Here is a 54,858-nt window from a genome sequence, read left to right on the forward strand (position 1 = left end):
TACTTGTACACATGCTATAAAGTCATCTACATGTTGATATTGTTTTGATATAAAAAAATAAATTATAAAAGCTGTTCAATTTGTGTTTTAGTAGTTTTTTCATTTTTTTTTTTTTTTTTGCAGTTCTCGAACTTTTTGAAATGAGTATGAATTACTACTAAAAATTTACTAAAATTAATTCGATCAAAAATATTAGTACTTGAAATAATTTATGAGATACTGGAGAAAATTGAATACGAATCTAACTTTAGATGAGAGCACAATAACTAGTCGTGCGCGAATTGGATTAGATGGTAATGTTAGAAACGTATTCTGCTTATGTTGACTAGAGTTTTAAATAATTTTTTTTTGTCTTGTTACATTATTCAGAGTGAGTAGTCTTGATCAAAAATTATTTCTTCTGTGTTCTTTTCTTTGGGAGGTTCGGGTGTATTTTTTTTTTTTTTTTTTACAAAAAAATGCGTTTATAACCGTATCAACAGTCTATTCATTTATTATGGAAAAATCATAAATTATGTCAATTTCATGCAACTTAAACATAAAAAGGTTATGCCAACTTCACGCATCACAAATTAGCTTGTGGAAAGTCATGAATAAGCTGGGATAATTTTAGAATATCAGGTTATCGAAGCTGCTTAATTTGTTATCGAGTCGCTTTCGTTCTTTACGATTCTTAAACTTTTAAGAGTTATTGAATAAAAATACTCAACATTAATAAAGTTGATTTGCTAGATGTTGGAGGAAGTTGAATGTGTAAAAAAGGAACTTGCTGATCTGACACGGTATTAATCAGCATTGAGCTGTGGGATGAGATGTGCATTAGTCTAAATTTTGTCACTTGTAGTTGTTATAGTGTTTTTCTTTTCTTTTTTATTTACGGTAGTTTGCTGGGTAGTAGTTCATAGGTTCCCCTTGTATCTATTATTTATTAATGTGTGTTCTTTTTTACTGATAAATAAAATGAGATTAATAAATTTAACCATCACCAACGTAATTTAAAGGAATCTATCTCACATACTCACTTGTGGGCATGGTTCAGATACTGATTTTCACATGAATATGATAGGAATACAATATGATTTATTCTTGAATTAATAGCTTTGTGAAAGAAGAAAGCTTCGTTGAAATTCTCATTTTAACGAATCAAAATTTAGTTTGTGCAAGTTTAGTTGGGACCAAAAAAATCTTATTAATTCTGAGGGATTATTAGGTTATCGAATACGAATTTTAAGAAACCCTGCAATGATACTGTGTTAACTTTGGAACAGTCTTTAAATTGAGTTTCAACTTGGTGACAATAAAACTTTATAAGTATAGATATCTAATGCCACATATTTGTAAGAGCTTCTCCAATGGAATGTATGTGAAGCTAAATGTCTAAGTCCATATAGGATAAACATCCATTTTCCCTAAAAATCTTCTCCAAACCAACTGTTTAAATCAATGTGAAGATGACATGGCTTAATTTTTGTTAGACATTGTCAACGTGAATGTCAAGTTTTAAACATTCATCTTGTCAATGTCAAGCTATCCTAGTAAGCTTTTGCTTCCTAAAATTAATTCCAATATATTAAATAGCCAACTTTAGGTGTAATAAAATTTAAAATTTACCAAAAATAAAAAATGCATTTAATTCATAAAAAATCACCAACAACAACATTCAAGATGAAATGTTTTTTTCCACTAAATTTAAGAAAAAATTGGAATATGGCTGTCTTGCTTGGATTGCCACCTAAAAAACACACACGACCACCGTCGAAGAAGCTCTTGGAAAATGAGCGAAGCGTTTTATAAATATCTTCTGTTCGGCTTGCTTCATTGTGTTCGTTCAACCGAGTGAGGGTTGGCGACCCCACTGACATGATTGAGAACAACTTACGACCCTAAAGACAACGCCTTGGGGAATAAACTTGGGAGGTAGATAGCGGAGTGGTTCCCAATGATGACACTTGAATTTGCTCGTAACAAACTAAGAATTTGCTCGTCACACACTAAGAGTTTTACCCTGGGCCGTACCTAGTAGTAAGGCCACATAGGCAACCGCCTAGGGTCCCCAGAAGACAAGGGCCCCTATTTTTATTTGTATATACTATTCTGTTCATCCGAGGAAAAAAAAAATAAAACTACCACGGTGTATCATAATTTTTACAAATTATTTGAGTTTCTTATCAGTTAGCCGAAGTTTTTTCTATTTTGGACCAACAAAACATTTTACTTTTAGCCCCAATTAATATCCAGCTTTCTATTGTATAAAAGCAAAAATGTTATCCGGCTTTAAAGTAATTATATTCACTTGAAGATAGCACTTTAAAGGCACAAGTTTCAATATTATCTAAGCCATGACATGAATTCTGATATTGATGGACATAGATCGTATCTCGAAAAGAAAGTTCTAAATAGTTATTTTCCAGAAGAAACTACAGGGGCAATTGAAGTGTTGCATTTCTTGAAAAATATGGAAAGTCGCTACCCAAATACTGAAATTGCACAATATTCTAGTTATAATTGCCTCTACAGAAAGAAATTTTTCAAAGTTGAAGCTGACGAAGCCTTACCTTCTGGAGACAACGTCACAAAAAAGATTACATGTCCTGGCTTGAACAACATTTATTATAATGCAATCACTGATAAATTTGCATCAGGAGTCTAGAAGCTCAATTTAAGTAGTGGTTTGTATATGCGAATTTTATCATATATGTTATTCATGTTATCTTTTTATTTTAAGTAATCGGTAATACTTTTAGGGCCTCTGTTCCGATTTTCGCCTATGACCTCCAAAAAGTTTGGTACGGCTCTGGTTTTACCTTCAAAAAAAAATAAGTACAAGACATGATCTGATAGCTTCCCAGAGAAGATTACTTTTCGCGTTTGTGCCTTCGGTCATAAACTTAACTAAGTTTTGGCCGTATCTTAGTAAGATCCATGATATTAAGAATACTCACTGCTGCTCATCATTCAAAGGAAGTTAAAGGTATCAAAGCTGCTAGAAATGCACCTCCCATTAATCATCTTTTATTTGCAGATGATTGTCTAATATAACCAAAGAAAATTTAACCAGTGTGAATAATCTCAAGCAAATATTGCATGATTTTAGTTCACAATCTAGCAAAATCATTAATTTTGACAAATCTTCCATTTTATTTAGCAACAATATGAATCCTGCTGGATGTAACATTATCAAGAACATCCTTGGTGTTAAATACTCCCTCCGTCCCTAATTAGACGAGCTATTTGGTTTTTAGTTTTGTCCAACAATAGATGAGCTATTTCACTAATTAAGGGGGTATTTCTAAAACTATCCCATGTTTATACTCGTTGGGTAGGTGTTTTAAATTGCTTTTCAACGGTATAAAGTTTATAAAAAATCGTGGTATAATTTAAGAGATAAATCGTTTCAAAATTTTACCAATTATTGCCCATAAGGGTATAACTGTAAAAAAATACTTAAATATACTCCATTTTCCTCATTACCTTAAAATTTGTGCAAACTACAAATAGCTCATCTAATTAGGGACGGGGGAGTATATGGATAAAAAAGAAAAATATTTAGGTTCACCACTGCTTAATGGTAAATCTAAAGTTCAATCTTTTGAAAAGGTCAATACTGCTTTTGAAAGAAGATTACAAATTGGCAAGGCATTAATCTATGTTAAGATGGAAGGACAACTATGGTCAAAGCAGTTCTTAACTCAGTGCCAATGTACCAGATGAGCACCTTAAAATGCCAAAGACTTGATTAAAAACTGGACACTCAATGGTGGAAGTTTTGTTGGGTTCACAAGAACAATAAAAGTACAAAATTAATCCCCTGGCAAAATCTTTGTATACCTAAAGACTTGGGAGGGTTAGCTTTCAAGGACCTGGAAATGTTGAATCATGCACTCTTAACTAAACTTGTTTGGATAACGTGTACTCAGAGTGATCATCTAGTATCCCAAGTTCTTAAAGCCAAGTACTTCAAACAAGAAGAATTTTTGCATATCAACACTAAGAAATATTATACTTCATGGGTCTGGAGAAACATTGAAGTTGGTTTACATATGGTTTACATATATTTCAGGAAAATTATTGCATGCAAATTAATAATGGGAAAAATACGAGAATTTGGATAGACAACTTGATATTTGGTTTGGACATTAAACCAACTCCCAGTGATCCTGCTCATCTTTCTTATAACTTAGTTAGTGAGTTGACTTTACCAGATTCTGCAGCATGGAATATTGCTTTATTTTCTACTTTTTTTTTCACCTGAAGTTTTTGACAAAGTAAAGTGCATGGTGATATCTCCTAATAAAGCAGATGAAGTTAAACGGAAACACACAAGGGATGGAGTCTTTACAGTCAAGAGTGCTTACAACAAGTTGGTGGAGAATAGAGTCAATAATCAGGCAACTGTTAGAACTGTTCTTAAACATACTTGGAAGGAACTATGGGGAATAAATCTTCCTCATAGAATCAAACTTTTCATATGGAAGTGTTTGAAACGTATTGTTCCAACAAAACTAAGGATGTCTCAGTACAATAGAGATAAGGATACAATATGCAGTATTTGCTGCTAGGTTAGTAAACATTGATATTGATCAGATTAAGGTTAATTGTCCTTCTGTTCAAGAATCGATTCTCTTCTGGTTTAACAACAATAATAATATTGGAGTTGAAGACTTGATCAAATAGAGAAATACCTTTATGGTTGGCTGCTGGGTAATCTGGAAGGAAAGATGTGAACATGTTTTCCAGGAAAAACCTCTTAACCTTATCTCTATTGTTTCTAGATTAATCACTGAAAAGGCGAGCGTACCCAAATATACCTCAAGCTAAAACTTTTCCTACCTATAAGTCCTTTCTCCGAAAGTGATTGTTTATGGACTGAGTCGAGACAATACAACTAATCGGTTCACACTTCGTGTGATTGTCTATGGATACGAGATCGAGACAATACAACAACGAAGTATGTTTACTTGATACAAAGGTTCGGACTTAACCAAACACAATAGGATTGCTTATCAAGTAAATAGGAATTAACGTTTGTGTAATTAACTTTAATTATAATAAATCAATTATAATACGGAAAATAAAAGTAAATGACACAAAAATATTTTGTTGACGAGGAAAACTGCAAATGCAGAAAAACCCCGGGACCTAGTCCAGAATTGAATACTCTCAGGATTAAGCCGCTACACAAAATTACACTAACTTCGTATAGTTGAGACCAAATAACTAACCCTATAGTTCACCTAGTTCCGTCTGTATTCCCACGCCTCCAACTTATAAATAAGTCACGTACTTGGATCAATCCCTTTGGTTCGTATTCCAAACAGTAAAGGAACAAGAAATATGTTTGGTATCAACTCTATTCAACCAAGTGATATGAGTCGGACAAAGGCTCTTCCGTTTATCTCAACATAAACTCCTTCGTCAGGTCTAGATCTATCTTATGTTCAATCACCCAAAGGTAATCGATTAAGATTAAGCCAACAACACCTTTAATCATAAGAACCGTGTTGATGCCGATCTACTCAATTAATCAATCCAATCTACCACAAGGATAAACGGATTATTAATTGGATCCTTTTTTACCGATACAAGTATTGTGCACACCAAAGATTGTAAAACCCAAGTCAGATCTTCAATATCTTCTTGTCTTCAAATCTTCTTAATTCTTCAACAAAAACCTGCACACAATCACTTGAATCTCTTGTGATCAATCAAGCACAGAACGGAGTCTGTTAACAATGGATTATCACAAGATCGTCTTTAGAAATAACAACAGTCTAAAGATCCCTGTCAAAACTCTGAACTAGTTTGAGTGAATCTTATATCAGAAGAGAAGATTCTCAAGAATAAACAAACTAGGTGCAATCAGATTTCAACCACCGTTAGTCAATCAAATCAATCGAAAACAAAGATAAACCGCAATTATCTAGTTTCCCACCAACGGGTCGCGCTAGAGCCTCTCAATCCCAACGAAGACTTTAAACTGAGCGGACGTAAGAGATTTCACCTAATTATATTACTCTCCTCTCCGATAGGCGGCTACACCAATAACTACAACAAAAGAGTTAATCTGTTGTTACGACGGATTAGTTTGCTAGAAAGGCAAACTTCGTGTATTTATAGACAAGGAAGTTTGGACACCAAGGAATTTCCAAAACCGAAAATATTCTCAAGATATTCATTAAAGCACAAATTCGGTTTCCATAATTCCTGGAAATGCTCTGTCCAAAAATAACTATCGAAATCTCTCGGAAAATCTAATTAGTAAATGCACATTACTAATTCTGTAATTTCCCTACAAAATGAAATTAATAGCCTTAATTAAAAGATTCTTAACTTACTTATGTTCCGATGCTGGGATTCTCTTCCCTTAGCCGTTAAGGAATATCTTTGAACAATTATAGAAATAAATATTCACAACACGTGTTCAAATTTTGTCGACATCTTTACTTTGTAAGTTCTCTTTCACAATTACAACCTTGAAACCGATTTTCCACACTTCCACACAAGTTCAGAATTGGTTCATCTGACTTTAAAGAACTATGTGATTGATCAAACCAACATTCAATCACAATCATGGGTTTAACAGTTCTACAAGTTTCGGTTCCACCTTCATGTGAGTACTACGCATATTCACACTAGATTCCCAAATATTCGGTTGACTAGGTACTAGGATCGGTTCCCCACATATATATGGTATCTAACTTATATGCGTAGAACATGTCCATAGGATCGGTTCCCCCTTCTGCTATAAACCTTGTTGCACCCCATACAAGGATCGGTTCCTCTTGATGTACTGCACCCTTACTAGGATCGGTTCCCTTTCCCTTACTAGGATCGGTTCCCTTTCTCCAAGGTCAGACATAATCTGATCATACCACAGGTGATTACTTAAGATTTGTTTTACTAATAAAATTTATACCAATACATAAGTCAGGACTTTGTGAATAGTCCTACCAATAACACAACAAGTTGTGAGCGGTTATACTCTATCAGACATATTGGTGGTTCATAAGATATGCAATGAATAACAAAACCAATAACTCCTGGAAATTTCTTTTTCGGTTCACAAACAAGTTTATGAACTTACTTCCTTAGAACACATGTAAACATTGTTCCCTAGGATGAAATCCTCACCTCATACCCATACATAATCACAATAGCATTCAAATGATTATGGCGATGTCTTATCTACAACGTTTAATGGTTATGAAATAAACCTCGTATTGTATTCCTTAATACTATGTCTATCTAGAGTTCAAATATGCTTCGCAGTTATGTTTTCAATATGCAAGACTTGAAAGATACGTTAGGGAGTGAAACAGTTCAAGTCAAATATCACTAACCTCAAGTGGAAGGATGATTGTTATCGTTTTAGCTCCTTGCTTCTTTATATCTTCAAGACTTCGAAATACTTGTAATGTCTCATATCCTAATACTTTCAAGCTAACCTATACGAAGGTTAACTCTAGTACATAATCAAGAGACTCTTAACATGAGTTTTGATTCACTAAAATATGACAACCAAACTTGACATACCAACGCTTGGTGGGTTCAACCGAGCAATGCTCTAACAATCACCACATGAATAACTTTCATCTAGCTTTGCAACCTGTTCTGAAAGATGCTACTACCTCTAGTATTGTTATGCAGGAAATAAATTTTAAGTATACATTAATGTTGATGCTTGTTTCAATCATTTAACTAATGAATCAGGCACTGGGATGGTGCTTTTTTCTAATGAAGGTTGCTGGGAAGGAGTCAATTGGGTACCTATGCAACTGGAGTGATGGATGCAAAGGAAGGTGAACATATGGCTATATTAGAAGCTTTAATATGGATAAAAAGTCATTCACTTGATAGCAGATGCTGAAGTAGTTATTAATTCTATCATCACTGATAATGTGCATCTCAGATGGGAAAATAATTAATAAGATCTTACAAGAGATCAAATACACTTTATCTGTTTTTGAGTTCTTGGAAATCTCTCATGTTAAAAGAGATGGTAATAGTTTGTCAAACAACATATCTAAGAAGGTTAGAATAGATAAACTCATTGTAGAAGAGTACAAGGATTACTCTCCTTGGATTGAGTCTGTTTTATTAAGGCACATTGTGCTTGAACCTCATTGAGATAAATAAAATATGTCTTCTTATAAAAAAATAATAATATTAAGTATCTAATTAGAAAGTTTCTTTTCATAGCGGATAAAATAGATAGAGAAGTTAGAAAAAGAAGAATTGGTCCTTTCTTGCCTGAGAGTCTTTCCTCGATTGGTAAATATTCTCTTTTTATAAGGATCGATAATAGATTGAAACCTCTACTACCTGATGTAATAGCTCTTCTTAGTTCCCACTCGATAATAGTGTATTTTTATAAATTTATAATATAAAAAAATAGAGAATAAGAGGGGGAAAGCATCTCGTCCTCAGATCCTCTCATCCCACGTGAATTTGAAAATCATAATAGACTCCATACTTTTTAAGAAGAGGAGGAAGCTGCAACATCCACTTTGTTTTGGAAGACTCCAAAACAAGCATCACTAAACCATCATTTTCCGAGCCAACTTTAACATCTAGTAAGAAACTGGGGCTAAAATATACAGTAATATGTATGTTTCCTATGGTACTTTAAGCATAAAGAAAAAATATATCAGAAAACCTAAAGTTCCTAATAAGGTATTGGTGACTAAACTTATGGAATATGGTTCTTCATGGGGTTTAGACTTTCCTCCTCTAAAGAGATCGTCAAGACATGTTTAATGAGCTTAGAAAAATCATGATAATTTAATCATAGGGGATGTTGATGAGTCTTCCACTTGATAATATGCAGTATTCTTCATTTGGGTTTGCAAGTTGTTTTTCAATTTCTAGGTATGACAAGAGGTATCTTATGTTGTTGATTCTCTTCTTGTATTAAATTTTGTTTTCTTTAGATTTGCTCTATCACTTCTTCTTTGGGTTTTTGCTCATCTTTAGTTGTACTCGTTTGCCTGCGCACGACTTGTGTGCTTTTTAATCTATTCTATTTGATCAATCAAAAAAATAATAAAAATAAAGAATTAAGTCAATGTACCAGGAACATGCCAGATTTCCCCTCTCTTGCAACATTAAAATCAGTTTCTTAAATTCAGTGCGATGACTTAATGGCCAGGCTTTTGGTAGTAAAAAGACACAACACCCATGGAATCACCGTAGATTATTATATGGTAATACTTAAGTAATTCACAAGATTTAGAGTTTAGACCAACATATAATTTTTGAAGCTCTTGAATTGCGAGGGATTGAGGTCTTACTTTACCGGTAGCTGCCCTAAAAATGTTTGCCTTGTGATCTCTTAGGCAGTGTCCAGATCTAGTATCCACCACCATATTCGTAAATATACTAAAGCGTTCTTTGGTCATCAAAAATGTAATTTCAAAGCTCTTGAGTCTTGACACAATAATATGCAATAAAAACATAAAAAATATTATGCCAACTTCATGCATTGCATACTTGTGGTTTAAAAACTGGTACAATTTTAAAGGGCTATAAAAGTTGCTGAGATATATGTTAGCTTCGCTTTCATGTCTTGCTATCTTATATTTTTTGAAGTTTATAAGTCATACAATATTTATGAAACTTAATTTGATATGTTGGAGAAAGTTGAATATGTCAAATAGATACTCTACGTTGCGAAGGAATATTAACAGGAAGTGATTTCTGAGTCTGTATATAATATATTATTTTTAAAAACACTGGTTCATTCTCTTTCAGATCTAATTAAAGGAAGTCTTTGGATTTAAATGAAGAATTATTATTTCGGAGAAATCTTTTTTTGAAGCTGTTAATGGGTTCTATTTTCACGTGTATCTTTTTTTTTTTACAGATAGATCAATAAATTTATATACATAAAGGAGATGAGCTAAAACATGATATAAGTATTTTAGTTCATTTCATATTTTCTGCTTTGTGAATAGTTCAGATACCGAATCTCCTCGAAGCTTCTCCAATGGTGGTTCCATGTTTTTTTCGATGTGGCAACACAAACTAGGCATCCTGTTTTCGATTTTACAAAATGTTAGGGAGCAAGGTATCACTATCCAAACATGCTACTCTTAGAGTATTCCTCGCTACTTCATATTATGATTTTTTTTTTCAAATCCTGATAAATCCGTAAAAGTAAAATCGACTGAAATAGCGTTAAAGGAAACGGAAGTGATACACATCCCGTGGGCTAGATCCCACAGGTTGTACCGCAAGAGAGAAAAGAGGTGGTCCCTTTATGACCCGGCGTATTTGCAGGGGATGGGTTAAGTGTGGGTCTCACCCCCTTTCTCTCACTCTCACTCACTTGTGATGACCCGCGGGATATAAATCATTTCCGTAAAGGAAAACGATAGAAACTAAAATAATATTTAAAAACATGCAAAGACGACCGTTCTCGAGCAAAGTACTTTCCAATTAATTACGATCTAATTCATACTCAAATTTATTAAGTCATGTATCATTTTGATTTCATCACAAACTATAATTTTTCAAGTGTCTAATTATGTAGATTTGTATTTCTGGGATGTGGTTTGTGTTTCTAGTTCTAGGAATTCTCATGGAGGTACATATTTTCCTATATTACTCTTGATTCAATTCAGTAAGTCCTAAAACTCCATTAATATATGTTGTGTATTGTACTAATCATGAAGCATGTAATGAAATATCATCAAAATTTACAAAATGAGTTCATCATTTTTTTTGAAGCATGCATTAATTAAAAAACCAACTAAATTGTTATTACACGTGGGAATGTGATTCCCATAGAGTCGCTTAAAAGAATTTGGTTAAGAAAAGCCTGGTTTGTCTGTTCCCAAATTGATGTTGATAGGTTTCCTGCTTGGCTGCCGTCGGCTGAAAATTTTGATAGTCCATCTGCTGCTTGATTTCCTTCTCTATAATTATGTTGAATAACACACCAAGGGATTCGACGCATTCGTTGTATGATTTCGTCAGTCATTGCAGAGATATACCATGGAGCTTCCTTTGGAGTTTTAATGAAATGCACGATATTTTCCGAGTCCGTCTCAAATATTACTTTGGTCCAATTTCTTTCATTTGCTGCTCTGGTTGCTATCACTGCGTACCATGTTTCTGCCGTTAGCGCTGTGGTTATATCTAGAGGTTGTGCAATAGCCAAAACTGTGTGCGTGCTTGAGTTCCTGCATATGAATCCTTCTCCCGCTATTCCCGGGTTGCCTCTAGCTGCACTATCGGTATTTATCTTAAACCAGTCTGATGTTGGGATACTCCAACCCACTTGAATGGTTGTAGAAGATTTTGTTATGTTTGTTGTCAATCTGCAAGGAAGCTCCCGGGGTAGTACTGTAGGGGAGGTCAATTTTTCCCATTCAAATTCATGTTGTTGTGCGAAAGATCTTGCCAGGATGTCGTCATGGGTGGAGCATGTCTGATTGAATACGAGCTCATATCTGGTTGTAGATATAGACCACAAGAGGAAACAATATGAGGTGATATAAGAGGTATTACCTCGAGTTTGCAGTACAGTAAAACCTCTCCAGAAGAATACTCTATATAGGAATAAACTCCATATAAGAATAAAAAAAATTGGTCCCAATTTGGGCCAGTTATATTTAAGAATAAACTCCATATTAGAATAAGTCACAAATTCTTCCGGTCTCGTCTTAAGGAACCTACCTCCATATAAGAATAATTGACATTATAATATACATATTGTAGGTTTTGTCATGCATTAAAGTTTAAGACGAAGAGATTCTTATAACTATTTTACAAAATAATTTGGCTTCAAAGTGAATTCTTTACTTTTTTGTGTACAATTTAGTACAAATATCTCTCACTCATATAATTTCATTGGTCAATTTTTGGTAACAACTTTCACTCATGTAATATCATTGGTCAATTTACGATGTTAAAGTTGAATTTATATTTACCTAGATACATTTTTGTGTTTCTAATGCATATAGGCGTATTTTCTCAAGTGCACATGTACGATAAAAAATTGTTCTATTCATGGCAGACCTCCATATAAGAATAACCCCCATATAATAATATTTTTTTGTTGTCCCTAGGATATTATCGTACAGAGGTTTTACTGTAATTGAGAAATGGTTGTTTGGTGGTTTATGGTAATTGGTTGGTGGTTACCTTGGGGTTGGTTTTTTGATATGCGGTTAGAGAGGGTGGTTCAAGTGGACAGGGCCACTGGACAATGAATCAGCATGTGATTGGTGGCTATTTCAGGCTCAGAGCTGCAACGGGGGCAGAGGTTGGAAGTGGTGAGATTGATATGATGGAGCAGAGAGAAGGTTGGCAAATCTTCATTTATAGCTTCCCACAAGAAAAGCTGTATTTTTGGAGGACACTGTAAGGTACATAAGAATTTAGTGTTTGGAAGGGGTTGAGGGTGAGGTCGTGGGAGAGAGCTGTTTTCTTGTTGGATTAGACAGTTGTACCCGGATGCTGTGGTGTATTTACCAGATTTAGGGTGGGGCCAAATAATTTTGTCCGATAAGTTGTTAAGGGGAAGGTGGATATTTATAACATGTTGGTTGAAAGTGTTGGGTAGGATGTTTAGCTGATCGTGATTCCAGTTATGGGAGATTGGGTCAATTAATTATGAGACATATTGAATAGGGTCACATTGGATTGGATCAAGGTTTTGAAAGTGAGGTATCCAATTAGCTTGGATAGGGGTATCTAAGCCATTTCCTATTTGGTGATTTATGTGTTTTTTGACAGTAGGTATGAGAGATGCCATTTGTTTCCATTGAGGGCTTGCAATAGTGGGGATTGTAACTGTACCTTGCAATATAGGCTGATGATGGAGGTATTTCTCGTTAAAGAGGCTTGAGCAAATGGAATGTGACTGGTCTTGAATGTTCCAATTTTTTTCATGAAAAGAGCTTTATTTGATGACTACTCTTTCTGATGCCCAACCCTCCCTCCTTTATTGGCTTGTTTAGCTTATTCCATCCTAATGGGTGAAGTTTTCAGACCGAACAGTCGTGACTCTAGAAAAAATTCCTAATGATTCGATCAATTTATTTGTGAACATGGGTTGGAAAAAGCTGTGTTTGCATGGGATGATTTGAGGTTGGTGTTAAGGAGGTTTTTATTAGGACTAATCTTCCTGTAGGGGTAAGGCATTTTGTGATCCATCCTAGAGCCTTGCGTGCCAATCACTGGAGTAGTGGTTCAAAGATGTGACGTGAGGTCCTCCCGTGTTTGAATTGAACTCCTAAGTATACAAGCAGGATTGATGTGGTTGGCATGCCAAAGAAATGGTGAAGAGTATCTATGTGATGTTTGTAGCCTTGGGCGGTGAATGATGGTTGATTTTGCTGCATCGATAATTTGACCAGCTGAAGAGTTGTATGATTGAAGAATTCTCTAAAGGTGGTTGTTACTTTCCTGGGTAGCTATGTATGTGATGAGAAATCATCTGCATACATTAGGTGTAGTATGAGAGGTGCTTTTTTCGATATCCGGATTCCCTGAAGCAGTTTTTTTTCCTCCAGTTTGGCAAGATTTGCTGATAGAATTTTCGCACATATAATGAATATGTGGGAAAATAAGGGATCACCTTGTCTAATGCCTCTGGTAGGAGTAATGAATCCATACGGTGTACCATTGATGTTGATTGTGTAAGTTACCGATTTGATACAGAGCATGATATATTCCACAAATATTGATGGAAAACCTAGTTTTGTAAAAGCTTTTTTGATGAATCCTCAGTCCAGGCTATCATAAGCTTTTTGGATGTCAAGTTTGAGAGATATTTTTGGGTTTTTAGTGGTTCTTGATGTTTTGATGTGATGAAATAGCTCACTGGCAATTGTGATGTTAACATGTATGGATCTCTTAGGGATGAAGACACTTTGATATGGACTTATTAAGAATGTAAGGAGAAGGCATAGATGGTTGACTAGGATTTTTGAGATGATTTTGTAGATGAAATTGCAGAGGCTTATAGATCTGAATTGGGAAGGTTTTGTTGGGTTGTCAACTTTCGGAATTAGTGAGAGGGTGGATGTTTAAATTATCGAAAAAACTTCGAACCATAGCAATTAATTGAATATGGGTGGTGTCCCAGAAAACTTTAAAAAACTTACTGGTGTATCCATCTGGACCAGGAGCACTTTCAGAGTTGATGGAGAACAACGCTTGCTTGATTTCCTTTACTGTTACGTCTGCCGAGAGCTGGTCACATTGTGAAGGTGTCAATCATGGAGCTATTTTTTCAAAGAGTTCTTCGTCAAGAGTTGTGTTTGGGGCTGAATATTGAGTGGTGAAATGATCGAGGATGATCTGGATCACTTGATCATTATCACTGACCCAGTTGTTTTGATGATCCTGTAGTTGCTTTATTTTGTTGCGGCTTCGGTGTATGGTTGCCTTGGTATGAAAGAAGGTTGTATTATTGTCTCCCGATTGGAGCCATTGAATTCCGGATCTTTGCTGCCGTTTGTTGCATGGCATTGAAGTAAAGTTAGGTGATGATTGCGTAGATCCTTCTTGCGATTTATCCAAAAATTTAGTTCTTTTCCGATGTGAATAGCACATTGATGTTGGGCCATCTTAATTTGTGTTGTTGAATTTCGAATTAACTTTGGAAGATGTCCAAAAGTTTCCTTGTTCCAGTCAATTAGTGTTTGAACTATTGTGATTAACCTAAGTTGAAGATCCAGGGTAGAATCTGAGTCTCTTTGTTGTGTCCAAGCGGATTCGACGATTTGCTTGAGTTGTGGATGTATCAGCCGTAGATGTTCAAACTTGTAATTTTTTTGCCCTTGCCAGTCAATTGCTTTGGTGTGTAGCAGGATAGGCGCACGATCCATGCAATCTTTGGAAGGTGGGTGACTCCATCATGAGGTTTCATTGTGCGCCAATGTTGGGGTGTAATTGCTCTATCAAGTCTTTCCATGATATTTTCTTGACCCTGTTGGTTGTTCGTCCACGTAAATGGATCTCCTCTAAATACTAGATCGATGAAACCCAATTGATCTATCATTGTTAGGAACGGTTGAGTCTGACTATATGTGACTTGTCTGCCGCCTTTTTTCTCTGATTGGTTCATTATGTCATTAAAATCCCCTATTAGGAGCCAAGGAGTTGAGTTGTTGGGATTTGGGAAGATTTTTGGGAAATCTTTCCAAAAATATGTTCTTGCATCTGGATGAGGAGGACCGTATATGTGTGTGCATATCCATGGTTGTGCCGGATCTGGTGGAGTAATAATGACGTGAATGTAACTTTGGGACTGGAGAAGAACCCGAATGTTTAGGTTGTTCCACGTAAGAGATGGTCCACCTCTACGACCTACTTTGGGAACGGAGGTTAGGTTTTGGAACTGAAGTGATCTAGCAAGATTTGACATATGTCGGTCATTTGCTAAAGTTTCTGAAAGGAATAGGATCTCGGGTTTGTGCAATGATACTAGATCTTGTAGATGTTATATTGAAGTTTGATTGTTGATGCCTTGGAAATTCCAGGCTAGAATGTTCATATTGGGCTTAGAATGGCTTTGGGCTTGGTTGAGCGTTTTAGGTGAGTTGAATTAGAAGGGACAGATTGCTATAAGCCTGTTTAGGATTGTATGTTCATGGCTGATGTATATATTTGGGCTTTGACTCAGATTTTTGGATTGATATAACGTTACTTGATGTTAAAGTCAAATATGATTTTTAGAGTGATGGTAAAGACTGGATTCAGTAGGGAATGATTACGAAAATTCAAAAATTCAAAACTAGAATATAAATGTAATTTCCTAGACTAATATGAGGTTTGGAAATAAGGTACTTACCTGGGCTGACAATCTTATCGTGCTCTCCTGAACCATCGTCAATATTCATGTGTGGTTTTGGATTGTGGGAAACGGATTAAAAATGACAGCTTATGGGAACTCATATAAATTAAAGCACGCAAACAAATTGACACACTAACAAAACCAATACAACTAAAGATGATTTTTTTTTCTTTTTTTAAGAAAAAGAAGACTTTCAACAGAAAGAAGTTTACAAGCATTGGATGGAAGCCTGGTAACAAGCTGGGCTTCAATCCCTTTCTGGATAACAACTCCTATCCTATGAAAAAAGAAATCTCCAACAATAACATTTTCATCATGACTAGACATGTAATTTCGCAGACTTTTCAAGAATTCCATTATATCACTTCCTAGCCCGCCTAAGATAGAAAAGGCAATAACACCAAACCCCGGTCTATGAGATTATTTAAGAATTCTAAGACACCAACCTCGGCTAAATTAGACTTCAAATCATGCATGCCTAATGTTTACAAACATTAATAAGGGAGACTTATCTAAAATGTTCTATTCTATGAACCAACATCACCATCTACGTCACTATTCTACCCACAAGCATTTCCATTTTTTATAATCATTTTTTTATCCTAGTTTAATTGGGGGCCAAAAAACAATTAGGGGCCTCACCCATTTTATTCGCACCCTAAACTTTGCAGGAGTGTATTAAAATTTTGTGAAAGTACTTTTTTACCCTTCATTAAAAATAAATTTTAAAAACCTATTAAACCTTAATCCTAAGTCCCAATTCATTTCTAGCTCTAAACAAAAAAATCACTCCCTCCCATCTCACCTTCTCGACTCTTCTCTTCTCCTCCATTAACGACTCCAAGAAAAAGAAAAAAAAAATCTTCACCCGAAAAATTTCATTTACAGTAAAAAGGTCGTCAATTCGACAAGCCTAAACCCTAACAATTTTTCATGTGCATGTAGAAACCATAAAAGATCGTTACAGTATATGATGATCAAGATAACGACCATATTTCTGGTTTTCATATTTTTTACCCTTGATTAGAGTCGTTAACATAATATAAAAACCTATGACGATCCTCTATGAACGACCCTTTTTTAAACATCAACGACCCCAGGTGAAAAACAAACAGCCTCTCTGTCCCAAAAAATTTCAGAGTCGTCTTGGTATAAATACACAAAATAAAGACTCTTTCTGGCCCAAGCTAAGAGTCGTCAAGGTATATCATATTACCCTTACGATTTTTCATAACCTGGAAAAGTTGCAAGTTTGAGTCGTCATTTTGGTGCCAATACATTGACGACTTTATAGAGTCGTTGGGGTATACATCCCTCGGCATTGACGACTTTTTCTTTGTGTTATGACATATATCCAATCCATGGGAGAATTTAAGATAATCTTACCATCAACACAAATTACACAATCATCATTGTTGCTTGAACCTTCCCCAACATCATTTCCCCTACTTGAATTACTCATTTCTAAAAACCCTAATTTTTCCTTTAAAACTAGGGCTGTCAACGGGTCCGGTTCCTCCCGGGTAGTACATGGCCCAGAACCGGACCCGACATATTAGCGTCGGTTTCGGGTCCTAACGGTTCCGGGTCCGGTTCCATAATGTGTTGGCCCAGAACCGGACCCAGTAAAGGTCACGGGTAATCACCGGGTCCGGGTACCCATCGGGTAAAAAAAACAAACTTATATGACTTCCCAATTTTATGGCTCATGAGTACTGAAAAAAGATTATTCAACACCTGAAAAGTGACCATCTTTAAGATACATACAAAAGTAGAGTAAACTTGAGCTTAGAATCCTTAGATTAGGAAAATCAAAGTTACTTTCCTAGCTATAAGTAAGAATCTGCCATTATATATGATAAATATTAAATACAAAAGTTGGCAGACATGTTTTTAGCCGATAACTGCTCCATCAGTAGATTCAGTACCTTCCCTAATGGCTAATATAGTCTGTCGTATTATAACCATAAAAGTTGACAGACATATCATTCTATAAAGTGTAGAAGCCCCAAAAATAAATGTGTTTCCTTCACAAGTACATATACAAAAAAGAAGGAGTTCGCACTTCGCATGTTCTTTGGTTATGCCTATATAATATATATATACCAAAAAGAAGTTCTAACCAGTTCACTAAAGATTTCACCATCATATTTCCAATTGTTCCTGCAAGAGAAACAAAAACAGTTGATCATATTCCCAATTGACCAAAAAGAAGTAACCATATCACAATCAAAGACCTTTCCTGTGATGAAGCAAGAGTTGCTTCCGTGATTGCACTCACCAAATATACAACTAGCTAGGGCCAGGACCACAAGCAAACATTAAAATTCCCAAATATACAACTAGTTAGGACAAATATTGTATAGACAGACACAAGTCAAACTTTATTACAAATGTATTTCCTTATACTGTACTACTACTAATCACATTTCGACAAAGTTTAAGGAAATACAAATTTGTGCATTCCAAGGTTAGCTGGTTATTTTACCTTAAATTGATAGTCAGTCAGTTAGACAATGTGCGATGTTGCATCATCATCGTCTGACTCGAGCTCCTCCATTGCCTCCAAAAGAGTCTGAAGTGAAGTACTACCTAACCCAAATCCCTCATCTAACACAATAAAATAGTTAGTTGACGTACAAGAACCATAGTAAATGAATCACTAACTAAAATTGATATAATACCAAACATGAATTGAATATGTTACTTACTCTTCAGCGCACTTCTTATCCAATCTTGTGTGCATATCAGAGCTTCAATTGTTTCGGGAAGCATTGAAGAACGAAATTTATCTACAACTCTACCACTGGTGCTGAAAACAGATTCAGAAGCCACCGATGACGCAGGAATTGCTAATATATCACGAGCTGTCACTGCTAAAATTGGATACATTGGTCCATGAAATTTCACCACCCCAAAACATCAAAACTAGAATCATTCAGATCAATACCACTTCCTTTTCTAATAGGGTGAACATCAACTGATAGGTATTGCTCTAGATATGTGCGAACAACGTCATGCTGTGAACTTTCTTCCAGAAATGCCGTCAAACCTTTCCTTCAATTTGCAATGTTAACTCCAGTGTGTTGCACATCCACAGCGTTAAAAGATAAAATTCTCTTCCGAATCTTCCATTCTTCATCAACATAGTGAGATGTCAAAGCCATATAACCTCTATTCTGAGTGGTACAAGTCCACATATCAGTAGTAAGGCTTATGCGACTCTGTACCTTACTAAAAATCTCGTACAAATGCTTCTTTTTCATTTGATAAATCTTTATGCAGTCTGACTTCGTAGTGTTCCGCTTCACAAGTTTAATATTGGGTTGTAATGAAGTCAGCACCCTTCTAAAACCAATGTACTCTACAAATGAGAAAGGGAGTTCATGCAAGATAATCATTCTTGCAATACAATCAAGAGTTACTTCTTGGTTAAACTTAAAGTTGTAAGCAGCTACTGACCCATCTTGTGTTTCACTAGCTTTCAAGAACATTTGGTTAATTTGCTGTTGTGCTCCTTTGTACGCCATACAACTATTTAGATGTTTCCTCAAACTGCTTGTCCCATTTTTGCTCTCCGCACCAATATTCCTCTTGCAGTGCTTGCATTCTCCGTGTGTTTTCCCTTTTATCAATACCTCTTGAAATTCAGCCCAATACTTTGAGGTTCTTTTGCGTTTACGTGTAGGTGACGGAACCACATCTGTTGTTGGCGCTTCTATATGATCAGAATCAGAATCACCAGAATCACTTGACTCACTGGCTACAGTTTCTACTTCTTTCGGCTCTGCTGAGTTTACAACTTTACTCTTCTTTGCAGCCTTCGAAACGGCAGCTTTAGGAGGCGGCATACACGGGGATTTCGAAACGGTAACTTTAGTCTTCTTTACAGGAACACAATGATCACCAACACTACTTCCTGTTTGACTTTTCATGTTGCCTCTGCAAGGAAAACCCAACAAACATCTGTATCAGCCTATCAGGTGTCATAAAGTATAAACGATAATAAATTTAACAAGCATATACAGTAAGAAAAAGACAAATGTTCCAAGCATATACGCATAAACAGCATACGCATCAACCACACACAAGGAATTAGTAGTTTATGACTTAATTTCCAAAATGGCAGTAGAAGACTTGCTCTTGTGCATGTTTGCTGCAAGCTACTGAAAACACCCAACCTTCGAGCTATCATTGATTTCTCACAAAAACAACAATAGAGTTCACATATCATTGAGATTACAGGGATACCCATTCAAGCATAATAAGTTTGCCTTGTCTATGCAAGAGAAATCATCAAGAACAAGGAAAAAAAATTAACATATGCAATATAACAAAGCTTAAAAAATCATAACAAATTTTCAGAATCATAAAAAATTGCCCATTCACTAGTAATTCAAAATCACTAAAGTAACACCCAATACTGCAAATTAAAAAATTATTTCCTCTTGAGTAAGAAGAAACAAAAGGGGTAAATTCAAAACATCCATTCACCATTCACAGATTCAATAATAACATAAACAAACAAATTAAAACCTAAAATATCCAATTTCATAGACAAAATGTTACCATAATCATCATCATAATAATCCACGTTTTCAAAATCCCCAAATTCATGAAACCCTAAAACGAAAACATAACTCATAACAAAGAAACCCTAAAAACAAGATAATAATAACCTGAAGAGAGGATCAATGAACCACCAATCAATCAATCAACGTTCTGCATAACATCATCAGTAGTAAACTTGGTACCCTTATCTTTATCAGCAGCAGCTCTACCTTTGGCCTTACGATCCAAGAGCGACTTCCTATCCTTATCAAGTCTGAGCTTAGTAATAACACACTTTGATGGATTAACGCCAACATTAACAGTAGATCGGAATGGGTGGTGAGCTTAGTAATAACTACTTCTGCAGGCAGAGGCAGGAGAAGAAAGTAGATCGGAATGGGTGGTGAGCTTCTCATCCTTTCCTAATTTTCTTTATATATGACCTAATTTTCGCTGGGGATTTTACACAATTAACCTTTATGAAATACCCGAATACCCGCGGGTAGGATCCGGATGGACCCGTTCATAAACGGGTATATATGGGTAATTACCCGCCGGGTCCAAAGTGGTTAATGGGTCCAATTTAAGGACCCGGAACCGGAACCGGACCCGAATCCATCGGTTCCGGTTCCGGACCCGGGTAATGGGTACCCATTGACAGCCCTATTTAAAACCTCTTCTTCTTTTTCTCAACTCACAAAAAAAAAAAAAATAGAAAATTATTGATTCTAAAATCTGATTTTAATCTAACATAATCAAACCACACTAATTAACTTAACTTAATTAAGTTTTAATACTAATCATTCAGGGGAAGTGTAGTCTTTTAAAAATATTTTGGTTAAGGGGTGACTCGATTTAGGTTTCAAAGACCTTTTTTTTCCTCTAATGGGAGGCCCCTAATTATTTTCTGGAACCCCCAATTAAATCAGATTTTTTATTGTTATCTTTTTTTTTTTCTAATTGTTATAAAATTGAATTAGCTTGAGGATACAACAAGCTACACCTATTTTCTTTTAATAAAATCATGCTTCAAAAAAATAAATAAATATAGCAAGCTACAGTAAGCTACAATGAGCTATAGTGTTTCATGAAATGTATGTATAACATCGAAAGAGGTGAATAAAATTAGTACCTAAAATCATGTATTGATCAATATGATTATCCATTAAAGAAAATGGTTTATCCAAATTAGTTGTATGATTATACAATTTTTGTAACTTTTTATACTCGCTGCCTCGTGAAAAGGAGAAGACAAATCCCGCTAAGATTGGAAGAAAAAAAAATAGTTGTAGTTTTAACTTGTAATTAAAATTGTTATAAATAAAGTAAAATATATGCTTCAAAAAAAAGGTAAAATATTTAATTTTAATAAAATAAAATTATTAAAATTGGTATAAATAAGGTAAAATTATTATTTAACACGTTGTCGTTGATAGTTCAGTATGAACTTGTTGATCTTCTTAAAATCCTCTTCAAAAGATTAAACTTTGTAGTGAATTTTTCATTTGTCGTGCATTAATTCCTCAATCATTTTGCTTGAACCTCAATATTATGTCTCTTATTCTCCTTGAGTCCTTGTTTAGAATTATTTTTATTTTTTAATCATGAAGATGTTTGTTACCCAAGAACCAAACACTATTGAAGTCAGTTCCACTCCAAATGTCTAATTAGCTAGTTTGTTTTCTTATGGGCCATGAATTATTAGTTTTAGTTCGGGTCATGTGCTCGTTTTTGTCTTGCCGTTGTAATTTTCAGGAAAACAAACTGCCGCAGATGAAAGAGACGAGACGAATTTATGGATGGAAAGCATCACCAACAAAATACAACAACCCTCAATATCGTACCACCACTGCTGTTGCCACTACTCACAAGCCTGTCGATGAAGATCTCTACAAAATACCATCACCACAACTCCGCCGCGCCAAAGCACCCAAGGTATATTTAAAAAACAAAACTGATCAGATTGGTTGTTCTTTTGACATACATTGCAACCCTTTGGTATTTCCACATCCGTGCGCTTTTCTTACTAGATAGACACAACTGTCTGTCACAGTAATTTATGTACTGATTTCTGATTTAACTGTCAGCTCTTAGTATAAGACACCACTACATGCCCGAAACTTTGAACTGTCAGATAATATTATTCCTACTGTCTATTATTGGTGTTTGCAAATTTCAGGTTTTGGGTTAGCTTGGGAAATGTAATCTGTTGACATGATACTTATTTTGTTTTTCGACCGGATTCTGCAGGTCAAAGTGCTGGGGTTTATATCGAGATGCTTCAGTCCCTCTTGTGTCATGAGTTCAAATGGAGATTATGTAGGACGAGATTCTATCGATGTATATAGGTTTTTTAAATAGGGAAATTTGTGTTAGAAGCAACAAAAAATTGACTCAACTCTTGGCTTTTGTTGGATTTTTAGGCAAGAGTTGGGGTGGTACTCTCCAAAGTTGTATTGTCATCATGTAACCTTCCATGTGCGATGTGCGTAGTTTGATATATTTCAGTTTTCATTCTATATATATATATATCGAAATCAGCCTTGTTTTGCATAGACTTATCGCACCGGATCCTCCCTCATTTTATAAGATTTCATTCACCGAGCCACCACTACAATATTCATAACTCATAAATGGGGCGAGTTAAAAATGAAAGTGCTTATTGAAACCTTAGAATCAAAATGAAGAAAACCTACTCCATTTAATAGTAGTAAGCAACACACCGTTGTGTTTCCATAAAAAAGAAAAAGCTTAGCTTTTAATAGATGTGTGCCAAAAATTGAGAGACTGAATTCCATTTGTAGCTGAAGGGCATGGGTGCTGCTAAAAGGAAGAGTAAAGAACTTCAAAACTTCAACGGGAACACTTTAAATTCGGACCCTATCGGATTGCACGCGGTTGGCCTCTATTAAAGGAAGAAATTCTTCCTTAGGGTCGTCCCTAAAGGCCCAAACACGCCCCCTTGCTCTCTTGATATGGCAGTGCCCATCTCTAATGTTCATCAAAAATGCAACTTTAAAACTCTTCACAAAAACAAAATATGCAGCGAAAACTGGTATGAAATCGGGTTATAAAAGCTGCTTAATTTACTACCATCTCCCCAAACAATCCTCTTCTTGAGATCTATATATGGGAGCGCTAGTATCTAGCAACCATTTCATATACTAAAGTGTTCCTTGGTCATCATAATCCTAACTTCAAAACTCTCCCCAAAAACAAAAAACAAAAAAACCCAGCACAAACATTAAAAAATTATGGCATGTTAGGGCATCACAAACTTGTGAACAAGTCATTTACAAGCTGGTATACAGTTTAAAAGAAACCGGGTTAATTTATGTTCATGCTATTCTTAAACTTTTAGAGTTTAATGAGTATCAACATTGAGTATGAAATTGGTTTGAGATGTTGGGGAAAGTTGAATACGTAAAATAGATGGAATTCTAAAATATTTGGCGATCATAATGGGAGATTGATTTTTCAGTAGCAATCATGATCGGTGAGTCTTGGGTTCTTCTAGATTCATATTGCGAGATTAATTTCAAACAACACCATCAAGTCCTCAGCCAAAGAAAAAAAATAAGTTTAGTTTTGGGGAGGAAAGCCGGAAAAGAATTGAGATGTGTATGTAATTCTAGACATAGAATTACGGTATTTAGATAGATTTCTTGGCGTTAGACGTGTAAACTCTTCCGATAAATTATTGATTCTTAATTTTGTTCATAGAATTTTTAGGATTTCGTCAAGCATTATCTCTAGAAAAATGGGATATACATATATTGAGAAATCATCGAATCTTAGCCATACCCAACTGAACAAATACGATTTGTTGTTCTAAGACTGAGCTTCAAGTACCTGATCATAACTACTTACCCGTATGACCCGTCTTTGCCTCCAGCATGATAGGTGTACTCGTTATCTGATAAGCGCCTCGAATGCATATACCTAGACAAACGATCCCAATTTCTTGTTGTAAAAAAATTAAGGTAAGGTAAAACACCTTAAAGGAAAATCACCTCATAAAAAATAAATAAAGTGGCGTTGTTGTACTTAGAGCATCTCCAATGGAGTATGAGTATTTATCATATGTGGAGACCTAAAAAAAAAGGTATTTAATAACATAGAATTCAAATACAAATCTTGTTTTGATAAACATCTCCAGTGGTAATTGTATCAATATCTATTTTGATATACTTATCGCTTATTTATAGAAAAAATAACTCACAAAATCTAAAAAATTAATTAAAATAATAACAAATTGATGACATGGGTATGGATGGGAGTCTCTAAAAACCCATGCTCTCCTCCAAACTCAAACTTACACGTAATATTAAATTTTGATTATCCAACCACCAATGGAGATATTTTTTGTTGAGAGTTTCTAAAATCCTAGGTGTCATCAATTGTTTAAAACCCTGCTCCCCAATTTAGGAAATGCAATAGGTAGGACTTGCCCATTCTGTCATTGTCTTTCCATATTAAAATTGGTTTCCTTACGTGCCCATGACTTAATGATCGCGTGGAAGATAAAAAGATACTAGGTGTTTTTGAAGAAAAGTGATATTTTTGTTTTCTTTCAGTTTTTCCTAAAAATAAGCCAGATTGGAAAAAAATATCATTTTTCTAAAATGGAAGGAGTACGATACTCATGGTGTAGTTGCATATTCTTGTTGATAAAACGTTGATTTCAAAGATTACCAAAATTTCATTGGGTAACCTTTGGCTTCCTAGACCAAGAGGAGAAAGATCATCGTGTGAAACCATTTCCAATGGTCTCTGTGGCAAGAATGTTGATTAGATAGAAGGGAAATTTCCTACCCATGTTCTTAGTCTTGCTTTGATGGTTTTCGGAAAATTTGGCATTTCTAATCTTTGTCCTTCTAAAATATAGAACTCTTGGTGGAGTCGTGATTTTGCAGAGTTGGTCTATTTCCTTGAATTGGGTGCTCAAAGTCTTGATATTTTTGGATTTATCATTATTCAAATGGTTTCAATGACGTCATCCAACAAGAAGTTAGGCTTTCCATGCTTGATTGGAAAAATATGTAGTGCACACTCAATTGCTCCCATTGGCAACTCTTCAGGTAGCACCATTCATCACCCTTCATACGAGCCTCTGATACAATGTACATTTGTTTACAGATGTATTGCATCTCTTCTGCTTCTCATTAAATGCACTGCTCTTCTCTGACCGTCAATATGATTTGACTAGACGTTACACGCATCCTTTATGAGGCGAAGCGGTAGATATCTTGATTCTGGTATAATCACCTTTAGGATATCTATTCGCTGTAAATACACCTTCTTATCGTGTGATCACCTCCTGTGATGCTTACACGTGGCGATCAGGTATTTTACCCTCACACCATGGAGTCGCAGTAGATTGTTGTATTGCTAATATTCAGATTATGCACAAATTTTGACCAATAGAGAACCCTTGAAGCTCGTAAATCATGATGGATTGAGGTATTACTTTACCGGCTGCTGCCCCAAACACATCCGCGTCGTGATCTCTTGTTGTATGGTAGTCCCCAACTCACCAACCATATTCATAAATATACTAAAGTGTCTCATGGTCATCATAAAGGTAAAAACTCCTAATTCTCGACACAAAAATAGGCAACCGCAAACATAAAAAAAATTATGTCAGTTTCACGCATTACATACTTGTGGACAAGTCATTTACAACTACAAGCTGGTACAATGTTGAATAAATCGGGTTATAAAAGTTGCTTAATTTATGTTTGATTTGTTTCCATGTCTTGTTGTTTTTAAATTTTTCGAAGTTAGTATTAATTACTCGGCATTTATGAAATTGGCTTTTAAAAGTTAGTATAGATCAATCAAGTATTTATGAGATAGATTTTAGATGTTGGAAAAAATTGAATATGTTAAATAGGTATTCCAGTGTTCATGTTGAGAGAAAATATTAATTATTTCGGGATGGAATGTTATTTTAACCCAGCAGTTAATGAGTTCATATTGTTCTGTTCATGTGTATTCCATTTTTTTTATTTTTTTTTATTTCCAGATGTATCATTTTCTTGTTGTGTGCATGGTTTGGATACTGAATCTCCTTACCATGATTTGCATTGGGCAGGATATTTTTTTAATGCAAATGGGGCAGGATTTTTTTATTTATGTAAATACAAGGGACCTCAGACTAAATTAGTGTTTAAATCTTATTTTATTTTATCCTTGGGAGCATTTAAACTAGACTTTACAAAGTAATTAGCACCAGCTTATGGTGTTTTCTAGTGACGCAAGTAAAAAAGTTGTCTCGAACCTACCGTCCCACAGATTTGACGCTCAACAGATATTTTGTGCTCCAATACAATGCCTTTCGGCCTCGTATTGTAACTTATTAGAGGAGACTCTTCGGCATATTTAAAATGTCCTTGGTCATCAGTAACTTCGAGATTGTTCACAAAAATAATATGCAACGCAAACATAAATCATTTTATGCCAACTATATACATCTCTTACTTGCACACAAGTTATTTTCATGCATGCTGATATAAGTTTTATTTTAATGCATCTTTTTTCTTGGAGCATTTTTTTAAATAAATATATTATAAAAGCTGCTAATATCATGTTTGAGTAGTTTTCAAGTTTGGCGATTATCAGACTTTTGGAATTGAGTTTATATTACCAAATATTATTAAAATTGACTTGATCAAAATTATGATGCTGGAGAAAGCTGAATGCAGTTGAAGTCTTGATAAGAGTACGGTAACTACGAGTACATGAATTGTATTTCATTACACTATATAGGTTAAATAGATTTGTTTGTGTCTTTTATGATCTTTTAGATGTTCAGCTACAACATGTATTTTTTTTCATTTATGAATGAATAATTTGGTAATTCAATTGAGATTGTAGTTGTATCAATGGTTTATTCATGTTCTTAAGGCACATTCTGAACCACGTTAGAGGTCCGAATTCTTTTGATGATCTATTGTTTGTTGATCGAGAGAGATGCCGGACATTCAAGAGAGCTTCCAAAAAGCTGGGACTCTAAGAGAATTATCAGAGTGAGAGAGCGTCTTTGGCTGAAGCAGCAAAAGTCAAGATGTCGTCTTCCCTGAGAAGACAATTCGCCTCTATCTTGAACTTTTGTAATCCGATTGGTGTGAGAGAGTTGTGAGATGAATTTTTCAACAACATGGTCGAGGATTACTCGATTTCAAGCAATACAATCTCGACATTCTTATCAGATCGTCTTCTCCGTGAGTTGAATTTGATACTTAAGCAGCACGATAAAGATATATCCATGTATGATCTACCTTCGATTGTTGGCACATTGGTGAGGACTTTGATATTTCGAGTCTGATTCAAGAGAAGTTGTCGATTCCTATATCCGAAGAAGACCTGTCTTCTATCCAAAAGTTGAATGAAGACCAGTCTAGGGTATATGATACAATCATGGGATAAAATAAGAGAAAGTAAAGTAAATTCGTCTTCATAGATGGTTCAGGAGGTACTGGGAAGTCATATCTCTATCGTGTTATTCTGGAGACTGTTGGGAAAAATGATGGTATTGCGTTAGCAACATCCACGTAGGGAATTACTGCTACTATGCTACCTGGTGGGAGGACAACACACTCAAGGTTTCAATTTCCGATGACAACGACATCAACTTCAACGTATCGTACGAAGAAGCAAACTGAGGAAGCTAAACTTTTTAGGCATGCTACCATCCTTATGTGGGATGAATCTACAATGGCACATCGCTACTATTTGGAAGCATTTGATCGGACGGTGAGAGATATCACAAGGATTGCTGAACCATTTGGTGGAAAGATTTTAATCATGGAGGTGATTTCCTCTAGGTACTACCAGTGATTCCAAGGAGTACAAGGGGACAGACAGTCGATGCATGTCTTAGCAGGTACATTGCATTTTTTTTTCTATTAAGATAAAAAAAGTTGTTTTATAATGATATGCGATACTTAATGTTTCTTAAACTCTAGTACTTAATTAACTTTTAAGTGGATAATTCGAAATGATATTGAGTTACATTACATTTTTAACAGGTCACATTTGTGGAAAAATGTACATGTTTTGCATCTGAAGAAGAATAAGCGTGCATCCGAGGATGTATCTTATTCTGAGTTTTTGGTTCGTGTTGGTGACGGGGATGAACCTTGCGTTGCTAATGAGATGATAAAGGTTCCAGAAAAGATGGTCATACCATGGGTTGGTTATGCTTCTTTGTCTCAGCTTATAGATGTAACATTTCCAAACTTGGTGGAAAATGCCAGAGATAGAGACTACATGGTCAATATGGCATTGATCACACCATTGAACGAGTACGTCGAGAAGCTTAATGACCAAGTACTTAACATATTTCTTGGAAAATAGGTTCTATTCTACTCATTTGATTCTGTCGACGACGATACTCACGGTCTTTACCAACAAAAATACTTGAACAACATTGCTCTGGGGGTTTGCCGTCACACATTTTAAAATTGAAGATCGGTGCGCCTATTATGTTGTTACGGAATGTTGATGTAAAAAATGGTTTATGTAATGGTACCAGGTTAATAACCAAAGAGTTCTTCCCAAATTGTATTGATGATGTAACTATTAGAGGGAATTACATAAGTACACGAGTTTTTATTCACAGGATGCCACTGGAGCCACCTTAGAATCTGAAGTTCCCATACAAGTTTAAACGTAAACAGTTTCCGATCTGTTTGTATTTTGCCTTTACAGTCAACAAGACGCATGGGCAAACGATCGAAAACACGGGTATTTTTTTTCCCTGAGCATGTGTTCAATTGTACGTTGCTCTCTCGAGAGGAGTGTCAAGTAGTAACACGAAAGTATTAGTGACTAAAAGCACCATTGTAAAGAAGAAAGAAACGTACACGAAAAATGTTGTGTATAAAGAAATCTTTTTTTCTTAGAAAAATACGAGTTACGAATACACGCATTCTTGATGTAAAAGGACATTTATGATTGAAAAATTATTATAAAATAAAAAATTCAAGTTTAGTTGGGATTACTTTTGCACATTAAAATGAAATGAGTTTTCGAGTGGTGACTTTGACCGTTGATTACTGCACGAAGACAACAAAATTACGAAACGAATGTACCGGCAGACGCATCGCGCATGCATGCTATACAAGTATATGTTAAATAAATTTGTTTATTTCTTTCGTGATCTTTTAGATGTTCAGCAACATGTATTCTTTCTTCTTTTTTTTTTCCATTTATGAATGAATAATTTGGTAATTCAATTGAGCTTGTAGTTGTATCAATGGTTTATTCATGTTATTTTTAGATTACGGCTCCTTTTACATTATGGATACGTCAATAAATTATAAAATCAGTAAAAAAAATTTAAAAGCCGAATAAATCTATTGTTCATATGCTTAAGAAATAAAAAATAATAAATCTATTGGTCATGTTGGTTCGTACATCACATTGCATACTCCATAGTGCATAAAATTACAAAAAAAATATAATTAACCGATCATCTATAGTTGGATCTCATGACATTCAGTAGCACCCCCGGAAACGGGTTCCTCACCTTCTTTTTTGAGGTATTTTATTAGACGGTTTCTAAAAGTTGTATCCCAAACCATCATAAACAAACATTTGAGCCGTTTTCATTTCTTGCGATTCTTAAACTTTTAAAAGTTAATGAGTAAAAATTACTCAATATCAGCGAAGTTGATTCATGGGATGTTGGAGGAAGTTGAACATGTTAAATATGAAATCTTTTGTTTTTGAAGGCATTAATTAATACGAGTTGTGAAAATAGTATTTATCATTCAATTTGAGTTGTGCATTCTTTTAAACTTTGTTACTTGTAGTTTTTCCAACAGTGTATTACTTTCCAGGAAAACAAACTGTACGCGGCAGCGCTGCTGATAAAGGAGATGAGAGAAAAGACGGTGGATTTACGGACGGAAAACATAATCAACAAAATACAACCACCTTCAATATCAAACTACTGCTACTACTACCACTACTCACAAGCCTAAATGAAGATCTCTACAAAATACCATCACTACAACTCCGCGGCGCCAAAACCCCCAAGGTATAAAAAATCCCTCTGATAGTCGGTCCTTTTGTCAACTCAACTCCGTATAATTTTCTTACTACTAGATAGGGCAAGTTTATGTCGCATTTATATATGCAGTTAAGACACCACTACATGTCCGTAACTTTGAATTCTCAGATGTATTATTCCTACTGTCTATTATTGGTGTTTGCAAATTTCAGGTTTGGGTTAGCTTGGGTAATGTAATCTGTTGACATGATACTTATTTTGTTTTCCGACCGGATTCTGCAGGTCAAAGTGCTGAGGCTTATATCGAGATGCTTCGGCCCCTCGTGTGTCATGTGATGAGTGGAAAGGGGAGTATATAAAAATATTTTCTACAATTATACCTTTATGGATAATAACTAGTAAAACTTAGAAATGATTGATTTCTTAAACTATATCACTGTTTTTCGTAAATTTTATGCCGTTGAAAAGCATTTTAAAACACCTACACAACGAATATAAACATGACTATCAAATTATACGTATTTCTTATAGTAACAATAATCAATTAAAAGGGTAGTTTTAGAAATACCCCCTTGATTAGTGAAATAGCTCATCTATTTTGAGACAAAATTTAAAACCAACTAGCTCATCTAATTTGGGACTGAGGGAGTATTAAAGAGAATGCAACATGTGTGCAAAAATATTCCAATGCTACATCCTGCTGCTAAAAGTAAGAATTAAAAACTTCAAAACTTCAATGGGAATTGCAACACTTTTTTCTTTTTTCTATTTTTTTTTTGATGTGAAAAGTCTCCACGATTTCATCTGCAAAACGACCATAGACATGAAAATTAAGAAGGAAAGCATCACAATACAGTTCAGATTTTAGTACCACATCGGCTATATGCGAATGAGTGATACGTTTGTAAACTTGTGTTGTTGGAAGATTTATGCCGTGTTCGTTAAAAGGAGAGACGGTTGGCATCTCCCTGACATGGACGAAAACAACTTTCGAGCTTACATGTTACCACACATATGGTTAAAGCTACCCGCTCCGGCGGATCTTACCACAATTTTTTCGTGATATGATACTGAATTACAGCGTCATAGTGAGATTAGCAGTATTCTCATACATTTTTTTTTAGAGATTTTGTTAGAGATTTCAGTGGTTGTTAGGGAATGCAATAGCTGAGACGTGCCCACTCTCCCGTCTTACCACATCAATATCTTTTTTTTTATAGATGAAAGAAAGAGTTACTGACAAATATCCGAAAGAGAAAATGCCTCTCACAGTTCCTCCGGCTAGAGCCAATTGTTGGAGATCAGGAAAAGTGTCATGCTTAATAGTTTTACAGAAAATATTATCAAAGTTTTTCAGACATAAAAGGAGATTATCTAATCTATCATTATTCTTCATGTTGGTGTTTCTACTGCCACCTTGTACAGCTTTTGTGATACTAGGATTGCTTTCTAGAAGATTGAAGGATATGCAGTGAAGTTGAGAAGCCCAATCGATAGCATCTTGAGCGGCTAAGCATTCTGCCTCTTCCCTACAGTGAGTTTCGGTTCCCATGGTTCTTCTGCCGATTGTGTCTCCTGTTGGACCTAAGATACAAACAACAATCACTGTTAAGCCAATGACATTTTCAAAATGAGTCATAAAAGCAAAGGTGATCTTCCCAGTTGGAGTCTAATCAACTATGTTAGGACACCTATCAAGTAATCTATTCCTCTCAGCCTGAGAGTGCATCAAAGCAGTGGTTAAGTGATCAATAATTTGATTTCCTATCTAGCTAGGACAAAGTTTGACTTTATTAAATACCAGATCACACCTGGCTTTCCAGATGAACTAGTAAATGGTGGAACAGAGCTCATCCCAAGGACCCCAATGAATCAGAGAGTTATTACTAGAAAACCAACTGGAGCACCAGTCTTCAAGACTATGAAAACCAGAACTGGAAAAATCAAGGTTCAAAGAACAATGAGCCCAAACAACCTTGGAAAAATTACAGTGCATAAGGGAATGCTCCCTTGTTTCAACATGGATATCGCAAAGGAGACAAGTAGGGTCAGAATTCCTAACAAACCTAGAATAATAAGCACTAAAACGAAGAATGTTACTTTTCATTTTCCATACGAAGAACTGAATCCTTGGAATAACCTTCATATTCCAAAATTTTCTAGCCAGAGAGTCATTCGGAGTTCTTTTTATCAAGGATGTTATACAGAGACTTGCTAGTTAAATTTCCTTGCGGATTATCAATCCATATAAGAGTGTCTTTCATTCCTCTATTGGGAGATAGAGTAAGGATTCTATTAACAATATTTCACTCAAAAAGCTCATTTAAAATAATTACATTCCAACCCGTTTCAGTTATGACTCGTGAGATCATTAACCATGGTGAGATTAGAGACGTTGTCATGTCATCAGGAACTATAAGATTACCTTCCTCATCTGGAATCCAGTTATCTTTCCAGATGTGGACATAGTTACCATTACCAATCTTCCATATGCTAAAATCTTTAAGAATCATCATACCTTTGTAAACACCTTTTCATGCCCAAGAGGAGCTATCATTACAGATGGCATGGAAAGGATTGGTGTTAGGGAAGTATTTCCCTTTCATAGTTTTCGTAAAAATAGTGTTAGGTTGGTGGAACAATCTCCATCCATTAAAGGCAATGAGATAAATGTTCATGAGGTCCAACTTTTTAAGACCATTTCCACCATTCCTTACTCCTACAGAGACCTCTCCAATTTTTTATGTACATTCTTTTTTTTTTGGTCCTAACTTACCCCACCAAAAATCCCTTATGGTGTTAGTCACTCTTTTGAGAATAGTTTTGGGTAAAATAAAAGTATACATGTTGTACCCAGGGAGGGATTCCAGGATAGATTTAGCCATTACCCCTCTAGATCCCAAGGGGTAGGGGGACATCGATTTACTCTTCCATCCCTTCAATCTACCTCCCATTTTATTTTTGAGATTATCGAAACATTTTAACTTTAGATTTGTTACTGAAAAGGGGACCCCCTAAATACTTGTCATATGGTTTTTTTTTTAGTTTAAGTATATCAATGATGTCTCTGACTAAGCTAGTTTGTATGTGAGGAGTGAAAAATATACCATATTTAAGAAAAAAATTATCATTTGCCAAGAGGTTTTACCATAATCATCTAAAATAGACAGAAGATTTTTATTATGGGCAATGATAGCTTTCGAAAAAATGAGGCAACAGTTCTTGTTAATATTAAAACCAGAAATAAGACCTCGCTGTTCACCATTTGATAAAGTCCTTGAGAAGGATTCCATGCAAAGAATGAACAGGTAAGAGGATAACGGATCCCCTTGCCTTAATCCTCTAGAGGGTTTGAAATGTTTGCAAGGCACATGATTCACAAGAATCACAAACTGGCTGGTGCTAATACATTGAAAGATGAGAGAGCACCAGGCATCGCAGAACCCCATTCTACGAAGAACAGCAATGAGAAAATCCCATTCGACACGGTTAAAAGCTTTGGACATATCTATTTTGAGACCTAGTAAATCAGTTTTTCTTTTCTTATTTTTTTCCTCACAACATGAATTTTCTCATGTGCCACCAAAATATTGTCAGAAATAAGACGTTGTTTAACAAAAGCGGATTGATATGGAGATATCAATCTATCAAGGAAAGGCTTTAACCTGTTGGAAATAACTTTAGAGATGATCTTATAAACAATGTTGCATAAACTAATAGGACGGTAATCTCCAAGACCAGTAGGATGAAGAATTCTGGGGATTAAAGACATATGAGTTTGGTTTAGCTTGGTTAGTATATGACCACTCCTAAAGAAAGCCTTAACAGTTCCTATGATATCAGATTTGACAGTATTCCAGTTTTTTTTTTGAAAGAAGCAGGCAGGACACCCATCCGGGCCGGGACTGGAATTAGGAAGCGTTCCAAAGAGGGTTCAGAAAGACACCATCAGTTGAGAGTTCTCTAGATCAGTAATAGAGGAAGGGACAAGATTAATAATGTCGTTATTCATAACAAGTTTTGAGGAGGTTAACAGAGTTTCAAAATATATGTTAAGACAGTTTGCAATTTTATCTCTACCCTCTACCCAATTGTTATTAATATCATATAACCCCGTGATTGTATTTCTTCTTTGTTTAATAACAACATTCTGATGAAAATAATGTGTGTTTTTATCTCCTAATTGAATAGTGTTCTCTCTTCCCTTTATTTTTCGCAGCTCTTCTTCATAATCATGAAGTTTATGTATCTCAGCCTTAGTACCTAAGAGGTTTCTGTCATTTAATCTGATATTAGGATTGGACATACTTTGATTTAATTTGTTGTTCATATTAGTAAGATTATTTTTGATGTTAATTACCAAAGTTAATTTTATTCCAAAGACTAACTTCTTTTCTAACAATAGCAAGCTTATTCATCAAAACAAAAGCTTTAGAACCATTAATGTGAGTATCCCAAGAAAAATTATTATGTCCCTACACTTCTGCTCATTCTGAAAAAGACCAAAGAATTTAAAAGGTTTATGTCCATCCTGGCAGGGATGGCAGTGTTGAGCAGAATAGAGCAATGGTCAGAACCCAAACGATTCAGGTGTCTAAGGCTAGCATTGGGAAATTAATTGGGCAAGCCAAGAGCCATTGGACATGCCCCTATCTTTCTTCAATTAGAGTGCCATCCTCATGATGGTTGGACCAAGTGAAAGGGAAACCAATAAATCCTATATCTTTTAACCCTAAGCTATCAAACATAGAGGAGAATTTCCTAATGGAAATGTCATTAGCAGCATTCCCTCCTCTTTTTTCATCCTGATAAAATTCAGGTCTCCTAAAATCAGCCAAGGGTGACTCATAGAGTCACCCATTTGATTAACTATATTCCAAGATTCATCCTTTCTATGATCCTTATAAGGACTACCATACATACAGGTTAGGATCCATTCAGAGTTGGATTGCTCATCCCAAACACTACAGTTTATCTGATTATCATCCATGTAAAGAACTTTAAGTTTCACATCTTTATCCCAAGCAACATCTAGACCTCCTGCTTTACCAACAGGATTCTGACAAACATGGTTATAATACAAAGAGGAATGCAAAGTGTTTTCAACAAAAGTATGAAATTATTTTGTCTCAGATAGGAAAATAATGTTAGGCTCATGAGAGATGATGAGTTTTTTTAATTGTTGTCTAGTATGAGGAGGACCTAGTCCTTGACAATTCCAGGATAAATCTTAATGAATTTCCAAAAATAAGAAACAACAGGATAAACTAGGTTCATGAAATTGTTGGTCTTCACAGTGAAATTCCTTAAAGTATTTGAGAATAAGTGAATTCTGAGAAAAACAGAAGAATAAAAATCAATTTTTTTTTCGAAAATCAACATGATTAGCATAAATTTCCAATTGATTTGCATACGCAAAACTATCCTTTATAGCCACTTTAACTCCAGCATCTCTAACAAATCTCCTCCCTTTCTCACCCTTGGTAGCCTTATGAGACTTAATGGAATTTTTGCCATTGTCAGAAAGAGGGGTTTTGTCAGCAGAGCCACATTGAAAATTGAGAAGAAGATTATGTGGAAAATTAGGTTTAGAAGGAAATCCAGATTCAGTCTTAGAGTTTGGTAAAATAGTACATTTAGTCTTTTTCTGGGTTGAGTAGGGGTTTTGGTGATCTTTTTCTCTTTTGATTTTCATCTAAACGGTTTGGAATTTCTGTAGAGATAATCAGGGAATTGGAGGTAGGGCCAAATCCTGGTGGATAGGTGGGTTCCGGTTCGACCTCGAAAAGTAGTTTTTGAGTAGCAGAGGCCCGAGCATGGAAAGGGTTGTAAGCATAATTTTCAATTTTATAAGTTGCGAGCATTATAGTTTTGTTGCTTTAGGTAACATGGCGAAGATCATCCTTATCAGTTTGAGAGGGTTGAACACCAGAAGCATCAGCATTGAAAACTATACCTTTGGAGAATTTAGGTTCTTCACCCTTCTCATTTAAAAGATTTACTATGTGAAGATCCATAGCATCTGATTCCAACATGAGAGCTGAAAGGGGATTTATATTAGGACTGATTTTGGGAGAGGGGTTTACATTAGTGTTGATTTTTGAGGCGGAACTTCCTTTGAAAGAGAGGTTAGGTGAGTTGAAGGATGGGTTAACCAATTTGTTTGTAGACGGTGCCATTTTTGCAGCCAAACTATCGGTTTACTTATGTTTGATTTATTTCTACAATATACTTATGTTTGTAGACAATATACTTAGGTTAGGTGAGTTGAAGGATGGGTTTACCAACTTGTTTAATTTATTTCTAAAATATAATTAGGTTAGGTGAGTTGAAGGCTGGTTTTACCAATTTTTTTGTAGACAATACCACATTAATATCGGTTTACTTATGTTGTGAGTAGTCAATATGATGATACTTAATGGTATGGACCTTTGGTAAAATCGAAATATACTTTTGGTAAAAAAAAGTAAAAACAAAGTTACTTTGGAAGCAATATACATTATTTTATTGCTCGCTAATACTTGGATTATTGGAAAGATTTAGACCAGCAGAGATTCCTTGAAGCTCGTGAATAGAATTGTATTGAGGTCTTGCAAAAAAAAAAGAGCAACAAACATGGAAAAATTATGCCATGTTCATGCATCACAAACTTATGAACACGTTATTTACAAGTTTTTTATGCAATGTTCATGTATCACAAACTTGTGAACAAGTCATTTACAAGATGGTACAATTTTAAAGAAATCGGGCTATAAAATGTCTGCTAAATTTATGTTTGATTTGATTGAAATTATTTTCGTGCCTTGCTATTCTTTAAATTTTAGAGGTTAGTGAGTATAAATAACTCAATGTTTGTGAAATTGATTTAAGATGCAGGAGAACGTTTAATACCTTAAATATGAAACTTAGTTTTTCATTTATTTCTAAAAACATTGTAACAATTCAACAATTCTTGAGTCAGATAAAGTTATTTATGCCTCAATACATGTGACCTTCCAAGTGACTAAACTGATACGTTACGGTAGTGTTTGAAGTCTTGATTTTTTTTTTTTTTATTTATTTTAGCCAGTGGCGCAGTTACGTTACAATATAGAAAGCTGTTGATGGTGGTTTTTAGCTTAGGGTCAAAATCGTAAAATCTTGCATCTCACGTCACTCTGCAAGGAAACGGTGTCGTGAGTGCTAACTTCTCCACCAGCATATTTATTGAGCCATTCAATATATTTACATGAAATTTATCCAGACTGGCGAATGTATCAACCATCCCAAACGCTCTGTAAATTTCGGCACCTCGCCAACACAAGACTCACTGAGTACTTTCCTGTGCTATGTTCCCCGGCAGAACCCTTAATATCGGTATGGCATGATGGATTTGTGTTCGCTCGCAGCAGAGTAGCATGAACCTCCAAGTACCAAAATTAAGGCCATTACAAAAAATGCTCAGACGGAAAACACACTGCATTCTATAAATAAGGATTTTTGTGGAAGCATACAAAATCCAGCCAATTGTTGTGATAACTCACCAAAAACTCATAAACCCGACTAACTTGCAAAAATTAGGGTTTCGCGCCCCGCGCAGCACACTAGATCCCTTGGTCGAAATTATGCTTAGCCAAACTAGGCAATTAAATCTGCCACAGCGCACTGGAAGTGTGGTCACTCCCTAGCTTTCCGACCCCACTTCCCATCGACCAATCAGGCCTCTCTAAAACCGCCACGCGCACTAAAAGAGGAGTCACGCCCATGCTTAGTTTCCCCCTACTTTCATTGACCAATTAGGTTGTTCCAAACCTGCCGCAGCCTTAAAATAGGTTGCCATACTAAGTTGGTTTCCCAAAAACCGACACCAGGCCAAGCAGCATGCCAAACTCACCAAGCGCGCGTGCCATATGCCCATGCCAATCGGCATGCCAAACCCGCAAAAACGCGCGTGCCAGACGCACATGCCAATCGGCATGCCAAACATGCCAAGCAGCATGCCAGACCCGCCAAAACGCGGGTGCCAGACGCACACGCCAATCGGCATGCCAAGTATCTTGCCAGACCCGCCAAAACGTGCGTGCAGACGCACATGCCAATCAACATTCCAAACATGCCAAGTAGCATGCCAAACTCGCCAAAACACGCGTGCCAAACACACATGCCAATCGGCATGCCAAACATACCAAGCAGCATGTCAAACCCGCCAAAACGCGCGTGTCAGACGCACATGCCAATCGGCATGCCAAACATGCCAAGCAGCATGCCAAAATTGCCAAAACACACATGCCAGGCGCACATGCCAAACGGCATGCCATATACGCTAGTTAAGGTTTCGGCCAATATTTTAAGACCCGGACCGCAGAGTGAACCGAAAAAATAATTGGATCATGATCGTATGGTTCCACCAGTGGTCGAACCGGTGGGTCACTGGATCATTATATATAATGTATGAGAAATTATTTAGTTATGGCTTATACACATACTTCTGAGAATGATCTTGTTAATTAGGCTTTACTCATTGACTAAATTCTTCAACATTTTTAACTCCATATATACCCTTTTAATGTAACTTATTACGTTTCCACTCCCCCCTAACCCTAACTGCTTAAAGCATTTGTTTTCTCTCTCTCATACACCTCTCTCTCCAACACCATAACTCTCTATTACGTACACTCAGAGCCATCATTCCATGCCTCCATCTCTGTTTGAAGGAATCAAAAATGTATTGTTATGAAAAATCTATTCTCTCTTTCTATGGATCTGTAATATGGGAAGAAATCAAAAACTTATAGTTATTTCATCATGATTTTTGTATTATTTATTTGATTGATTGTTTGTAATAGTGCTCATACATATGCTAGCATATCCATCTTTCTAAAGCTTTCTTCATGTATGTTTGATCTTTTAATGGAATATATACGGAATGTTTCCAGATTGAATCGTGGTTCCAATTTTTTTTTCTTGTTCTTACGAATCGGTAAAGGTATTCTCAAATCAGTTTTGGACCGGACTGGGTCTCACGGGTTACTGGTCCAACCGCCCAGTTCTTCGGGTTTACTGTTTTTTTAACATGTTTGTGGGTCACTATTGACCAAGACCGTTTTTCTTACTGGTTGGGTTACCGGTTCAACCAGCCGGTCCGGCTGGGTTTTGAAACACTAGTTTCGGCATACCAAATCCTAATTTAGACAAAGTTTCCAGGCGCCGACAGAAGGTATCCATAATCAACGTCTATCCTTCCACATGAGATGCAATCTCAGCCATCCAAGTTTGCCACCGGGTTGACAGACTTGTGGCAACTTTCAAGTGACCAGCCGGCTAAAATTAATGGCCATGGCTACGCCAAGCGCCACTTGCACCACCGTGCCACTGGCATGCACGAGTCATGCCAGCCATGCCGCATTGCTACTGGCGTGCATCAAAATGCCACTGCGCCATCTTCAGACGCCAACACAAGGTAGCCACAATCAACGGCTACCCTTATTCATAAGATGCGATCTCAGCCATCGAAGTTCGCCACCAAGCAGGCGAGCTTGTGACAAGTTTTAGGCGACCAGCCAAGACGAGCCTAATAGCATCACATTCTATTTACCTGCGGCAAGCCTCTCAATTTCAACTTGCCACACGCAGCAAAGTGCTACATGTTTTCCACGAAAACACTCGAGACATCAAAACATGTCACAAACTGGGGAATATTCATCAGGGTATTGGTATGGCGGTTTACAGCGTGCGGCGTGCAATACGCCCATTACAAGAAAGTGTTGTAAAGCGAGGCGGTTAGTAATGACAAGAAGTAATGGTGAAACGTATCCTTCATTATGGAAACATCAATTCCAGGCGTTACCCGTTACTCTTTTCTTCCACCACTCAACCGTTTTCACTTCCTACGAGACCAGGGTACGTTTTACTGCGACTTGTATAAATAGGTCTCACCTATTTCCACCAAACAACAAGTTTTTGGTCAGAGAACAATACACATCCAGAAATCATCTGATAGCTTTTCACTCAGCTAGCCATTCCAATTTTCTGATACAATTCACAAAACGCCACACTTCCAGAATCAACGATTCTGGTCTCAACACTTTCTTCGCTTCCTCCCTAAGACCAACCCTTCTCCTTCACTTTGTCACCGAGACAAGCCTGGAACAGCCATTTCTTGGTTTAGACCAGATTTGTACAGATTGATCTCTCGAATCAAAAGTACTCCCGTGCAGTACATTGTTTAGGGTTTAGACTCGTTTCTCATCCACACACACGAATTTACCAAAATCAGCAGAAACCGTTTTCATCCTCAAACAAAAGCATAACTCCTTCAGATGGCGTTTTCTGTCAGGCAAGTAAAATAGTTGTCTCGATCCCGTCCTACACACCTAATGCTCTACAAATATTTTGTGTTCCGGCACAAAGCCTCCGGCCTTGTATTATGTCTTGTACAATACCCTTCTTCATCTTGGTGAACCAAGACTTGAACGATCATAGCCTTTATTTGCATCCCGAAACCAACTTTAATTCTCACTAATTCTCAATCTCCCACCGGGAGCCAAATGTTTTGGTGTATACAATAAAAAAATTCGAACTCTAAAATATTTGGTGACCACAATGAGAGATTGATTTTTCAGTTACAATCATGATTGGTTTGCTGAGTTTTCAATTCTTCTAAATTCATCCTCTGCGAGGAAAGAAAATATCAATGGGTTTAGTTTGAGAGAGGAAAATATAAAAAGTTTGAGATATGTATTTCTTGGAAGTTGAAATTCTTGCGTTCTATTTATAGATTTCTTGGCATTAAACGTGTATACTCTCACGGACGAAGATAAAAACCGCATTTAGTATTTTAGCTTCTTAGGCTTTTGGCAGTTATAGCAGTTCCTGTTGCGGATGGATTTTTATGCAGAAATAGCATTTTTTTTGTCGTGACTGTGGTGTGCTCTTACCTATACCTTTCCGGCGGTTTGGTATATAGGCTCCAAAGGTCAATGCCCTAGGGAAAATCCACCACTTCTAACTTGGGAGGTAGATTGGATAGCCACTCCACTGGGGATGGCTCCAATAACAACAAACACCTTTAGCTTGCTCAGAAATGAAGATAAAGAGGGAATTGGAGAACTGGATACCAACATCACTTTCACGATTTTGTTGTCAGAGATATCAATGGTGCACAATTTAGCAAATGCAATAGCTAGGACTTGCCCATTCAGTCCTTGTCGTTCCACATTAAAATTGGTTTCCTTCAGTTGAGAGTGCCCATGACTTAATACTCAGGCCTTTCAAAGAGAAAAATATACTACAACTATTTTAGGAAAATATATTAAAATATTTGGCGACCACAGTGATACATTGATTTATTGGTTGCAATCATGGTTGAAATTAGAAGGATACGGTCCACTACAGAGACCTAGAACCCCATTAACCACCCAGATGAACCAAAAAACTGACCAATCATTTGGTTAATAGGGATCCTTCCTAGTTTCAACATCAACTTAAAAATCAATATCCCACCGTGATCCCAAAATGTTTCTGGGTAAACAATACTTGTCTAAAATCTCTTATAAAAGCAGAGAAAGAGTGAAATGTGTATGTGATTATCTGAAGTTGAATTGCTATTTTTCTTGGATGATGGGTTGCTAATCTATCTATAAATAGCACGGAAGAAAATTATAGATCTTAAAATTTTTCTATCGGATAGAAACTTAGGATTGGTCAAGCATGTATATATATAAAAAAATGGATATACAATTATACATGTACGATACTCCGAATCTTAGCCGTAATAGATGCAATTTGTTAAACGTTCAAAGACCGAGCTTTGCGGACCTGATAGATGTGCAACTGCAACTACGTGTTGATTTCCTGATTTTGATCGCAATTCGTAACCAATTATCGGCAGCTGTCCCAAGCAATTGCATTGCCCAACTCTAGCATCTACCAGACATTTTCAAAACGTCCTTCTAACTTAACAGCTAGCACTACGGTGCTGGTTATCCCTTCCCTATCCCTTAAATATAGGGAAGGGATGACACATGGAAGGCAAGCTTGTTATGGTGTCTTCTCATCCCTTTCCTACATATAACGGATACTCAGTACGCGTATGAATAGTGTCAAACGGGTACTGAGTAGCCGTTTTTTTTAATAAAAAAATATTTATCTAGGTGAAAAAGATTTTTTAGAATAAAAAAAAGATATCAAATATGTAAAAGAAAAAGGGTTTTAGTAAAAAAGGGAGTGAAAAAGAAAAGTTTTAAGGTAAAACTTTAAAAACCAGAAAAAAATACGGATATTCAATATTCGTAAAGTGCAAAAAAAATACGGGTATTAAGTACCCGTGTGATTTCCCTTCCCTACAAGGATGATCAGATCTGATAAGGCAAGAAGAGAAATAGATTGATATCCCTACTCATGTAGGGATATAGGAGACCATAGGAGATGGAAATTTGGTGTTTTCAGGGATAGAGAGGATAAGGAAGGGATATTCCTCTCCATAGTGCTAGCTCTAAAAACTCTTCACTAAAAAATAAATAAACAGCTTTATGTCTGCTTCATGCATCAATAATTCTACGCATGATTCACAAGTTACTTACATGCTGATATAATATTACAGGGGGTTAGTCCACGAGTGAGTTGGAGGGGGTTTAATGTATTTTGAATCTTGGGGATTTTTAGGGAGTGTAAGAGAGTATAGGGAGTTTGAGAGAGTTTGGTGTGTTGAGTGTAGGGAGTTTGAGAGACTCTCCCAAAATCTCTACTTTTTTGAGAGATTTGGAGTGAGGCAAAAATACACTATAAACTCCCTAGAACTCCCCAAAAAAACAAACTCCCTATCATTCTAATATTTACCACTAACAGGGAGTTTAAGAGTTTCTTTCAAACTCCCCACGATTAACGGGGTTTTTTAGGGAGTTTGGGAGACTCTTCTAAACTCTCCCACGACTAACGGGAATTTTGAGAGACTCCCTCGAACTCCCTCACGACTAACGGGAAAAAACACAACTACACCCAACTCCCTTGAGGACTAACATCCTGTTAGTTTAAAAAACTATGTTATAAAAGCTACTTAATTTGTGCTTGAATAGGTTTTCATTTTCTTCAAAGGTCAAGCTTTCAAAAATGACTTTAAATTACTACTATATATGAGAGATGTTGGAGAAAGTTGAATGCAAATTTAACCCAACCAAACTGGGCACTATTGCAAACATAATAAACATGTCTTCCAATTGTATTTCTATTACTGTGACGGGTAAAAACAATGAAAACTCTTTGTTGGAAAATTTGGGTATGAAATCGAAACATCGATGGTTTGAAGATGCGTAATCGCTTTCCTTAAAACGTTATTTGCTCCTGTTTATTAAGAATTTGTTGCGAAATTAAGTGCAAACCGTTTCTCATGATATAATAAAGCCTTTGAGTAACCGGCGATCAACAACAATCGACGAATCACCCTTGAACTATAATCAATATTATTTCTCGTTTAAAAAAGAGGGAGAAGAGAATTTTTAGTGCACTTTCAAGTATTACTTGAACCTTTTTATAATTTGCAGAGGACAAGGACATGTCTCTTCAAAACTCGTGGAAAAGGCATCAGTAAAACCCATTCTCAGTGGACATGTCTCTTAGTTATCAATGATACCTATTCAATATAGGCATGTCTCTTAGTTATCAATGACACATATTCAATACAGACATGTCTCTACAATTCCAATTCCAAATTGAAACGTCCGTAACTAATTTATGCCTCTTTAAAGCAAAACAGTTACATTATGTCTTTTCCCCTCAATCTTGTAGGTTTTCTTCGTTAACCAAAACATATATTTAATCTACCATACTTGAATATTAATCAGATATTCAACAATCCCTCACCAGATTAAATATATAAGTCAAACGAGTAATGTGATGATTCTATATATAGACAAAGGTGTCACGAAGATTAAACTTTTGCTTAGCGTAAACGTTTCAATGTTATATCGAAGTTGATGGTGGCCTTGGATTTAACTCTCTACTCATATATGACACAGCTGGAAACACCACACACATGGTATCATTAATACCTTTAATGAGTTCGATTTTTGCTTCGCACTATTATGGCCTTGTGCTTGCCTGGTTTCATGAGAAATTCCAAGAGAACCTCACTCTTATGAGAAGCGGCACCACTTCTATGCTCACATAGGTGAATTCCTTCCAGTTTTCCCGTTATTTTGAAAACTTGTTCACAAAGAACTGGACTTCATTAAAACTACTAAATCAACTTCTATTCATAACGGAACATATCAACACCCGTTTTCACAATTGGGATTCAAAATTTAAGTGTTGAAACTAATCACTTGATGTGTGTCGTGAGTGCAATCAAATTAGATCACTTATTTCCACATAATTAACTGGTAATATAATGGAAGTAAGGATCGTTCCAACGAAGAGCAGTGATTTTTAGTTGTCAAAGTGTCACAAAGGGGGGTTTCGTCTTAAATTTCGAACAAAGTAAATAAAAGAAATTGAAAATATTAAGTTGTAAGCAATAGAGAGAGATATGATCGAGGAATCCTTCTTCGTTAATAAACCGTCAATGAGTTATTATAGTTTCCTACTTGTCGTTAATCATAGATTATCACCAACCGTGGAATAACATCTAAATCATTGTTATCCCCTAAATTCCTTATATCACTGGATACGGAAGTTCTCGCCTACCAGATTCTATTCGTCTAAACCACCTAGTAGTAGATCACTCAAGGTGTAATTTAGTTGAATGCTTTATCTTTGGTGAATTTATAGGTTGATCCTACTAGTTAGACTCTTAGATCATGGTCTACTTTTTAGTGTTTTTATACACACAATCGGTACACAGAATCCCTCTGCAAGGTTTCGTGTTCTCTACTTGTGTACAAGTTATTCGACGATTACTTATCTCCTAACTCAATACTAGCAATAGATTGAAGCAACAAATCAATTTAGTTGGCCACCTAAATAATCTATCAATCAATCATAAATATTTAAATAGTATAAAAAATCGATAATCATGTGAAGAACTTCAAAGTAGATTAATATAATAACTCAAATCTTGTTTAGAACTTAGAATTCATCCTCAATCAATAGGTGTTTAGCTACTCATGGATGTAGAAACACCCATGATATACATATAAGAAAAGGTTAGAGATATCGTTATGATTGAGAATCGCTCCGAAATCCTAGATTTCGCTCCGTGTGATTTTTCTCCTCTTCAAGACTTATAATTTCATGACTTATTGATATGATATCATTTTACATAACCTGACACCTTTTTATAGGTTTACATTGCTTGGTCTTCACGTATTCCGAAACTCAAATGTCCAGGCCAATCGGTCCAAGTTAACTACTCCAAATTCAGATTTTCTTTTTGGAAAATAAAGGTGAATTTGTTCTCTTTAAAAGTTTGGGTGAACCACTCAAATCGGACTCCATATGAAGTCTCGGGAGCTGTTTTCCTGACAACTACGCAGTCAGAATTTTCTGACGAAAATTCGTCAAAACTTTCATTATAGATTTAGGATTTTGTAAAATTCAATATGGGAATGCAATATATGATATGAAAAACTAAGAAAACTAAAAACAAAAGGGACAGAGATACAAAACCGATGGGTTGCCTCCCATTTAGCGCTTAGTTTAATGTCCGCAGTCCGACTTGGCATTCCGTCAATGACTCCTCCATAGGGAGATTATCATGAAATTCTTGCACATCCATATCCACATAAGCAATGTTTTCATAATACATCTTCAAACTATGCCCGTTCATCTTTAAATTTGTTCCATCTCTAAGATTAGAAATTTCAATTGCGCCATGAGAATAAACATTAGTAACAACATATGGTCCAATCCATCTGGACCTTAGCTTACCAGGAAATAAAATTAAAGAACTTTTTGCCCCACAACAAATTTTTTTCGAGAAATTATCTTGTCGTGGAAAAGTTTCGTCTTCTCCTTGTAAATACGAGAACTCTCGTAAGCATCATCACGTATCTCCTTTAGCTCGTTGAATTGCAACTTCCTTTGTTTCGCCGCATTGTCATAATCCAAGTTGCACATCTTTATCGCCCAATATTACTTGTGTTCAAGTTCAACCGGAAGATGGCAAGCTTTGCCATAGACCAACCGATATGGAGACATACCAATCGGTTTTTTGTACGCCGTTCTATATTCCCAAAGTGCATCGTTAAACCTATAACTCCAATCTTTCCGTGTAGTGTTAACCGTTTTCTCAAGAATGGATTTAATCTCAGGGTTCGAGATTTCGGCTTGCCCACTAGTTTGTGGGTGATACGGTGTACCAACCTTGTGTGTTATGTTGTCCTTTTTGAGTAGAGCATGAAAGTATTTTGAAAATGATAACCTCCATCACTGATAACCACTCTTGGTATACCATGTTTATAGAAAATATATTCCTTCACAAATTCACAAACAACTTGAGAATAATTAATAGGGGTGGCTTTAGTTTCCACCCATTTAGAAACATAATCCACAACAAGAAGTATATAAAATTTTCCGTGAGAATTCACAAAAGGACCCATAAAATCAATTCCCCACACATCAAATACTTCAACAACAAGAATTGGTGCGAGTGGCATTTGATTTCGAGCACCTAGATTGCCCGTTATTTGACATCTATCACAAGATTTGCATAAAATACATGCATCCTCAAATAGGGTAGGCCAATAAAATCCACTTCCAAGTACTTTGAAAACGGTATGTTTATAACAAAAGTGACCACCACATGCATATGTATGAAAAAAAGTAAGAATAGAGTGAAATTCATAATTAGGTACGCACATGCGGATGATTTGGTCAGAATTCCACAAGTAGGGCTGATCCCACACATACTGCTTGGCTATTTTCTTAAGCTTAATTAAGCTTTTGAAAATTAGACATTGTACTAGGTACTTGTCTTGTAACCAAGTAGTTCACTATATCCGCGTACCAAGGTGTTGAATCTTCAATTGAGAAAAGTTGTTCATCCGGAAAACGATCTTGTAAAGGAAGTTCTTCTTCGAAAACAACAAGTCTACTAAGATGATCATCAACAGTATTTTCAATACCTCTTTTATCCTTTATTTTATAATCAAATTCTTGTAACAGTAGAATCCACCGTATCAGTATTGTCTTAGCTTCTTTCTTCTTTAATAGGTACCAAAGTGCTGCATGATCGGAATATACAATCACTTTTGTACCCAGCAAATATGATCTAAATTTTTATAGTGCAAATATTATAGCCAAAAATTCTTTATCTGTGGTAGAATAGTGATTTGTGCATCGTTTAGGGTCCTAGATGCATAATAAATCACATGAGACAGCTTGTCTACTCTTTGACCCAAAACGGCTCCAACTTCATAGCCACTTGCATCACACATTAATTCGAACGGCAAATACCAATATGGTGACTTGATAATTGGTGCAGTTGTCAACAATTCTTTCAATTTATCAAAGGCATCCATGCAATCCTTGTTAAAGTCAAAAATAACCTCCTTTTGCAATAATTTGTACATCGGCATTGAGATTTTGGAGAAATCCTTGATAAACCGCATGTAAAAACATGCATGATCAAGAAAAGAACGAATCTCCCTCACCGAAGTAGGATATTGTAAGTTTCTTATCAAATCTATCTTTGCTTTGTCAACTTCAATCCCTAGAGAGGACACGATGTGACCAAGCACTATTTCATGGTTTACCATAAAGTGGCATTTCTCCCAATTTAAAACAACATTAGTGTCTATGCATCTTTTAAGCACAAGTTCAAGATCTTGTAAACAATTATCAAATGAATTTCCACAAACACTAAAATCATCCATAAATACCTCAATGATGTGTTCCACGTAGTCAGAAAATATACTAACCATACACCTCTGAAAAGTGGCAGGTGCATTGCAAAGACCAAACGACATCCGTCTATAGGAAAACGTACCAAAAGGACAAGTGAAAGTAGTCTTCTCTTGATCTTTTGGTGCAATAACAATCTGATTGTACCCCGAATAACTGTCCAAAAAGAAATAATGTGAGTGTCCCTCTAACCTCTCTAACATCTGATCAATGAAAGGCAAAGGAAAGTGATTCTTTCGAGTTGTGGCATTAAGATTTCTGTAGTCTATGCACACTCTCCATCCTGTTTTAACTCTTGTAGAAACAAGTTCATCATCTTGATTTCTAACAACAGTGACACCTGCTTTCTTAGGCACCACCTGAACCGGGCTAACCCATTTGCTGTCAGAAATTGGGTAAATTACCCCCACGCTTAGCAATTTGAGGATCTCTTTATTCACGACCTCCATCATTGGGGGGTTAAGCCTACGCTGAGCATCACGTAATGGCTTGAAATTATCTTCCATTAGGATTCTATGCATGCACATGGATGGAATAATGCCTTTGATATCAGCAATTGTCCAACCAATAGTCGTTTGTGCTCTTTCAGAACCCTAAGGAGATGTTCTTCTTGTATTGAGGTGAGGTTATTTGCAATAATCACCGGAAGTTATTCTTTATCACCCAAGTACACGTACTTTAAGTGGTCTGGAAGTGGATTCAATTCTAGTTTCAGTGCCTGCACAATAGAGGGTAACAGAACCTCATTAGTTATGGGTAAAGAAATATAAGAAATATTACCCGGTTTAGCTTCTTGTAGTCCTATTAAGGCACCACACATATCAACTATCTCTTTGGCTAAGTCAACGTCCAGGTTTGGTTGTCCATGAACGTCCAAGTCAATGCTATTCCGTATCATAACTCCAAGTTCATCTTCAACATTCAAATCAATCAAACATTTGTTGTGCTAACGAACCAATAACATCAATCGAGAAAGCTGAGTGAACATCACTAGGATAGCGCATGGTTTCAAAAATATTGAACTGTATGATCCCTTTATCAAATTCCATAGTGAGTGCACCACTATCAACATCAATCTTCGTATTTTCATTCTTCATGAACAGTCTCCCAATAAGTAACGAAGTAGGTGAACATTTATCTCCATTGTGCATATCCACAATGTAGAAATCAACCGGAAAGATTAACTGATTAACTTGAACTAACACGTCCTCCACGACTCCCTTAGGATATATATTGGACTTGTTAGCCAATTGAATAGTAAGCTTTGATTCTTTCAAAGGTCCAAGATTCAAAGAATCATAAACATCGGCTGATATAACACTTATGGATGCTCCCAAATCAAGCAAAGCACGCTCAAATCGTCGGTTACCAATGGTAACGGGTACCATGAAACCTCCAGGATCTTTACACTTTGTTGGCATCTTCTTAAGTAACATAGCTGTAGCACTTTCGCCTACTTGAATGATCTTATTAGCAATCAACCTATCCTTCCTTGTACACAAATCCTTCAAAACCTTGGTATACCTGGGTATGGTTCTGATGGCCTCAATAAAAGGAATGTTGATGTATATCTTGCTGAAAATATCCATGATCTCTTTGTCTTGAGCATCTTTCTTGGATTTGGAAAAACGACTAGGGAAAGGAGGTGGTATGGTAAAAGTGGGAACCGTGTCCTTAGGTTGACCGGTTGAGGTAGGCTTTTCCTTAGGTACGATTTCCGCTTCTACTTCCTTCTCAATATCGTCACTAGATACGCGTACTTCTCCTGTATCTAGATTAGAATCCGCTACTTGCTTTCCACTTCTTAACGTTACTGCATTGACGTGCTCTCTTGGATTCACAAACGTTTGAGATGGCAACTTCGTTGATGCTTGTGCCCTCAACTTGCCAGCTGTTGTAGCTAATTGCCCCATTTGCATATGTAAATCTCTAAAAGCATTATCAGTTTTCAGCTGATTCTGTTCGGCTTTCTGTATGAATTGATTGGTTTCTAGCTGACTCTGTTTGATTATGGAGATGAGTGCTTCAAACTTGGATTCCTCATTCTGAGGTTGTTGTTGAAATCCATTTTGTCTCGCCTTATGGATTAGGAGCTGCAGCTTGTTTGTTAGCATAACTAAAATTTGGGTGGTCTTTCCAACCCGTATTGTAGGTATTATAGTAGGGATCATACCTTGTCCTCTGATTAGGAAATATGGCATTTACCTCGGCTTCATATTCGTATGATGGAATGATTACTGCTGCCATCCTTTGTACTACCTTCTCTATATTGTGCATCCGTTGTTCTGACTGTGATGTTTCCTCCATATTGCTAACTCTTCTGAAATTTGAGTCATTTCTGGTGTAAAATTGTTGAGCATTCGAAGCCATGCTCTCAATCAAGCTGGTTTCCTGCAATATTGTCTTTTCATTAAGTGAATCACCAGCGGCTGCATCAATGAAGTTCCGTTGCTCTGGAAGTAACCCTTCATAGAAGTATTGAATGATGAGTGTTGGGGATATGTTGTGATGGGGGAATCTTTCCACTAACTTTTTGTACCTATCCCAGTATTCATAGAGAGACTCCCCAGTAATCTGAAGAATACCACTAATCTCCTTACGAACAGAGGCTGCTTTCAAAGTAGGAAAATATTTCTCTAAAAATAGCTTTTTCATCTCATTCCATGTTGTAATTATCCTTGGAGGAAGGTAATACAACCATTCTTATGTTGAATCTATTAAAGAGAATTGAAAAGCTTGCACAATGTTGTATCGCTGTCTTCGGTACTTTGCCTAAGACTTGTCATCTTCTGTTGAAATTTTTGAAGATGACGATTCGGATCTTCACCTGGAAGTCCCTTGAACTTTGGTAGATGATGAACAAGATTCAACTTCAGCTCCACTGGGTTAGTAATTGTAATACACAGTGGTTGCGAATCTAAGCATGGAAATGTCAACTCTCGCAGCTTCCTCTCCTGAGGCGGAGGTAGTGGAGGGTTTGTGTCGTCCACCATCTCTTCTGAAGGTTCTAGTTGTGTTTGCTGACATGCTTATAGTATCGTTCCTTTACGGGTTTGAATAGCTCACCTCAAATAATCTCAATCTTTCGGTGCCAGAGATTCAGTACCTGAAAATAAAAATCTAAAAAACGAAATTAAAAACTAATAAGAAATACTAAAAACAATAATAAAACTAAAAGAAATAACAACCAAAGCTACCGACTGCTCCCCGGAAGCCGCGCCAAAATTTGATGCACGTCGTGAGTGCAATCAAATTAAATCACTTATTTCCACATAATTAACTGGTAATATAATGGAAGTAAGGATCTTTCCCACGAAGAGCAGTGAGTTTTAGTTGTCAAAGTGTCACAAAGGGGACGACTGTTTTAGATTTCGAACAAAGTAAATAAAAGCAATTGAAAATATTAAGTTGTAAGCAATAGAGAGAGATATGATCGAGGAACCCTTCTTCGTTAATAAACCGTCAATGAGTTATTGTAGTTTCCTACTTGTCGTAAATCATAGATTATCACCAACCGTGGAATAACAACTAGATCAGTGTTATCCTATAAATTCCTTATATCACTGGATATATAAGTTCTCGCCTACCAGATTCTATTCGTCTAAGCCACCTAGTAGTAGATCACTCAAAGTGTAATTTAGTTGAATGCTTTATCTTTTGTGAATTTATAGGTTGATCCTATTAGTTAGACTCTTAGATCAAGGTCCACTTTTTAGTGTTGTTTATACACAAAATCGCTCCACAGAATCCCTCTTAAGGTTTCGTATTCTCTACTTGTGTACAAGTTATTCGACGATTACTTATCTCCTAACTCAATACTAGCAATAGATTGAATCAAAAAATCAATTTAGTTGGCCACCTAAACAATCTATCAATCAATCATAAATATTCAAATATTATAAACAATCGATAATCATATGAAGAACTTCAAAGTAGATTAATATAATAACTCAAATCTTGTTTACAACATAGAATTCATCCTCAATCAATAGGTGTTTAGCTACTCATGGATGTAGAAATATCCATGATATACATATAAGAAAAGGTTAGAGATATTGATATGATTGAGAATCGCTCCAAAACCCTAGATTTCGCTCCGTGTGATTTTTCTCCTCTCCAAGACTTACAATTTCGTGACTTATTGATATGATATCATTTTACATAACCTAACACCTTTTTATTGGTTTACATTGCTTGGTTTTCACGTATTTAGTTCGGTTCAAGAACCCGACCCGAAAAAACGAAATAACGACTCCAAACGTGCCCTTAAGCCTTCATAACCTAAGAATAAGGTATTCAAGGACTTTAATTATGCGTACCCGTACGCATATATACTGCAAAATCCAGCAGAAATTTTCGGACTTCAAGTATGCATACCCGTATGCATACTTTACCGTCTTCGGTATTCGACAAAAAGCTTGTTTTGGCCACAACTTCTTCGTCCGAACTCGGAATGACCTCATTCTTTTTGAATTTTTTTATATTTCAATTCTATTCAAGATGGTGATGAGAAATACTTAATTTGAATGAGTTAAGATTGGTCTTTGGCCCGAGTCTTGATTTTGAGCGTTTTGCTTCTTTTCGTCGCACTTCTTCAACTTCTCTTGGACTTGGGCACTTGGATACCTGGAATACTTCTACTCATAGATCTTTTCAGCACTTTGTAGTTCCTTTTTGGATGATTCACCTAATAGAGACACATAAGATAAAACAAGAGTAATAATACGAAAATATGCAAGAATAATAGTTAAAACAAGTATGGAATGGACACTAAAATCATATGAATTATGCACTTATCATCACTTATCGGTAACTTGTTTTTACCCATTAAATCGACAAACTAGTCATTTTCTAGTGGTTGGTCGGGTTACCATTACCAGTGATTGAATGTCATGGAGGTTTAAATCCCATATTCATTATGTACAGTGAATTCAATATGAATTATTTCAAGTGCAAATCCCTGAGAAAAGGGCTTGCCAAACTAAACTTCAACCCTTCAAAAAGGTTTCGACAAACTAAATTAAGTCCTTACGAAAAGTTTTTTCACCAAATTAGATTGGCCTCATCTATTAGATTCAAAGTCTAATGATAGCCACATCACAATATTGTGATCTCTTTCATACTTTTAGTGATTTCAGATTTAAGGGTAGTCATGGATTCAAGAAATCCATGTGTAATCATAGTGTGTCGGAATTTTTCAGAGATTATTTGTTTTGTTTATTTGGGAGGTTATACACTCGACTTATTTGTCCATATTTTTACAAGATTCGCCATAAATTTGCAATTTTACTTCATTGTATACATTTTTATCACCTCAAAGTTTTTATTCGTGGGTTCTGCCATCTTCTCATTCTTTTATCAAAATTATTTCGTAAAATTATATACTCGATCAAAAAAACCCGGATCATTGTAATTCCTTAATTGTCAGGCGCTTGAAAAAGAAAAAGAAGGCACAACACTCATGGAATCACCATAGGCTAATTGCATAGATTCCTCGAAGCTTGTGATTAACTGCAATGAATTGAGGTCTTACTTAACCAACATTTTCCTCAAACACAACTTGTTCATGATATCCCGTGATACAACATTGCCTAACTCTAGTATCCACAAGCCATTTCATAAATACTACAACTGTTCCTTGGTCATTAGAAATTAACTTCAAAACTTTTCACAAAAAAAAAAAGAAAATATTAAAAGTTATGCCAACTTCATACATCACATATTTGTGATGCACTGTGTATAACTTATATACAAGTTGGTACTTAGTATAACTTCAAAAGAAATCTGGTTATAAAGATTGCTTAGATTATGTATGAATCCTTCCCATCTCTTGGGATTCTTAAACTTTTAAATGTTAATGAGTCTAAAATTTTCATTATTAATAAATTGATTTGAGATGTTGGAGAAAGTTAAATATGTTTAATAGGAATTAGGAAGCATTCGTTCCAAAAGATTGTTAATCGGTCAGAATTCAGGACGAGGAGTTACCTAAACATGTTTCTTGCCATGTTGTGAGTAATTTTGGTGTTTGATGTACGTTATCGATTAGCTTGGTAAATTTGTATTTATGGCATGTTCGTGTGTATTTTTTTCGCTGATGGATCAATAAAAACTAAAATAAATTAATTGAAATATGAGTAATTTTAATCCATCTTACATTCTTAATTGCAAATATGTATTGTTGAGGGAGTTAGAAAACTTGATATACGAAAGAAAAAATCTTACTAGGTGGTAGCTCAAGGAATAAGTCCTAAAACTATGTTTTAACCTAAACCTGCAAGTATACAGGATCTAAAGTAGTGAGTGAGCAAATAAGGGGAAGTCCACAGGGACAAGGAGGGAGCTGGTGTTGTATTCTAAATCTTTCTAGTGACTAAAAGCACTAGGGCATTTGAATTCACCCAATAATCCTAAACTAAGGCAATACCTATTCAAATTGTGTTCTTGTTCCTTTCCAGATAAAGCTACAATGAATGATCTATCAGTTAATCTCCCTAACTCACCCCTAGTATAAGCTGTCTTCTTACAGCACAACCTATCACAGGCTCATTTGGTTTAATTAGCTACCTGTCATTCCTAAAACAATGAAGCACATTTCTTCTTCCAGAGAGGTCTCAAATGGAAGACTTATCAACCAACTTCACTAACTCACCCCTAGTATAAG

The 54,858-nt window shown here is 35.9% G+C and overlaps 2 protein-coding genes, 1 long non-coding RNA gene and 1 other non-coding gene across 4 annotated transcripts; 2 read left to right on the top strand and 2 right to left on the bottom strand.

Annotated features, from left to right (window-relative positions):
• Positions 1–17,928: 17,928 nt before the first annotated feature.
• Positions 17,929–18,656, bottom strand: LOC113278303. Its single transcript, XR_003325415.1, has 3 exons — positions 18,520–18,656; positions 18,297–18,418; positions 17,929–17,971 (listed from the first exon to the last, which is right to left on the bottom strand). It is a non-coding gene; the product is annotated as an uncharacterized LOC113278303 (long non-coding RNA).
• A 438-nt stretch (positions 18,657–19,094) lies between these two features.
• LOC113280269 lies at positions 19,095–19,743 on the bottom strand. The gene is made up of 2 exons (XM_026528916.1): positions 19,271–19,743; positions 19,095–19,172 (listed from the first exon to the last, which is right to left on the bottom strand). The coding sequence occupies exons 1-2, from the start codon at positions 19,741–19,743 to the stop codon at positions 19,157–19,159; spliced, it is 489 nt and encodes a 162-aa protein (XP_026384701.1). The 3' UTR covers positions 19,095–19,156.
• Positions 19,744–28,078: 8,335 nt separating this feature from the next.
• On the top strand, positions 28,079–28,720 carry LOC113280270. The gene is made up of 2 exons (XM_026528917.1): positions 28,079–28,188; positions 28,393–28,720. Exons 1-2 carry the CDS (start codon positions 28,079–28,081, stop codon positions 28,718–28,720), a joined length of 438 nt encoding a protein of 145 aa, XP_026384702.1.
• A 2,594-nt stretch (positions 28,721–31,314) lies between these two features.
• LOC113285024 lies at positions 31,315–31,438 on the top strand. Its single transcript, XR_003328539.1, has one exon. It is a non-coding gene; the product is annotated as a U6atac minor spliceosomal RNA (small nuclear RNA).
• The last annotated feature ends 23,420 nt before the right edge of the window (positions 31,439–54,858 follow it).

This window comes from Papaver somniferum, chromosome 5 (assembly GCF_003573695.1).
Source record: "Papaver somniferum cultivar HN1 chromosome 5, ASM357369v1, whole genome shotgun sequence".
In the NCBI taxonomy this organism is placed as follows: domain Eukaryota; kingdom Viridiplantae; phylum Streptophyta; class Magnoliopsida; order Ranunculales; family Papaveraceae; genus Papaver; species Papaver somniferum.

Excerpts from the sequence above, each read along its gene's own strand:
- LOC113280269 (XM_026528916.1), bottom strand. The coding sequence starts at position 19,743 with ATGAAAAGTCAAACAGGAAGTAGTGTTGGTGATCATTGTGTTCCTGTA.
- LOC113280270 (XM_026528917.1), top strand. The coding sequence starts at position 28,079 with ATGGCACATCGCTACTATTTGGAAGCATTTGATCGGACGGTGAGAGAT. Across the intron at positions 28,189-28,392 it reads ATGGAGGTGATTTCCTCTAG|GTCACATTTGTGGAAAAATG; the intron begins GTACTACCAGTG and ends CATTTTTAACAG.